At 37.9% G+C, this 60,948-nt stretch overlaps 2 protein-coding genes across 2 annotated transcripts; both read left to right on the forward strand.

Annotated features, from left to right (window-relative positions):
* Window positions 1-13,021: 13,021 nt before the first annotated feature.
* On the forward strand, window positions 13,022-20,376 carry SULT1C4 (sulfotransferase family 1C member 4). Its single transcript, XM_082043764.1, has 8 exons — window positions 13,022-13,148; window positions 14,147-14,324; window positions 16,008-16,145; window positions 17,364-17,461; window positions 17,776-17,902; window positions 19,154-19,248; window positions 19,463-19,643; window positions 19,803-20,376. Exons 2-8 carry the CDS (start codon window positions 14,153-14,155, stop codon window positions 19,913-19,915), a joined length of 924 nt encoding a protein of 307 aa, XP_081899890.1. The 5' UTR covers window positions 13,022-13,148; window positions 14,147-14,152; the 3' UTR covers window positions 19,916-20,376.
* A 6,700-nt stretch (window positions 20,377-27,076) lies between these two features.
* Window positions 27,077-56,741, forward strand: GCC2 (GRIP and coiled-coil domain containing 2). Its single transcript, XM_082050854.1, has 23 exons — window positions 27,077-27,212; window positions 30,085-30,147; window positions 30,795-30,879; window positions 31,884-31,951; window positions 32,772-32,876; window positions 33,680-36,169; window positions 36,845-36,914; window positions 37,569-37,669; window positions 37,749-37,847; window positions 38,872-38,991; window positions 40,382-40,546; window positions 40,912-41,016; window positions 41,482-41,644; window positions 42,193-42,293; window positions 42,422-42,499; window positions 43,200-43,337; window positions 44,658-44,779; window positions 46,591-46,767; window positions 48,244-48,461; window positions 49,808-50,002; window positions 50,822-50,961; window positions 51,728-51,929; window positions 53,079-56,741. Exons 1-23 carry the CDS (start codon window positions 27,108-27,110, stop codon window positions 53,147-53,149), a joined length of 5,181 nt encoding a protein of 1,726 aa, XP_081906980.1. The 5' UTR covers window positions 27,077-27,107; the 3' UTR covers window positions 53,150-56,741.
* The last annotated feature ends 4,207 nt before the right edge of the window (window positions 56,742-60,948 follow it).

Genomic DNA, 60,948 nt, shown 5'->3' on the forward strand with positions numbered 1-60,948 from the left:
TTTTATGGGACTCTCACACAAATGGGAATCAAATGTGTTATTATGTCTTTAAAGATGAGTGGGTCTGTCACTAGTGTCCTAAAGCTTTTTGCAGAACACACTGCCTGGTTTGCTCCCTACCAGCTCTCAGCCCCTCCACTCCTGAAGCAGAGGACTGTAATGCTCATGATAATTTTTAGACCCCTGAGCTCAAGAGAATACTGAACAATCTCCAGTCCGATGCTGCAGGACAGTCACGCTGCAGAGATCTTAGGGAGCCCATCCAAGGAGCAAGCAAAAGTTTGATGTACTCCCTGTTCCAGTCTTGCAGGTCCATGTCTGGCATGGAGGCAGGATGCAGGATGGTAACCAGGGCACGTGGGGGTTGCTGGGGTACTGCTGTCCCAGCTTTATCCACGGTACTCCTGAGTGTAACCCATGCTTTGAGTGCAGGCTTGTATTTGCTGGGCCAGGAATCACTCTCTGGTTCTCTGGGGCTCTAAGCAACCTGATCTAGTCGAAGATGTTCCTGCTTGTTGCAGGGGGATTGGACTACATGAACTTTAAAGGTCCCTTCCAACCCAAATGGTTCTATGATTCTGTGAATTCTATGATTCTCTTTTACTTATAACTATATAGCTTCTGTACTTCCTTTGCACTAGATTTTGAGTGGGCCTACAATCAAAACACAACACAAACACAGCAACAAAATCTACTTATGGATATAACATCCCGTATCCACTGTGATATCTTGCAGAATCCTGGTCCTTTCAACAGCCCACAGCTGGGTTTGCTTCTTGCAGACACCAGGAAGCTGGTGAGTGCCCAGGACCTTGAGGCAGTGTCAGGTGAGAGCTAGAGCCTTCTGATTTGATGTAGCTAGAATGCTTCCTCCTGGGACAGTCCTCCTAGGAGTGTTCCAACCCTCTGCTGCCTGCTTGCTGATGTGTGGTGGATGCTAGAGACACACTGGCAATCTCTGCAAGGCTGGATGCCTTCATGTACTGAAAAAGGAAATAAGTAGTATATAGTACACAACCCTGCTGTACATCAACTAATTCCAAGTATTCATCTCTATAAAAATACTACTGGAAGCCCTGCCAACACCAGTCATTTAAATAGAGGAGATACTTGCTTCAAATTTTGAGGGGGTGTTAACACACACACACAAAAAAATCTTCATTTCTTACCCATTTCTGCACTCATATCACAAAGTGCTCACACTTCTGTTAAGTGTGAGAAAGCTCCTCACATGAGTGTTTCCTGACCTTCCTTTCTAAATTAGATTTGCTAAGTGTTGGCTGCCAGCTAGTGAATGAAAAGGGAAACCAGTTATCAGTTCCTGCATACACTGTTCCGGGACAGCAACTTCGGGAGCTAAGTCTTGAAATCAGTTCCCTGCAGCTCTTGAAGATTATGAAGGGGGGTTAATACATTTTATATCTATAACTATCACACATAATTGCATTAAGTCATCAGGGCTATTGCTTGCATGCATTAGGATGTATCCACTGTCTTTGCACACTAAGGGATGGCTGAATTACATACACAGAGTCCTTCAAGTGAGTTGGATGCTGATTTATTATATTTCTAAGATGTTTGCCCATGGCTGACAAATATGACCCACAGGAGATTTCCACCCTTCTGGAGAAGCAGCTGGAGACCAGACTGGGGTGTCCAAGGTGATCAGACTCCCATGCTTAGGCAACTAAATCCACATAACATTTCTGCTATGACAGCCCTAGATAGCTGATCCCTACACACCAGGAATGTGGGATTGCTGCTAGGTGTTGTACTTAAGCTTCACCACGTACCACAAAGCTCCCTAGAACCAGCAGAAGCTGCTGCCTTCAAACAGCCATGCTAGCCTTAGCAAGTCACAGGAAATCTGTGTAAATTAGTCCCAGAAGTTGTTACAGTCCAGTCAGTTACAAGGTTTACAGGAAAGCCAGGACTAGGAGAGCACAACAAGCACAGCTAAGAAATCATTCATGTGATTATAGACAAGCTAAAGAAGTAGCTCTAGTTATGTAGAGATATGTCTTTGTGGTTTAGAAATATAGACAGTTTTTAATAGAAAGCTGTACTTGTTGGTCATGTTCAGCAGGCTACTTACAATGAAAGATTAATTAAAACTCACAGTTAGGATGCATATGAAAGGAAAAAAAAAAAAAAATGAATAGCTTCTTTAGATAAAAGAATGAGGTTTATGCTCAAACTTTTGGCCCCAAAACAACAAAGCCTACAGATAAATGCTTGACTTCAACCATGTGCTGAAGTTTCCTGAACCAGTTAAATAAAATATAATGGGGTTCCAGAGTATTTTGATTCAGACACATAGTTAACTTCCCTTCTGAATCTTATTTCCATTACATTTCATCATAACATATGAAGGTCATGGGGAGAGAGTTTTTAGCTGCTTTTGGTATTTCTGAACAAATTTCTGGAATCAGTCATCTTGTAAAATATGCATTTGCAGAATTTCCTAAACTGAGTGGTCAGTAAAAGTCACAGACCTTCTGATATGATAAAAACATAATTCAGCATGTTGGCAAACTCCAGATCCAGTTTTTTGGGGTAGAACAATATTCCCTGTATTGTTTAGGTTGGGGGTTTTAAATGGTTTATTTGAGCTAAGAGATTCTGTTTTCCTCCAATTAACTTAGAAAATCTGTGTAGCTACCCATGTAAAAGACATAGTCTTACGTTAAACGTGGAAATGAGCATAGGTACATGTAAATAGCAAGCAGGTTTTATCCCTATTTTAATTTGCCAAATTTTAAGTTTGGCATATATGCCAGTACTCACCTTGTAACTACGAGGTAGTGTTACAGCAGAAAGAAAAAATAATAATGTTGAGCCTGAAGAAAATCACCTTGAGAGGGTGGCCATTTAGCCACCAAACCCCAGGAATGGTCATGGCTCATTGGTCGAATGCCGTGTCATTAAAGTACAACTCAAAAACGTTTAAAGGCATTCTTACATGTGAAAACACCATGCCTGAAGAAACAGTGCCGTCAGGTAGGTCACCCAGCAGTTTAATGTTCAGAACGTGGAGATGTGGGCAGGAATTCCAATCTCAGAGCTCCGCTATCACATTATAAAATGATTGATATTCCAGAAGTTGCACCCTGAACATCGTGTGCAAAGATAGCCTCGAGAATTCAAAGCTTAGACAAGAGTCATCACATGTTGATTGATGGCCCTGTGTCACTCTGGTTTATGGGTTGTGACCACTGGAGACTTCAGAATGAACTAAGCCAAACATAACAGCATCCTTTGCTCAGTGAAGCAAGGATGCAAGACTCAGAAACCAAACTGTTCTGTCAAAAAATAAAATACTTAGCTCAAAAAATCTGTCAGACTTTCAACACTTTTGACAGCTTCCATATTCAATGCATGCAAAAGTGAGTCTGATGAATGCAGACAAAGCATTCAGAATGTTTCTTTGATATTAAAAATCCCTAATCTGATGTATTAAGCTTAAATAATTCACATATCTCATTTATGTAGGTCTTTCACTCTTTGATGTTCTATAGAATAAATATCTTCATTAAAGCAAACAAAAATAAACTACTCTTCTTGTTTTGGGTAGCATTAAAAGCTGTCCTTACATAGGGTACAAAACTATGCTAATACTTTAATGACACTGATTAACAGCATATATAAACTGAAAAATAGCTATCTTTTAAGCATACAAATATCAAGTGTATTCATCCTGTATTAGGACTGTCATTTATTTTTCTCAACATGTAAAATGAGAACATATTATATTAATGTTCATAATTACCCAATCCTTCAAAATCAGCCATAGTTGTTATAAGAACATCACTTTATAAGATATTTGGTTTTAATTTGCAATCTTCTGTTCTTTAATTTCATTAGGAATCCTTATGTCTCCCATCATTCTTGTTGAAAAAGAAAAAATCACATAAATTTGGATAATTAATATTTTGCTGAACTTTTCACCATTTGGAAAGCTGCAAAGAGCATAGAAGTTTTTTGCTCCAACCAAATTCAACAGAAGACTTTTAGATAAGGCATAAGCAATCTAAGGAAAGACACATATCCAAAATGATAAAAGAATAAGTGAGCATAATTTTCTTAATTTTCTGCTGAAGGCACACATAAAAGTTATTAACTGAGATTTAATAGCCAGTAGTGACTTTCCAAAAGATGTTTCAGGACAATTAGAAGAGCAAAGAATGCACATTGTTAAAAGGTTAGAAATTCCAATAACTCAGAAACCATGCTGTCACACTTTTGTCATTCATACAGTTTAGGTCAAAGCACAAAGACCTGACTGGTGACTTTTTATTCCTATAGCTTTCTCACTTCATATCTGTTTTGACTTTAAACTCTACTTCTCTTGTTGGGAAAAACTGACAGCAACATCCTTCCTTCTGTCTTGCAGGTGACATGTACAATCGTGTACCTCAGCACCCCAAGGAACAAGGCTGGAACTACAGCAACAGAAGGTGTGACACAAAGTACACAGAGAACCAGAACCTCATGTGCCTCATTTACAACCTCTGGACAAGAGGACTGCCCTCTATGAGATACACTGTTAAGTAGAAGAAAGTATATGCTTAGTGCAGAATTTTCAGATGCTTGTAAAATTTTTTAAAGCCTTACACATTACAATAGTTTTGAACACTCCACCATCACAACCTAGCTCTTCTCTCATAAATTATTAGATATATTACCTTACATTTTCATAGAAGCAGGATTAGCCACGTACTTCAGAAACAAGGCTATTTATGCAGGGTTTTTTTTCTACTCAACATGTGGTTGGACAACAAAGATTTAGACTAAATAATTTGCTTTGTTTCTACATATACAGACGTTTCTTTATATATAGGTCACTATTCTTCATATATGGACTTGTGGGTGAGATGACTTAAAATGTACAGTTCCAAAGCCATTTTATTGCTGTGCATGGTAGAGTCTGGATCCAAGTTGCCTAACTTCAGGAATTTGAATATCTGCCTACATTAGGATTCTAGTTGCTTTAGCTTCTCTAGTTGTCAACAAAGAAAGGTAGATGTCCACCAAGGCAATACAGCTGCATCTAAGGCTGCTGATACCACACATTTGCAGTTTTACGTATGCAAAGACCCGACATCTGGCAGAGCAACCAGTTGCTACTGAAATACCAAGGTCCTGCCCAGCATGCCTCGATCTTTTAACACAAACTTTAACTGTGTGATACTCAGTCACACCAGTCCCTGATAGGCGTCTCATATCTGTAGTACCCTGATGTGAGAAGACAGCTTGTCAGACTTGACCAATACAAGTTGGCTGTTCAGAAAAGGTTTTACTTATAATCTTCCCACTATACATATGTTACCCAAGAACAGGAGAAATGCACCCACAGGGTCGTGATATGCCCACTATGGAGGCCCTTCTGGCTGTCACCATATAAATACAGCCTTTGACACCCCTGGATTTGGCTTTGTTTCTGTTGTATCTTGAGGGACATTTTAAGTCCAAAAGTTATGTCTTAAAGCAAGAGAGCTTCTTCCCCTGTAAAGTTGCCACAAGGAACAGCATAGCCCCCAGTCTGCCATGTGACACTGAAACGCAGGTCATTCATTTCAAAACAGTGTTAATTCTTCAGAAAATATGAACATTGCTATTTGTTTTCATGCCAGTTCCTGAAATAAACAGGTTAACTGATTCATTGGCCTATGAGAAGAAAAATATATGACAACATCAACAGACTTTATAAATCCTAGATCAACTTCTCTCCTCCTCATTAAACACCCATGCAATTCTGTTTATGAGAATGGCATAGTCCCCAAAAGAATGCCCAAATGAAAGGAGAAACGCAGATATAAAACTCTGAGTAGATTTTTATCAATAAGATGAAAAAATCTAAAAGAATATTTAAAAAAGGAGAGGACAAATTTCCCACTTAAGTATTCCCACCTGCATCAGTTCCACAAATATCACAACAGGCAAGCTCAGCAGGACAGAAAGGTGCTTGGACACACCAACTGTTGCTAACAACAGGTAATGTCAGTATGATATTTGTCCAGCTGTTAAAGTGCTCCATTTGTTATAGGGCTGGGGAGGAGTGCAAATTTCAATCTGTTGCAACTGAAGGTACAGGGATTTTTAACCACTCAAAATGTCTTTGTCACTGAAAATGTGAACAGACTTTTCAAAGTAAATACAGAAGATCCCTTTAAAACTGTCTACCATTAAGGATCCACCACTGTAAATTAAAGCTGGCTTCCTGTATCAGAACACACAGGCAAGTGAAACACATAGACTTCTTTACTTCTGAAATGTATCAGATTTTATGCTGGTAATGAATGTTCCTGTTAAAATGTTGGTGGTAATAATATAATTTTTATACTCACAAGAAAATCTAGTAAAAAATTTATACCTTTGCTTTCCCTCACTGCACTGTGTTTAAATGAGCAATGTCTTTTCAGCACCATGCATAAAGACAGCCACTGCCAAGAGAGAAAGTTTCATAAGCTTTATTAATAGGAGTTTCGTATTGCTTAGGTATTTCACATATAATATTCTTTCTGCTACCTAATAAGAATTGTGACACCCAGACCTATTGTACTGAAAAAATGACAGCATAAATATTTTGTTTGTTTGAAGCATCTGGATTCCTTTCTTTAAGTTATGAAATAATCATATAAGGATTTCCCAGAACCAAGCAGCACTAGACTGAAAAAGTAATATTGTTGGGCTTGCAGAATTTCAGAGGGAAATCTGGCTAATGATCACAAGTTCAACACTGCATGAAAATTTCTGAAGCTGCTTTCTCATGCTTCACATCCAGAGAGATTTTCCTGTCTCCAAACAGATGCTTGTAAAAAGGAAAGTGGAGCTATAATTTGGTTGGATAAGCAAATGTCTTCTGAACTGGGAATGGCAGTCTTAATGCAACAAAGTCCCAGCTTGAACAGCAGATGTGCCACTTAAGCAAAACTCCATTTAATTGTTCCAGATGAAAGGTCAAGAGGTTTAAGTGCCTAAAGTAGTACAGGGTAGAACTTGAGCATCCTGCTATACCACCAGTAGAGCCAAGAATTAAATTTTCTATCTCTGGTCTTCAGCTGTAATGAAGAAGTGCACTTTTTTTCTCAATAAATAGTTGTAAAGAAAATTGTACAAGTCTGATTGTATTTTGTCTGACCTAGCTCCCTAGTTTCACATAGCCTTGGGAGGAGGCTGCGGTTGCCAGTAGCCCCAAGAGATCTGTATGACTGTAGTGAATCCAAAACAGTGAAGTTATTTTCTCTCAATCACAAGCTGTATAAAGAGGTATAGAAGATATAGGGGCTTAAGAGCAAATACATTTTCCCTGGCTGTTCCCAGGCTGTTTTGTTCTGCTGCTGCTGTGGTACGAACGCTCAATAAATGGTCAAATTGAGGCCTCAGAAAGAAATGCCAGTTGAAAGAGAACAGATATGAAATTATGTCAGTTCACAAAGTCCCCTTCAAAGAAGGTGTGCTTACATCCATAAAGAATGCTAAATAAAGTGATTACACAAACAGCCTGTTGAATAACTTCACTTAATGCAAGCAGAGGCTGTGCTACGAAGCAGATGTTTGGCTTGAATGGAAATATTTTCACAACAGTTCATCAAGACAGTTGATAAAAGAACTTTTTTATAAGCCTTGCTATGCCCCTGCTATTATGGTGGCATGAAGCTTGTATTTGTATCCATAAATTGTAGAATCATAGGATGTCCTGAGTTGGATGGGATCCACAAGGATCATGAAGTCCAGTTCCTGAACACAGTACATGGCACCTTATTCTGTTCAGGAAAACTGGAATCCTGGATTCAGCTTTAAGAAAGAGATTAATCTGTTGATACAAAGGAATCAACAGAGGGCAATGGACAGCTTACATTATTTTTTGGAGTGCACATTTTTAAAAGCATTTCTTTCCTGCTATGATTTGGTAGTTACAGGGAAGGTGACAGGAAAGGATGGAGAAAGTAAATTACTTTTCCACTTAGCACTGCTCTGAGGAAAAGGACTGTAAGTGTTCAGTTAGCACTTGCTCATCAGGCAATGCATGCCTGATGCCTGGAAGCTTGGACACATACCCTTCACCTGCCATCCATGGGCTCTTCAGTTACATCTGCTCTTGGGCTGCATCTGTCTTCACCTCTGGTTGCTCATCACAGCATGAACTGGGGTCTTGGTGCACCAGTCCCCCATAGCATCTGTCACAAATTCTGGGGCTTCATTTGGGAAGAAACAAGGACACAGCTGTGTCAGGCATGTAAAACTAAGCAGTGCTCCCAAGTTCTCTAACGTAGACTTTTGCTACTTCCATGTTTAAGCCTGAAAGACATGAACAGCTTCTATCCCTTCTATATCAAGCAATGCTGCCTGCATTAACATTTTCCACACTGAGCTTGCAATCTTGCTAGTGCAGTCTGTTGATAATTGGGAACTATGTATTATTATAACGTGATAAGTAATGTTAGCAAATAAATTCCATCATTTCATATATATAGGCCACCAAACTCTGCGACTGTTTATTACAAGTTTCCGTTTCCCCCCTGCAGCTGTAAACCAAATCTCATTTACAAGTGGGAACGTATTATTCTGTGTAGTGAATATCTGACCTTTTATTTTTACAAAGTAATTTCCAGAAACAATGCCAAAAGCATGTAGTACCACTGGCAGGGTGACACTGCAGCACTTCATATGCATATTTTCTTGAGAAAAGTATTTGGAAAAAGCTGTAGGAGTCCAATTAAACTTTATCACCTGACTATGCATGCTCACAATAACAAGATTGTATATTAATACAACTGTGACCCCAACACATGCAGAGCTGGTCAGAGTTATGCAAACTGTGGGCTCTAACAGGAGCCTGCTCTAGCAGGAAACTCTGCTGGAGAGAGGACACTTAAAGCAAAGAAGTTTCTGGTGTCTGATGCTAATGGAACATAAGTGCTTTACTGAGAGGGGCTGCACTTAGGTATTGTCCTTAAATGTGTTGCTGAATTAAAGCCTTAGGACTTTTCATTTCATGTTTTCACTTGACATTTCCCTTAGTATTAGTTTTGCTGTTACATAAATCTATCTGTGACGATTATCTCAACCATATCCGTCTGCAATCCCTGCATTCACTAAATAACCATCACAAGATCAGTAGCACCATTCTAGTTTTACAGTTACCAGCAAGAAGATTGCTCTTGACAACATATGGGCTGGACAGCCATGAGACTGTGACAGGACATGTTTGTGATTAACCCCAGATGTGTCCCACAATACCAAAAGTTTTCATTGCCTAAGGTTGCTTACCGACTGACAGGTAGGTCAGTTCAATTCAGTCACCACAATGTGAATGCAGACAACAAGCTGTAAGATTCAAGAAGCCTGAAAGGGAAACCTTGACCTGTCCAGAGTCTTCTTTTGTTTTTCCAGAATACATTATGTTTTTCTGAATGAGTAATACAGGTTAGTATCGGAGGATTTCAATAACTTTTAAATGTAAAGTTAAGTTTAAAGGATTTTAACATATTTTGGGATAAAATCTGTGTTTTGTCCAGCAGAGGGAGATGAGAATTTCATATAAATGTAATACAAACATTAAGCATAACAAGAAAAAAAATTCTTTAAGTAAAACGTATTAGCCATAGATTTTGATTTATAAGACATAGTACTCTAGATCATATAAACAGCTAAATATAGGCAAAATCTGATGAAAATCAGACTTGAAACCACATTATAGTGCTTGATATTGATGTAGGATTTGTAGCCTTCATCTCACTTCAAGTCTGATGCTGTACAAATGACAAAATAGAACAACTTTTTCTAACATGATTTGAAAGTCCTACTGTGAATCTTAATCAATTTTTAAATGTAAAAATATTCAAAACCAACATAAAAATTAGAACAAAAGCAGCTTTATCTGCCTTTAAATTCAGTATTATTCATGTCCACTAGCCTGAGACAGATTTCTTGTCCAAGACACAATTCTATCAGACATTTTTAAAATCCCACATAATACATTCTGTGAGTTTTTGAATTACCTGCATTCTTTCAAATGTTCTTTCTCTATATACAAATGATCCCTGAAATATCCATTGCAGGGAGAGTAAAAAGAGGTAATAAAGAAATGTAAAGCTTTCAATCAGTTAATAAACCAACACCTTTTGCCAGAGATCTCATCACAGAATTATCTTCAATAAGAAATGTTCTACAAATTATTTTTAAAAACGCAAAAGCTTCAGATGGTAACTGGAAATATATTTTATTGCTCAGATAATCCCTTTGCTTTTTTTTTTTTTTTTAAAGCTAGAAAATCTAAAACTGATATATTAATAGGAATGGAAAAAAGAGATTTCAAAGGAGATCTCATCTGAAGAACAGGAAAAAAAAACCACACAGACCCAACTCCAAGGTCTGGAGGATGAAAAAAAGAAAACCATGTCTTCATTCATTTGCTGTCTAGTTTTGACTCCACTGTAGTGCTGTTTATCTTTGCTTAACTCACTTCAGATGTTCTGGTCAGTAGCATTTGGATGTCTCTGCTCATATAAGCAGTCATATGAATGTCAAGAACAGCATGGATAGCCACGAAACATAGCAGCAGCATGTATTAATGGCGTCCTGAATCCACCAAATACCTGAGGCTCCGCAGGACATACACTTCTGTTTTTAGTTTCCACCCAGGAAATAGTAGAAGAAACAGTAATAAATCTATGCCACTGAATAAAAGCATGTAAGTAAACAGTGCAAATGTGTCATTATCTCCAAAATAACTCCAGTGACACCATGCCAAAGGGAAGCTCTATCCTGACACGGAGCAGAAGATGAGGCAGGCCAGGACAGGACAGGACAGCACTCTGAGCAGCCACCCCAGCAACCTGGTTACCTTGTGAAATAATAATCCCGGCCCTCTCTGCCACTGTTATAAACTGGTGTGTGCTGAAAAGAGAATTTTACCTGGAACTAAATGAGAAACTCATAGACAATTATCATATCGTGATAAAACTTATTGGCTTACCATGTGTACATTTAAGGACGTGAGATGAGAACAAAAGTAATATAAAGGTACCTCTACTCTCCCTTTGTACTTCTTTTGCTGATCAGATGCAGATTTCACGAAGCTCAGTGACTGTGAAACATAGCATTAACTATCCCAATTCATAATGCTATACAGCAAGGATACTTCCAAAGACAGGGAAACATATTCCTGATTTGTAGTCACTCATCTCCGTGCTGTGAGCACCCAACAGTCTCTATTTTTATTTTTGTTGAGTGGCCTGTGGCTTTCCATTGCAGGTAAAGATTTTAGTGTTTTCAGCAAAGCCAACACAAAATATAAAATAAAACAAAATGAGTGTGTTTTACATGAGGAAACATCTGCCAGCAGTTTGTGCTCAGGAAATGGGCAGTGGAAACCTGGAGGAAGCTCTTTGCAGACACTGCCTGGTCTTTTTATAGAGTGGCCCAATAAACAATTATTCCAGCTCAGAAACCCAGTCCCTGGGCTGACCAGTTGATCTCTCACCTCCCTGTTTTACAACAGGAGAAATCCATGACCCATTGCCTATTTCAAAAGCAGTTTTAAAGCTGCAGGCAATGGTTTTTGACCTCACTCCAGCTTATCTGGCAAAGTGCACTGTTCACAGGCTACTCAGATTAACAGCTGCAATGAAAGAGAGCCCCGCGATAAGCAGCTCTTGGGTTTTCTTTTGTTCGGACACGCCAACTGATGTGCTTTGGGGATTACTGCATTGTCATGGTGGTTTCATAACTGAAAGGGGAGTAGATATCTTTTCAATTCAGCAAATGAACTGCCAGGTGCAGGTGTGAGAAAGACAAACAGAAAGGACTGGCCTTAATGCAGAGAGGAAAACGGCAGGTCATTTCATGACAGAACTTGAAAGTAATGGTCACATTAAAAAACGGACAAATGGAAGAAGAAATATTATGCCTTAGCCATATATTCTCTGTTTGTTCTGTGTCACTGGTTCTGCCTCCAGGATAAAAACCTGGTGTCAGAGACAGAAGAAAGACCAAGTGGTCAGCTTAAACCTAACCAAGCAGTTCTCTTGGTTTGTTTCCTGATTCTTGGGAAACTTTTCATTAAGTCATACAGGGAACACTGAACCAATTCACTGACTCCCACAGCTCCTGAGTACTCACAGTGCTTGCATGCCTTCAGCAGAAGAGAGAAGCAATGCCTGATAGCAATACTTTTCAAAGTATTTTTCATTTATGAACACAATCCATTCAAACTTGCTTGAGATCAGCTGGAGTGACCTACCTTTTGCCCAATAAAAGTTTTTCCTGTTGAAACCAAACATTTTGGTGTGACTGCAACAGCTGGGAAACAGATTTAAAAGTGTCACTGGCATACTTTTAGCATCCCATGTTACTATGTTGTTCATGGCTAGTCTGGGGCATGTCATTATCTCTCCCAGTATCTCATATGAATATAGACAGGGACTTAAATCTTGTGAAGAAACCTTACCTCACACACTGTGATCCATAACCCTGTAATGTCAAGTTAGTTAAGAAGTGTACCTGTCTAGAAAGTGCTATAAAACATAAATGGTTGGCCACAGCAATGGGACAGACCCTCAGACATTTATTAAATGATTATGGTGCAGTACATGGTGAAAATGAAACCAAGTTACTTCTAATTCATTCAGTCCTATTTATCTTAGGCACCAACAAATAAGAAACTGTTTTGCAATTTAGATTAAATATTTGTAAGAAAATGAAATATTCCAAGATGGTTGACAATGACAGAGACAAGTTAAAATCATTTTGCTGGAGCCACTGACTGATATTTAATGTTGTTGGCAGTAAATTATCATACTTTAAATGATAGATCATAGAATAGATCATAGAACGGTTTGGGTTGGAAGGGACCTTAAAGATCATCTAGTTTTGACCCCACTACCATGGGCAGTGACACCTTCCACTAGATGAGGATTCAAAGTCTTTTTCCTTCATGAGATTAAACAGGAGCTCATAAACCAAGCCAGAAACACTGTTCAACTATTGGCTGCTGCTGCACCTCCTCCTTTGCTCTCCTCACGCTCAGGAGGAATAGAAACTCCACCCAAACTTTCATTCTGCTTCTGCCTGAAAATCTAAGTGGGTGCACAGTCATCAATACAGCCAAGGACTGAAGATATTCAATCGGGAAAAATTCTCTGGCAAGTTTCTTTTTCCTTCTTTTTTTTTTTTTTTTTTTTTATTTCTTGAATCACTTCCCAGCCACTAATCCAACCTCTTGCTATAATCAACTGTACCTCTGGGAAATTGTGTGTGAGTCAACAAGGAAATGAAAGGAAATATTTTGGTGATGTTTGCTGTTGGGATTGAAATGTCTTTTTATCTTTTCTGGATGGTATTTTTAATTGAGGCAATTTCCGTAGCCTCCTTTTAAGTGTAACTTTCCTCCGATCATATTCTGGAGCTCTGAAGGTTATGGCTAAGAGCAGTCCTCCTTGAAAGAAATCCAGAAATCAATAACTAGTTATCATAAAATGGGACAATCAGCAGTAGAATTAACTAGATTTATTTAAATAATTGAAGTCTAACAACCTTTAGTTAATGATTTATCTAGTTCACTTTATTTTTCTGCAAAAGAAATCATTATATAGCAGAGAGCTCTAAGACTGAAAAGCTCCAGGAACAAAACACAGAAAAGCTTTCAAATATTTTTGTGAGTATGAGGTCCAAAGGGTGTTAGAAGGTGTTTCTGTTTATTTTCCTTAAGAAGGTTTGGGTCCTGCTTGCTGAATTCAATGGGAGTTGTTATGCTCTGCCTTCTTTTGAATCATACCTCTAATCAATTACTTTTTCCTGCCTTTCAAAAGGCACATACTTACAATCAAAATTTTACATAAATATGTCTGGTAAAATGTTTAAAGATGGATTTTTATTTTTTTTTTCTCTTTCCATACCTGAGTAAATGGAGTGATTTTTAGAGATAGTGAGACCCACCAGCAGCAATATACCAAGTATTTCTGAAAATCAGATCCGACTTTAAGGATCCCATATGTGGATCCAGATAGGCCAAATCATAGCCAAAGAAACCAGAAGACAAGGAACTCAGTCTATAAAAGATATCTCAAGAACGGATCGGTAAATTTAGATATTTTTTTTCAGAGCAACCATGTTAATTCCAAGCCTTTCTTTCTTCATGCAGTGTTCAATGGTCCTGGATAAAATGGCAGATTTGAGTCTGGAACAGACAGTGGATCGAGCTGAGTTACGTGAAATGAAAGGTATTCCCTTGACAACAGCAATATACAGCATATGGGACCAAGTGTGGAAGTTCAAAGCCAGACCTGACGATCTGCTCATCTCAACCTATGCAAAAGCAGGTTGGTATGGGAAGGAAACAGAATAGAAAAGATTGTGATAGTGCTTATTATTGGAACTGAAAATTAAGTTTTTCTATTGTGGCTAATATTTGTTTGATCCCAAACCAGACATATTTTAAAGACATGAAGCTCTGTCAGCTGTCATGAGTGACTTTTGATTTCTTTGTCAGAAGTGACAACCATCTATTATTACTGAAGTTCAAATGGTCACAGTCCAATTACTTACACTTAAAGGTTCCCATTAATTTAGGTTATATACACATATATTAGTAGCAACAATAGTCTTCCACCAATAGATATTGATTTAGCAAAGCCATGTAAAAGTAATCATTACTAAGAAATAATAGAAACCAGTTGAACAACTATGGATTTTATTGTGTATTTAGGGAATGACTCGGTGTGTAAACCAGTACTGATTTCTGGAAACAGGTTAATTGTTTTAATGAAATAACCAAATTAACTTAATAATTTTAGCCAATAAAATAAAATACCCACCATTAATATTAGCTATCTGTTATTTTATCCACTGATTAGCCATTTAGCTCAGTACTATTGCTCCTCTTGATCACTTACTGCACAGGAAAACAATGAATAATAAGCATCAATATTAATCCTGGATGAATAAAACCATGTAAAGTCAAGGGGATTCAGGAACAGATTCATGAACATTTTATGAGTATTAAAAGAATAATTACTTGAATTAGAAAGAACTTTTAAGTTCGATTTGGTTTTTTGGTTGTGGGGTTTTTTTGTTGTTTTGGGTTTTTTTTTTCGGTAGGAAAAATCACATTACCAAACAAACAAAAAAAATCAAACCTGAAAACTTTTAATTTATTTCCTCTATACTGAAAGGAAAAACACATTATTTTATCCAACCTGGATTAAAGCCTCTCAGGCATTGAATTAAAAAGGACTATAGTTAGGAATCCATTCAACATTATGTTGTATCTGCCAGAGATGTACAATTCAAACATCTTAAGAGGGGCTGAGTTTCCTACCCACATTGCTTTCTGAGTTATCCCTTAGCCTGTTCTCCAGTTGACCTGCCACAGTACCTCAGAGGAGATGTGGTTAACCCAGTGACCATGGCTATTAAGGAAAAGATGTTCAGGAAAGACAGAATAACTCTCACAAGGTGTTGCAATACCTAAGGCAGATGAAAGGTTGTACTGACCTTCGTTGGAGCATTTCAAATGGAAATATTGAAAATACTGCAATTTTTTTACATTTTCAAACAGTATGAAATTTTTACTCACTCAAAGTTCAGGTATTGCATTTTTTCATTCAAATTCAGAATGAAAATAATGTTGAAATACCTGAGTTTTTATGAGGTATGAAAACTGGGAGGAGGGAATTTCATTCTTCTCTGCAAATAATACAATCTCTAAATAATAGTGAGTTTATCCCAGAGCATTTTTCATTACTGACATGAGGGTGGAGGCTTTCTGTTGGCAACAAGAAGCCTGTCTAAAATGGAATCCCTGAAACTGTGTTTTGGGAACTACCTTGGTATTCCTAATTATGCATTTTTCCTCCACTACCCTCTCTTTCCTCTTTGTTCATCATCTTCTGTGCTGCTCCTTTCTCCTTTAATAGGGTGTCTATCCTTCTGGCTTTCAGCTTCCTAGCAGAAAAGACTCTTGGCTGTCCCTGAAGGAAATGTCTAAACACTGGTATTTTCAGGTACCACATGGACACAGGAAATAGTGGATATGATTCAACAAAATGGAGATCTTGAGAAGTGTAGACGTGCCACTACTTACAGACGCCATCCTTTCCTCGAGTGGTACATCCCAGAGCCTTCATCTTTGCGTTACTCAGGTAAATATTAGACAAATAGGTTTATATTTCAGACAAAATGAAATAAAACAAGCACCCAGTGCTGCTGCCACAGGTTTCCTGGGAAAGGTCCCGCTTGCTTTGTCACTGAGCTGTGCACCATGCTGGGTATTAGGGATCAGTTCTATTGCTTTAATATAAACATCTAGTGCTACTCCAGCCAATGCAAGGCTGGCAGATGTGACACGGGCACTACTGAAGACCATGCTGTCCTGGGGTGGCATCTGAAATCTGTGTGTGATACTCCACAGTACCTAAACCAGCAGCAGATATGCATAAAATGGCAATATGTGGGCTGTATGGAAGAGAAACCTATGCCACGGATACATTCCCAAAAGGTGGATAACGTTTTTGGTGGCTTTGCTACTGAGTAACTGTTGTAAAATTCTAGGGTCTAGTCATCTAAACAAGCTGTGGAGCATTCAGACAACCAGCAGGCCTGGCTGTTTTGCAAAGACACTTTCCTACAAGAGTCTTCCCCCAGCAAGGGCTCCCATTCCACATACTTTTCTAAGCCAGACTCTCTTCACATTTGAAGCTAAAAAGCTTGACTAACAATGCAGCAAAGTGCTACTTTTTATCTTCTAAACTAGACTGTGTTGACACAGAGACAAAAAAGTGATAAAGGATAAGAATGATAAATGAAGACAGGAAAATAAATTATAGAGGTCATGATAGATGTTTAAACATCACATATCAGCAGGTATTCCCATTTATCCATAGCTACACCAAATCTATTGTCCATCATTCTCCCAGTCTCTCTTTGCATGCTATCCAGAAAGTCTAGTTAGCCAGTCTGTTCTAGTATCCTAGAAAGAAACATGCTTTTCTTACCTACAAAGTGAAAGGACATCACTAAATATTGTGAAAGAAAAACTTTGGTTGGGTAAATATAAATTAGTATTCATCATTACCCCTTGGAATGCAGGGGTTAGACAGGGAGCCAAGAAAGCAAGTAGGTATGAAACAGTGTTGCCCCTTTCCTGCTTGAATACATGGGTAAAAATTTTTCAATAAACCCCAAAGGAGCTTATGCAATGTTGTATATGTTACACTGCTACGTAATTGCTTTGGAGATGAATGATCATTGCAAGGTGAACTGCTGAAAAGTCACAGTCAAAATCATACATCTGAGAATAGCAAAGAAGTGCTAGTGCAATTCAGAGAACAAGTCACATCTCATAATGAAACATCCCACAGGCCTGGAGTTAGCTGAAGCTATGCCTTCTCCACGAACCATGAAAACTCACCTCCCTGTGCAGCTGGTGCCTCCCTCCTTCTGGGAACAAAACTGTAAGGTAAGGCTAAAGAGGTAGGACTCAATTCTACTTCACCTATAAGGAAAGTGATATGAACCAGGACTGAATGTGGTTTCCAGAATCTTTGTGAAACCTAAAGGTCTCCCCAGATATTTTCCCTTTAATGTGCCTGTGTGAAGCTAAAAGAGTCATGACTAAGTTACCTGTGTTGGATTTCAGAAAATGGCAGCTTCAAAGCAAATTCTCTTTAGCTTCTGTCAGGCTCCAAGTGAAAACTCCAGATGCTCAATATCAAGCATGTGTAAGTTAATTTCTCTCTCTCCCTCTCTCTCTCTTTTTTCACATAAATAAAGATAATCTATGTGGCGAGAAATCCGAAAGACAGCCTGGTGTCATACTACCATTTCCACAGAATGAATAAAGCAATGCCTGAGCCAGGAACCTGGGAGGAGTTCATGGAGAAATTCATGACAGGAAAAGGTGACGAACTGCAATCAGTTGTAAAAGAGATTTTGTTCTTTTAAGAAATGTGTGACTGATTTATTTATTTCAGCTGTGCTTTGAAATCCAGTGCTGACACTCTCTGGAAGGATATCTACTGAAGGTGTTCCAGTACTAATTTCTCTTCATTCATAGGTTTTTATTGGTACCTAAAGGATTAATTTTGTCTTTACATTTGCATTTTGAAAGGGGGAAAAAAAAAAAAAAAAAAGAGCTACTCTTTATGCTATTATCATTCAGTAACATATGTAACAATTTTCAGGCTTGATCTCTTCCGTCTGAGGTTAACAGAAACCTGCTTAGAAGCCAGCTGGGAAGGAACAGTGTTTTAATTGGGTTTACTCTAGCCTGTTATATAAGAAACCAAGGATTAATTTTGTGTAAAAACGTTTGGTGTGAATATGAGTTAAGGGAGTCTTTTTACCTAATTTAATATTTTTACCTAAATCAGGCATTTGAACAAAGCCAGTTTTCTAGCTAAAGGCAAGCAACCCCAGAAGCTGATTTTTCCCTTTCCAAAAAAAAGTGCCGATACACAAGAAAGAAAACCTGCTCAGGTGGATGGCACTCTGCAATTTTGGTCATTAAAGCTTCCACAGGTCCTTAGCATTTTGCCACCATGTAGGCCTAGAAACACCACTATCTGGACCAGTATGAGAGACCTTGTGTCTTGAGTTTGACTAGCTCAGCTTGGGAGCCATCTGTCACAGTACAGATGTCTAGAACATAGCTACATCCGTCCAAGCTGGTCATCTTGATACTTGCTGGAGAGAAATAGGCACTTCTGATAGTATATCAAATATTTAAACCAGTTAGAACCACAGAATAAAGCAAGCTGGAGGTGATATTTGGTGTCTATCTGGTCCAACCCCCTGTGCAAAGCAGCACAAATTAAGATCAGTCTTGTCCAGCTGATCAGATGAATCACTCTGGAAACATCTGTTTCTCTCCATTGACTGTAAAGACAGCCTGGATTTTTCATTCAGCAGTAAACATCTGCATTTGTTGCCCTCTAAAGTTACACATGAATCCTACTCTGAGCATCCATACATCTGAGGGATTAATAGCACAAATTCTGTGATGAGCACAGAGCACAGTAGTTGTGGTCACAGTGATTCAAAACCAGCTGGGAAATGCATAGACACTGGTTATGAGGAAAACATGAGTGCCACACATAACTAAAGACAGTTTGGGCATTTTTAGCTACTGACGATGTCACTCCTTTTTCAGTGCTCTTCGGTTCCTGGTATGACCATGTAAAGGGATGGTGGAAGGCAAAAGATAAGCACCGGATCCTCTACCTCTTCTATGAAGATATGAAGGAGGTAAAAGGCTGGATGTATGTTTATAGAGCTCAGAAATCTGGAGGTCTAGTAGATGTCACCTACAATCAACAGTTTTCTATTGTAATGTCAGCCATATCAGTAAATCTTCAGACAACTTGGTCGTCACCCTGACAACGATTGCAACTTTAACACCATGTTTGATTTCTTTGCTTTTCCTGGCTCTGTATCTTATCCCATGTTATTCTCTTTACAGAATCCAAAGCAAGAAATTCAGAAGATTCTGAAGTTCCTGGAGAAGGACTTGACTGAGGATGTTCTAAACAAGATACTCCATAATACCTCATTTGAGATAATGAAAGAAAATCCCATGGCAAACTACACTAAGGACTTTCCAGGAGTAATGGATCACTCTCTTTCCCCATTCATGAGAAAAGGTACTGAGGTTTGTTACAGACATCAACTCTGTGTTCCTGGTTATTAATGTTTTAAAGTGAGCCTTAAAGTACAAGCATCCGGTGAATCATGGCTAATGGGCTTCAGGAAATAGTAGTAAATTAATCTTTTTTTTCTTTTTTTGCTTTGCTGCTTCTTAGGGGTTGTCAGTGACTGGAAGAATTATTTCACTGTGGCACAAAATGAGAAATTTGATGAAGATTATAAGAAGAAAATGGCTGATACCTCTCTTGTTTTTCGCACAGAATTGTGATTAGCAATGGGAATTATTCTCTATGATCTTCAGCATTTTCCATTTTATATATTTTGCTTTTCCTTCACACAATGCCTGTGTTTCTAGGATTTCAATATCTCTCTTTCAAACACCACTGATTTTTTGTTACCATGAGACTACACAAATTATGCAGAAGTTTAGGTTGGTCTCCCTGAACTGGATACTTCTCGTTCATCCCTCCCACAGTAACTTTCAGCATTAACAGAAATATTTCAGACATGCTTTGGGTTTTTGTCTTTGTAAAAGTGCAGTTGATATTGCTGGTGTGTTCAAATAAACCTCTAACAGAAATTAGAAACCAACTGGAAAAAAGCTCTCAAGATAACGCAGCTGGTGTATACATAGTATGTTATTCATATGTTGCATATACATTAATCAATATATAACAACAAACAAATTTAAAAGTGATCAAGTATAAATAGAGCAACAAAAGAAGCACTTTATTTTTTCTCTTGTTTTAATCTGTACATCATAAATGCCATTGAAGTGAAAGCAAAAATACCAAACACCAATTACTTCCTTTGATAAAACTTGCCAAACGGCTACACATAAAGGCATTTATCTACAATCCAGCTGTGGAGGCAGTAGTCCCTACTGCATCAGGACAAGAAAGTTTTCTCACTGTTGCCTTTTGAAACAGATCACACGATCTTCTGTTAACCTCTGGAGAATTCTGAAAGCTGGTATGAACCAGGTCAAGAGTCAGTGCTGCGTATACCACCTCCCTCTTCTCCACCATTGTAAAAGTGTTCATCAGACACATCACGTTATTACCTCCTCCTTCTCTTCACTCTTCTCTTGTGTAGCCAAACAGACAAACATCCCATTGAGGGCTTTTAGTTGCAATAGGGCTTGGTCAATATTATCAAATAAAGACCAGTTCTTCTTTAGCATCAATACCAGCACTATAGCCATGCTTTGAGCTTGTGGGAAATTAACTAAAATGATTCATAAGCCATTTAATTACAGACAGCTGCTACCAATCCACTTTTGGATTTAATGTGCCACCACTGAGTTTGGCACACGAAAAAGGCCTCAAAGAGTTCCTGCTTAGCTGAGTTTGCACTCTGAATGTCAGGGGGAAAACAACACAGATGACAGCAGCTGGAGGAAAATACTTGCCTTAATCTCATTCAGTCTAGTTTAGTCTATTATAACAAAGAAAATGTTTGCTGAGGTTACTTCTCTTGGGCCTGTGGAGAGTTCCAAGGATTTAGTAATAAGAGCAGCTGTCAAGGTGCACAGTCCATTTCAGATTATCAATTTAATCCAAATATCTAAAATGAATGCAGTTCTCTAAAGGGTAGCAATATCTTGCATCAAGTTTGAAAACAAACAAAAAACTTCCTGCTAAATGTAGAAGTTACACTGTCAGTTCCTGGCACACTAAGTTTCCCCTGAAAATGCAGGAAACACTGAAACAAGATGCATTGATTTAAGTTAACAGAGATTCCTGCCCACAATAAAGGATGTATCAGTGAACTGACTACCTGAGAAAGAAAAAAAACATCCAGCAGAGATGCCAGCAAGGCTAAATATTAGCCCAAGGAGCTTTCTGGCACTTGTTCGGTTTTTTGTTTATGATTAACTTTATTTGCTATCTTACAATTGCCAATATGAGGAAAAGGCGTTGCCTGCTCTCTGGCATATTTCCATCCTCTTGGGTTGCTCCCTGAAATCACGAGTCAGCTTTGTTTGTCAATCTAATCCTCATTCAGTGTCATAAGACCAATCAGTAAATGAAAAACCTGCTTAAGGCAGTAGTTTGGTGACATTTTATCAGCAGTGCTGCACAAAAGGTTGCACAGATGACGTATTTGCTCCTCCTTTGAAATCTCTGAATCTATCAGAAGTGCAAAATGCTGATGGTAGCTGAAGCCTGGTCTGAAAGAGACCTTCACAGCCACTGCAAGGAGAGAGCCAGCATATCATAAGGGGCTCATGTCACGTTGGAAAAGTCACCTCTGCTCTTACTTCCTCAGGTAACTCTTCACCAAGCTGCAATGAAGCTGCTCTGGAAAACAGATAAAAAGTAACACAGGTCAGAGGGAAACAAACACTGCAGATATGGTTACATTAAAACTGGCTTTTCTTATCCTATTGATATTATCCTTGTATTTATTCAAAGACAGAAAAGTTAATCTTCATGACAAAATATAGCTGGCAGGGGATAGAAAAGTGGGATGTTTCTGCTTTTTAAGCCCTCTCAAGCCACCACAGTTGAGAAAGAACAGCCTGTGGATTCAATCATAATTTGCAAAATATTATTAATTATACCAGTGTAAAGCTACAGGGAACAGTGAATTGTTACCTGTGAAAATGATTGGATGTGTAGTTACCAGGAAAGTTTGGAAAAGGAGTTAATGGGCTGTATACGTCCCCTAGTGGGCCTGAAGACCACCGTGCTTTGGTGTCTATGACGGTATATCAGCATAGATATGCACATGCTTCTGGATAGATGACTGGAGGGTGCCTCCATCTAGAGCACCTTTAACTTACGTATCTTTAGGTTTGTTGGTTGTTATGTACAGAAGAACTGATGTGTTTGTATACAAAGATTGTTTCTTAATACCAACGCAAGTTGGTGAGAAGTTTAATTTATTTTTACACAAGATACTGTAAATCAATGAGCAACTGCAGAAGGAGACTGTACATGTTAAGCTAAATTATTTTGAATAAATTTAAACGACTGTCAATTTTCTGGTGCAAACAAGTGACTCTGTTTACTATGGTGATAGAGCCCTGTACAAAGCTCTATTGGACATATATCCTGAGTATAGACCTATGCTTTATTTTTCACACAGTTACCTAGATGCATGATTTTACTAACCTTCTTATACAGGTGCAACTTCTTCCATGTCAGTTTAAAAAGAACTTGTGTCAGTTCAGCTAATGCAATCTCACAGCAACTTCTTCAATGCCGCTCCTCTCTTCCCTTACAAGAGAGCACCTGCAGAGTTTTGATAGCTGGAAAACTTTGCTATTCATCTCTAATAAAGGTTTGAAAATCAGTGTTGACTAATACACATCAGTTGTTCACATGGTTTTGTTTTGGAGCTCTACCTAAACAAATCCTCCCACAGGAATGGCTGAAGATTCCTGCTTCGATATAGATCTTTTTACAGGAACTGCTGTATTAATTCTAGGGTAGTCACAATGGTCCTTTAGCTTGACTGCCATTAGCAATTAGGGGAGCCATTTTACTTTCACATGGAATGCAAACATCTATGAGACAGAATGGAAGAAGCACCAAGTTTCAAAAAAATAAACAAAGAGACAGAGAAGGGAGCTGTTCTATCTTCTTAGCTAGCACTCAAAGACAGAGGGACACTGCTTTCCTTTCCACTAATTTTACTGTAGATGATCTGCTTCATGCTTGGACTGAAAGTCACTGTTCCTCCAGTTAGGAAACAGACTGCAGACAGAAAGTAGTTTCTATGTAATTTGTCCTATCTATATAGGATATGGATACACTACCCTATAATATATGCCTTATATGTTTTTTATAATGATTTATGTCAACATGTTCATAAAGAGCCTTATCTTTACAACAAGGTTAATTATTAATTCTGGAATTTTCCAGAGGTACATTAACATTATATTTTAAGCCTGGATGGAAGCTTTCACTTCCTTCAGGTCCTCAAGGAGTGATGCAAGCCCTGTCTCTGTGTAGGCTGCAGGTGAGCCTAGAGGCACACTGTGAGAGAAAGTTAAGCCCTTCATACTCATAGTATGCAACCAAACTGTGCTGCCAGACCTAAAGCCACGGGCTTAGGCTGGATAACAAGGCTCTGCCCACCCTCCAGACTAAGCACAGACTTAGGCACTGTGTAGGTGGATCAGGAATGCTGTTATGCAGCAGTGTTCCATGGCTAATGTTGAAGAGACAAATTACTCATGGATTATTTTGCAAAAGGGCTTCGGCAAAGCCTGCTGCAAGGGTAGTTGGTATTTATCAGCAGTGTGAGCTCAGACTGCCTTTGGGACTGTGTGAAGGCTCACAGTTGAATTATGGTCATCTACCATGATCATAGAGACAGAGAGATTATGTCAAAAGCAAGCCACATTGCGTCCTGCTCTAGTACAGGCAGGCAATGTAGGTGTAAGTATAGTCTCAGGCTTGGGGGTTTTGCAGATGAGCTGTAGAACACCAAACCCCTTACTTTTCAGTTTCCTATTGCAATTTAAGACCAAAGTTAAGGACTACGTATCCAATTTTTTTTTAATGCCTAACCAAATCCTTCACACACAGAGTAGTATTGAGATAAATATAAAGGACAGCACTGCCCTTGCATCTTATTTATTCACGTAAACATTCAGATTAACCTCCCCTTTTACACTTTATTAGCCTTTTTCATTGTACCTGTAGCCTCTCCCATTCCACTCCAGTGGGAACCTGCTAAACCTTAAACCAACCCAACAAAATGGCCACAGTCAGCCAAAGGGTTTACAGTTCACTTGTACGTGGCAGGGAACATATACAAATTCATACCCTGCCTTCATTTATACTAATATGGCATGTAGAAAAGAAATAAAAGTAGCTCAAAGCAAGAATGCTGACTGGCCTGGCATAGTGCACAAGCAAAAGAGGTTGTCATCTTTAGAACCTGTTGGAAAGGCAGACTCTACAGTGGGAAGAATTTAAATCACCGGCTCTTGTATGCTGGAAACACATTCCTCAGTTGCACAATTACAGTAATTTTCTCATTCTGTGCTCTTTGGAAAATTCCTGCAGGTCTAATAATCTCCATGATAGTGCACAAGCATTTGTACGTTGCCTTTATGTGACAGCTAATCACAGCCCTGTGGGACTTGGCCTCTCAACAAAAGAGGAATTTATAGTTTGTTATGCTCTGTCCCAGCATATCTCATAAATGTCTTGACAATCTTGTTTTACATAAACAGTGTTATTTTAAAAGATGAACTAATTATCTTTTACATAGACAATAAAATTATAGAATATAGAAAGCATATATTCTTGTTTTTCTTACTTATCTTGTCCCAAATTAGCTGCATGCAATATGTATCACCTTACTGGCTCCTTCTAGATAGGCAAGATGTACTATTCATAAACTGTTAAAGAAAATTATGTAAGCCTATAGCACGTATGAATCAACATTTTTTCCCACAAAATACAGAGCAACTGGTACTTTACTGTAACACGTTGAAAAAAACAGCGCTCAAAATCCTCAATCTTTTTTATTCCAGTTATTCTAGAAACTATTCCTTAACCAGGATGCTTTGCAACTGCCATTGCAATTCAAGACCAGAATGAAAGACTGTCAAGACTGTCTCATTTGTAAAACATGTCTAAATTACATTGCACGAAATGGAGGGAGGTGGGAGGGGAGAATTGGCCTGTCTCTGTCAAATACCTGTCTCACAGGAGCAGGAAGCTACGTCAGGGGCTGAGTGCTCTCTAGCCAGAATCAGTTTCAGAAAGCCTACAATAAGTGAGCTAGTGGTTCATTGTTTACAGTACAAACACATCTGAAACCCCTTTGCGCGTCTGCCTTGGACCATCTCCAAAATCAGTTTCCTCATTGGCTAAGTCATGAAATGACCTAAGAGTTGGATCATAATACATATTTTATGAGGATAGACGAAACATTTTTTTCTCTGGGGTTTTCCAAAAGAGAAAGTAAGCTTTCCTCTAGCATTCTCCCCAAACATCCAACTTCAATCGCAGGCTGACCTGGAAGGAAAGAGCAGTGCAGTATGGCATAGGTAAGGGGTCAAAAGCATTTGCCACAGGACGGTTCTGCAAGGACTGTGTCTAGGAAGGCTCTTCTTGAAGTTGTATGAAACCCCCATATTTGACTACAGCAGCGCAGGCCTAGGTACCCAGTTCAGAGTCTCCCAAAGAGAACGGGAAGACTGCTTAGTGCCCTGTAGGGCTTCTAAAAAAGTATAATAGAAGTAAAGGAAAAACAGCTTCTTGCAGTTTGGTTAGGGAGATCTATTTCTTGCCAGCAACCTCTGTGAGAGCATGGAACCATATGGTCCTGCTGCAGTTGTGTACCTGCATAGTTTACAACAGACAATAAATATATATATTGTACAGTGAATGCATTGGAGGAAAAAAAGACAAGGAAATCATTTCTGAGGTGAAGAACCTTTCTGCCTTTTGTCACTGTCATTTGTATTTTAAAAGAAGAATGACAATAAGCAGACTTGGAAAATGCAGATTATTCTTCCAAAAGCAGCATTTTGACTCACATTACTCTTTTTTTTTTTTTAATTAAAATAATAGGCATTCTCTCATGACACCATAATTAATTTGGTGATATTCAATATTTATCCAGTGAAGTGTAAATAGAATCATATCCCTAAATTTTTTCTCCCAGGCAACTTCTCATTAAAAATCAATTACTTATCACAAAACGTCAAAAAGCATTCAGGCATTATGAAAGGGCATCCATGGTTACAATGAAAAATGTGTGCACTTAAAAGTAGGTATTTCTCCCCTCAAACACCTACCCAAATGGCCATAAAATGTCTTTTAATTAAAAACAAGCAAACAAACAGAAAGACACAACAGAACTACAAGCCCTAATACTTGGCTTCTGCTATTTGCTCTGGTACAGTCCTTCGTATCTGATGTTTGATAAACAACTTAATCACTTTGTGTTTCCATCAAGATATTAAAAACAGGATCCTAAATCCTTAAGTACCTGTCGGAGCACATAGCTGTTCATCTCACACTCTCCTTATGGCGACAGTGACAGACACTTGCCTAACACCAGGCTCCCCATAAGGTGCCCTTACAGCAGTGCGTACCCCTCAGGAGCCCTTCAGGAATAGGAAGTGGAGGGGTGCAGGCGTGTTGTAGCCTCTTCCCCTGTGCCATTTTCATTAGACAGAGAGCGTGCGGCGGGCAGCATTACCCGCACCACTTGCCTTAAGCCACCTTTCAGGTGGGTTTTGCCGCCGAAGCAGCGTGAACAGAGTACAATCCCTGTCAGGCGACAGCAGCTGGGCAGGGCTGTACCACATCCCGCCCTTTCCGCACGCCCCCCCCCCCCGCTCCCCGACAGTGAGCCGTTAAACGCCGGCGTCACCCGCCGGGGGGCGGGGCTGGGCGCTGAGGAGGCGGGGCTCAGGTGATGGACGTTCTCTGACCCTCTGCCGGCACCGGAGCGGGGAGTTGCTGCGTTACCGGCGTACGTGGATGACGAAGGCGGAAGTGGGTCGGGGAGGATGTAGCGGCGCTGACAGCGGCTACGGCGCCGCCGCGATTTCCCTACCTCTGCAGCCAGCCGGCTCCACCATGGAGGTAACGGGGCGAGCGGAGGAAGAGGGGACGCGGACCCGTTCAGTGGGGGGAGGGGTGTCCGCTGCTGGGAGGGGGGCTCGCGACCTTGGGCTGCGGGGCGGGGGCGGAGCGAGGTGCGCGCGCCACCCCAACCCCCTTCCCTCAAAGCGGGTGGTGCAACCCGCTCCCCGCTCGCGCACAGGCCCCTCCGCGCGCCGCCAGCGGCCGTTGGCAGGCGGTTTGTCAGCGCCCGGGGCAGTCGCGCCGGTCGGGTGGCGCCGCTCGCCTCAGGGCCCGCCGGCGGCTGCTGCGCGGCTGCCAGCGTGGCGGGCAGGGTAACCCGCGGGCCGCGGCGCGACCCTTCGCCTCCTCACCGGAATGGTGCGGCCCCGCTGGGCGGGAACTGTGATGGGGTGCGATGCTCGGCCCGCCGCGCTCCCGGCTGCGCTGGACAGGGGTGGGCGCTTCGACTGTGCACTGTGGCGGTGTGAGCGCCGGTGCGGGCTTCAGGGGTTGCTGAAGTGCCTCCTGCTGGAAGGTGGGGATGTCACCGTGTTTGTATGGGATGGGGGAGATCAGCCAGTGCTGACTCAAGGGCAGAAACATTCAGGTGACACACGGTGGATGTGTGGAGTGGTTACTCTTTCAAAGTACCCACGGGTGAACAAGCATTCCTTCCCTATTGAAATGACCTGATGCGTTAACAGTATGCCAACTATGAAATGCTTACCAAACACGCGCATAGGATCACTGAAGTGTATATACATCTAGTGTAGCTTTCATAACCACCAAGGCAAACCCGAAGGCAAGGCTGTAGAGGTTAAAATTCATACATTACATTTAACTCTCCTTGTAGTTTCTGAGCTGCACACCTTGTAACTATGGCTCTGCTTTCTGAAATGATCACAACTCAGAATAAGTTTTGATGTCACTTGGTACGATTAGAATTAGTGGTGTCTAAAAGTCACATGCTGCTCAGGAGGTCGCTGTTTGTAATGGTCATTACTGCCACAGTTCTCATCAAAGGCTGATATATTGTGTTCATACATTGGTTAGGCTTCCTAAAAGTATCTTTAGCTGTTGCAAAAGTAAGGGGTAGACAGCAATTAAAATACACAGAACATGCTGAACTGTGGCTTTGAAACACCTTAGTGTAGGTAAAGAGGGCTTTAATTAAAAAGAAAAAATTGTCTCTGCATCTGTCAGTAAAGTATGAAAGCATACCCAGTTTTCAGAATGGTGGGATAGAAACTTGAGAATATTTGCAGGATTCATTTTTGTGCTTAGAAGTGTACTTACAATCTGCTGTCTCACAGTTTGGATGCAACTAATCAATGAAAAGTTCAGAGGTTTTTTAGTAACCATCTTCCTTGTTGTTCTTTTAACTGAGATGGGTGAAACCCTTTGCACCAGCTGCTTCTGGTTTCTATTACCAGAACAACAAAACTGGATGCATTCTCTTACATGATACATGGTTCTACTTCTCTGCATATTAGCTTAAAGGAGAGTGAAAGTAATGTGTAGATTCATCAGACCTTGCTGTAGTATGAGGAGACATGTGCTGTCATTTTCTAAGTAGTACATTAAATTTGTTGTACTTAATTATATTGTGTAAGCCTACTGCTTGTAGTGACAGTGTTTTGTTAAATGCAGTGATGAAATATTAAGAATGTAAATGTTGACAAAGTTTTGCCTACCAAGAAAATATGAAACTTAAAAACACCTCTAGCCCATGTGATACAGAGAGCAATAACTGTAACTGCCTTTGTCCTTGGTTGGTACTTGAACTCATATTTCTAATTATGACCTTTCTTCTTATCTGTGTCAGCTGTTCTTTCCATTAGTCAGCGATTCTTCATTCTAGTAGTGCTTACATCCAGTTTGTTTTTTCCTTAGTTTCTACTGTAAGGGTTTTTTTTTTTTGTCAGAATAAAGAGAGTAGCAAAATAAAAGTCAAAGTAAGTGGATATACATATTCACACACACACATATGTAGATTTTTAAAAATACAGCTACCTATATATACACCCCTTCACTTTTATACACACATATCTTATAGTATAAAGGAAAAAGAAGGGTAAGCGTCAAAGCTTGGAAATGCTACCCTTAGTATATTGGAAGTGTTTGTTCCATTTTTCTTTGCCTCATCTTATTTATGTGTGTTTCTTCTTGTCCACTATAAATTAATATATAGTCTCCCAGTTTAGTTCTGTGGAAGTTTACAGCAGCAGGCATTATGTATGCATGTTAGGAATAGAGAACCCAGAGTTTGTGGAGCCTTTTCAAATATGTTTGCCAGGCCAGCACTTTTAGTGCTAACCAGTGTGTTTAAAAAAAATATAAAGGGGAGGGATATATTTTTTTCAAAAGAACATGGGCTTTGCAGAGTCTTTTCAAATATATTTGTTAGGCCAAAAATTTTAGTGATAACGAGTGTGTTTAAGAAAGAAAGAAAAGAAATGGAGGGGTATATGTGGTTCAAAAGTTCCCAAAGTTTGATTTAACTGCTATTCCTCTTTGTTTGTTTGTTTGTTTATGCCTTTTTTAAGAACAAGGTAGTGAGTCACCCATGTAACCTCTTGGATATAAAATCATTTTTCAGCAGTGTATCAACTCTAGTTGTCACTTCGGTAATGGAATCCTAAGATCATACTGGTTTGGAAACCAGGAGTTTTCTATTCTCCTGCTGTATTGTACTGATCACAATAGACCTCTATCAATTTTTTTTCCTCATTATTCTTCTGAATAGTCCTACAATGTATTTTTAACTTTATTTTCTTGAGCTTTCACTATATTCAGTTATTCTCAGTGTTTGCAGACTTTCATTTATTTCCTTTGGTTGTCTTTCATTAAAAAGTTCAGTTACCACAGATGGTGCTTTATTTTGTTGTAGGTCCAAGATGCTGGGCAAGAGGTGGTGGCATCTTCCGTCACACCAGGATCGGGCAAATCAAAGGTAATCAGTTCTCACAAGTGTAATTTATTTGGATAGCAGTAGTTGAAAGGGTTACTGCTTAGCATGCAAGCTGTGAGTAACCGGAAGACAAAAAGGTATTTTTAAACAGTTTCCTGTCTTCTAGACTTCTTGAAAAATTGGTTTATAAACACTGGGCTGAAGTGTTTTGGAAAACATGAGGAAAAAATATCTTACTTTTCACTTCTTGTTATAATATTTGATAGTACATTATTAGCCTCCAGTTTTGGCAGTTGTCTGTTTCATAATGCACACAGACCTCTTTGCATATGTTGGAAGTAAATTTAAACAATGCCAATGTTAGGTCAACATGCTATTTTCAGAACATTGTTCGAATTATCTTATGGAATTGTAATCCTTCCCAACCAAGTTTTCCTGTCTAACTGATGCTGCTGGTTTTGTGCTCTAGAACTATTTGGAAAAGTACAGAACTAGGAGTAGTTTCTATTATTGCCCTTGAAATAACAGAACAGTAGTAACTTGGACTGTTACTGTTCTTGCAAGTGTGTGGTAAGACCATTTCTTGCCCAAAAATTTAATTTCTTAGGTGTGAGATGCTAAAATGCCCTGTTTTCTGCTTACCACTGGGTTGGAGAGCACTGACTTCTCTAACATGTACCTTGTTACAGCTGGACACATTGCCCAAAGAAGAGCTCATCAAGTTTGCAAAAAAGCAAGTGATGCTTATACAGAAAGTGAAGTCAAGATGTACAGGTACGTTACTGGAAAGAGAAAAATTTTTGCCTTAATGCTTAGTGCTATCTGACCTTACCTAATATCAGTGCATATTTTGCTGGGTAGATTTGAATTCTAGGCAAAAATCAAAAATGCTTTTCTGCAGTTTCACTGTTTGTTTTTTTTTTTTTTTTTTGTGGGAGGATAAGGACTGACATCCTTGGAGCAAGAGAGGGAAGAAAAAGACGCATTGCTTTTCTTGGGCATTAAATTAATTTAAATCCAGCAGTATGGCATGGTGGAACAATGCAGCTTGTACAAGGGTTGAAGTGGGACTTGTCATTGTCTGTTCCCCATATTGATTGCAGAGAGATCTGTTGCTTTTCAGGAAGCAGATGGGAGCTGGTATGCCTCTGATAGATTTTGCATAATTAGTACTGTTGTAGAGTACAATGGCTTCTTTAAAATACTTAACTACTTAATATTTGATCATTTGCTTCTTTAACAAAATCATAAAATATACCAACCAAATTTTTGTGTGAACCACCTAAAAGTAGCCTGTGTAAATCTATGCTCTCATGTGCTGTCCCTTCAGTGGCCCACTACTTGGACTAGTGTCACTTCCCCTTGTTTGGAGCTACAGTGATGCTGACTGCTGGTAGCTGTCTAGTGAAAAAAATAAGGGTAGAGATGGGCTATATTAGGCTTTTCCTCAGTGAGGTTATTAATAAGATCTTTTTCTTCTACCTGCTGCCTATTTTTAGAGAACCAGTAGGAAATTAATATATTTTCTCTGGCTTAAATTGATCATGAAATAGAAAGTAAGACAATAGTAAAAAAATTTGCATCTGTCTGTTGTCTCTCCACCCAAACACGGAGGCTTTGCTTCCTCAGGAAACCATGCTAAATATCAGGACTGGAGAAGTAGTGCTGAATGTTTGTTCTTGAATAGGAGTATTGTTAGGCACTGGATTTACTAGTAATTTGCTACTGTGAAGGAGTATAAATTAATGCCGTGAAATTTCTATACTTCTTTTTTTAAGAACTAGAGAAAGAGATTGAAGAACTCAGATCTAAAGCAGCTGCTGGAGGAGCTGATGATATTATTCAGGTAGGAACATGTAATGGGTTTCTAATGTATTATGTAAGTTTAGCTGAAATACATCTACAGAAATAATTAGTGATAAATAGTAAATAACTTCAAAACTGTTATTCAAATTTAATGTAATCAATTTCCAGGAATTCAGGACACTTCCTAAAACGTTTTCTTTTCCTCCTCCTGCAAAATTCTTACTCAAAACCACTATCAGTTCTGTGAAGAGTAGTACAGTATGTTACCATTTCCTCAGCAAGACTATTTCCTTGTGTAGCTGGTTAGACAGGCTTTTGTTTATTTTAGAATGACCACTGCAGGAAGACTTTCAGCCATTTAGAAAGCTTCAGAGACAGTAATTTGATGAGATCAGAAACAAATAATTAAAGTTGCATGTCACAAGCAATACTTTTAAGAAAGTAACTGGATTTTTTTTAAGTGACAAGAACATCTGTCTTTCTCAAAGTAAGGGTCATAAGCAGCATATGAAAGTGAAAGCTGGCAATGAGGAGGAATTTATCAACTGGAAAATTGTTTTTAATAATTTGTATGGAGATTACTTTTCTACAGAAGGAAAGCTCCCCACACACATGGTGATAAAAAGTTAGCTGATTAGAAATACGATTTTGAACAGAATCTATTACTCAACGTTGTTTTTTAGTCTGCCTGTTCCATATCTGTCATATCTAACTTGAAAGTAACTTTTAAAATCAGTTCGATCTGTTTAATTGATAAAGAGAGTCATGACCGATACGTGATGTTCTATGGTTTGCAAAATCATTCAGGCTTCCATTGTTAAGAAACCCTTCTTTCAGTGATCTTTTTCCCTTAAAATTAGGCTCTCACAGAAAGACTGGATGTTGTACTTCTGGAAAAAGCTGAAAGTCAGCAGCAGTGCGTAACTCTGAAAAAAGAAAATATTCAAAGAAAGCAAGAAGCAGAGGTACTGAAATGAGCAATAGAGCATTAAAAATAATTCAGAATTATGTTTATTTTCTAGTTTTGCTTGTTGAGTATTTCACTTTCATTTTAATATTTTTTTTCACTTAACTGTGTTCTGTTTTACCTTAAAAAAATCTAAAGGATTCATATATTAAAGCATTTTCTCTGTATCCTCTAATTAATAGTTTTTTGTAGGACTGACAATAAAATTCTTATGTCCACTGGCTAGTTGCACAACCGTTCAAAAATAATTCAGTCAGTGCATTAGTAGCCTATATATGTGATAGCTTCAATTAGTTGGCTCTGTCTTTCCATGGGAAATATGAGGTTGATATTCAGATATTCATAGAAAGGAGCCTAGCAGCCAAGGTATCTAAATTATGTCAGTAATCTTGATTAATAATAAAATGAGTAATCTTAATAATAAAGTGAAGAGTGAATTGCTTGCAATTGATGAACATCATTATATTCCAGATACTTGAATTTGATGAGCTAAAATTAATTTGGTCTTTAATATATTATTGGAATAGTTGCTAAAGCTGAAGTCTATTATGACAATTTTATGAAAATATGCTGGTCAACATGATTTAAGACTTAGTTTTCCTTTCCCATTCTGAAAATGTTTTTGTACCCTCTTAAGTGTCTTCTAAATTGAGTTGTCCTAACATAGAATTAGATATTTTAAAACCATGGCAATTTTTAAAACTAAAAGGCTCCTAAATCTTCTAATTCATTATTGTAATCAGTTTACTTGGATTCTGTGTACTAAATTACCAGTATTTAATAACTTGCATGTTTGTTTAGGCTGCAGTGGCTAAGACAGAAGAATTGCAGCAGCAACTGGAACAATCAAGTATTGACTCTCTGAAAGAAATAACAGCTCTGAAGAATGAATTAGCTAATGCACAATGCAAATACAACGAGGACTTAACAAAGCTGAAGACAGAATTAGAGGAACAAGTGAAGAAACAAATGGGACTGGTGGAACAGATTGAATGTCATAGTGATAGTCAAAAAGAAGTTAAAAGATTACAAGATGATGTCCAAAGAATTAAATCTACCTATGAGGAGCAAATTTTGTGTCTGAGCAAGCAGTTGGAAACTGTGAATGAAGACAAAAACAAAGAAGTGACAAATCTGCAAGAAACTATTAAAAGCAACTCTCAGTGTTACCATAATGAAATCAATAACCTGAATGAAGAGCTTAAAAAATTAAAAATTGCCCATCAGGAAGAGGTGTCAGAGTTGATGCATCAGATTGAAATATCGTCTAAAGAAAATGAAGAAAAGCAAAATCAGATAAATCAGTTACAGCACAATTTGGCAGAGGAGAGCTTAATAAAAGAGAAAAATGTGAAGGATGAAATGTGTGCTTGTACTGACCAGTGTAAACATGACTTGGAGCAGCTGAGAGAAGTCTTAAATAAAAATATAGGAAACAAGATAGATGTTGTGGATACACAGGAAGAACCTCATGTAGACGTGACAATGGAAGAAAAGGTTAGGCACCTGGAGCGTAGCTTAGAAGAGCTCCAGTCCCAACATAGTATATTAAAAGATGAGTTAACTTACATGAGTAATGTTAAACTAAAACTGGAAGAGGAAATCCGTCGCATAAAGGATGAGTACTTTCATGAGCGGGAAGATTTGGACTTTAAGATAAATGAATTGCAGCTTACTAAAGAAGATTACTGTTGTGTAATTGAAAAACTGAAATTGGAGCTTCAAGCAGCAAGGGAGCACTGTGAAGCCACTGTAAAAGAACATAAGTTAGAGACTCAAACTCTGAAAGAGCAACATAAGAGAGAAATTTCTGAACTAAATGAAACTTTATTATCAGATTCTGAAAAAGAAAAGATGGCATTAGTTTTTGAAGTGCAGGAACTTAGAGAACAACTTGAAAAGCTAACTCAGGAGAAAGAAGAAGCAGTGTCCAGTTACAACAGCCTGAGAGAAACAATGGAAACTCTACAGACTGAGCTGGGGGAATCTGCTGGAAAGATCAGCCAGGAGTTTGAATCAATGAAACAACAGCAAGCTTCTGATGTCAATGAACTGCAGCAGAAACTCCGGGCTGCTTTTAAAGAAAAGGATGTTCTTCTTGAAACTGTGAATCGCCTCCAGGAAGAGACAGAAAAATTGTCATCTAGTCAGCTAGAGATCGAAGAACTTAAATGTAAAATTGTTAATCTTCAGGAGGAGAATAACACAATAACACAGTCCATCGACCAAAAAGAGACTGCTATAAAAGAACTGGAAGAGAAAATAATTGCTCTTACTGACCAAAACAAGGATATTTTAAATGAAGTAAAATTCTTGGGTGAAGAGAGAGAAACCCTTCAGGAAAGATGCAAGCAAGAACAAGGAAAAATTCAGGAACTTCAGGAAGAAGTAGATGTTGCTAATCAGTACAATAACAACCTGAAGAAAAAAGTGGAGGAATTAACAAAGGGACTGAACGAAGCTTTAACTGGGAACAGTGAAAATGCTCAAACGCTAGAGCAACTGGAAAACCAGATTGAGTCTCTGTTGCGTGAAAGAGAGAACCTTTCATCTGAAGCGTATAGTCTTCATGAGGAAAATAAGAAAATCCTTCAGGAAAAAGGCAAATTAAGTGAAGAGCTGGAAAAGATTAAATCTGAAAAAGATGGTTGGTTAGTGTTGAAGGAGCAGTATGAAAACTTAGAAAAGCAACTACAAAAGATGACTGCAGAAAAAGACCAGATATCAACAGTACTTGAAAGTGAAAAAGTGCACAGATCTCTTGTAAGAACTCAGCTGTGCCACTTAATTGAGCAAGTGGCATCCAATGTTTCAGCTGCTGATGAAGAATATGATTCTCTTAGCCTGTTAGAAATTGCAAATGAATGCTTGGCAAAAATGAAAGAAGAGCAGTGCCTTGCTCTACAGAATGAGGAGAAAATTCTTCGTTTGCAACGGGAAGTTGAGAGACTAGAGGAAGAAAATGCAGCTCAATATACAGAACATAGATCCCTGATTCAGGATTTTGAAAAAGAAAAGGATCTCTTGAAAGAAGAATTGGAAGGAGCGTTGTCTGAAAAGGAAGCACTTCAACATGATATCCAGGAGCTGGAGAGTGCCAGTGAAAAAACAAGGACCGAAAATCAAGATCTTCTGGCTAATATTGAAGAGATCACTCAAAAACTTGCTTTTTATGAAAGTCAAATACAAGAACAGCACGAAGGATCAGAAAAACAAGATGACTTAAATTTCATTCTGGCGCAAAAGGAAACTGAACTTAGAACTGTGAAAGACGAACTGAGTTCTCTAAAGGTTATATTTTGTTATTGAAGTATACAGACTAAACCTCTAAAGTCTTCAGAATTAAGGTTCAAAAAATACTTTCAATTCTGTCTTTTTTTTTTTTTTTCCTTGGCCTCAAAGTGAGTTTCCCTTCTAGAAAGCATATGTTTCAGAGTTACCTAACACCTCAGAATTCCATCCCCCCAGGAAAAAATAACCAAAACCGATCATAATGTTTTTTTGACAGAAGTTGCTTGTACTTGAATCTCTCTTCCTATCTATACACCTCAAAGTGATTATTTAACTAGATGGACTAACTAACCAACCTCATAATCTTTCACCTCTAACTTACTATGGCTCCATCTCAAACAAAACTCCTGCTTGATATGCCTTAGCTACTCCTAACTTCAGGTCCTGGGAATTGATGGTTATGTAAAACTGACAGCTGCAGAATTAATGGTCTCCCATTTTTTGTCCTCGGAGAGGATGGAAAGCAGCTGTTAAAGGGTTGGAATGTTTTCCTTTCAACATAAGTATGCTTTTCAGTTACCGAGCTGATATGAAATTGCACATAAGGACTTTCTTGGTAGTAGGAATGTAGACACAGTCCAGCTGTAGATGAAACTTCTGGTGGCTTGTTAGGGGAAAAACAGATATTGCAAAGAAATTTTTGTAATACTTCTTATATCTTTGTTTATAATACAGAATGTAATGGAGACATTGACTGCGAAAACTGATGAGCAGTCTTCAGTAGCAGAGCTTCAAGAAAAAATTGGTATCTTTCTCACTCTTCTCTCTTATGTAAATAGTTTGGGGGTTTTGGCTTTTTAGTTTTCTTTCTCTGCATAATCGTCCTGTATTTTCTACAAGCCAAGGAAGGTGGGGAAGCAGATATCAAGGCAATTTCCTGCAGTATTTCTTCCGTTAAGGACTTAAAATATTGTTAGCAATTTCAAGTCTATTATCATTTGATACTTTTTAAGATTTTTATTCCTGTGTACATTTGGCTATAAACAGTGTAGTGGATTTAATCTTTATTTCTTAAATACTGGAAATAATTGTCTCAATAAGAATCCCTGAAGCTGCTGAGAGGAAAGCAACACTTTGCCAAAGCTATTGTTGCCTCATTGCAGTTATCCCAACACATTAGAAAGAAGAAGGTTCTGAGTTGTTACAACTCTATGTAGAAGTAGACAAGAAGCCTCTGAAACGGGGAAAGATTGTTCCTAAACCATCTGTGCGGCTGGATGTCTTAGCTTTAAATTAAATTCAAATGCATAACTGAACAAAATATTTGAACATCTCCCCCAGATTTATATTTTGTTTTGTTTTAAAGTCATGCTGGTATTTGTGTTCTAATTGAATTTAATTTCATTTCTTGGGGGAAAGAAGAGGCATATTTTTTCACTTTCTTATTTATTTATTTTAGGAAGACTGGAAAAAGAATCTGCAGAAAAAGGAGAGAAGCTAAATAAAATTAAGGTTGTTGCTGTGAAAGCGAAGAAAGAATTAGATGCCAGCCGAAAAGAGGTATCCTGATTACTTCTTCATATGAAGAACATTCTGCATGTGGGGTTCTGTTTTAATGACACACTTCTTTTTTAATAAGGTACAGACTCTGAGGGAAGAATTGGAATTGGTTCAATCAGAAAAAGATCAGCTGTCTGCTTCAATGAAAGATGTCATTCAAGGAGCTGAAAGCTATAAGGTAAGAATAGTACTGTATTTACAAAAGACAGGTAGATGTCAGAAAATACTTCGCTATTGAAGCCCAGCCTGGATGTATATTGCTATCTACTTGCACAATTATGTTTGGCAAAAAAGACTGCATCAGTGCAGTTGAGTAGCCAAATCAAGAAATGTAATGTTCTAGTAACTGTGCGGCTGCTGCCAGGTGAAAATGAGGCACTTCGTTTCTACTGGATGGTATTTTTAAACCTTTCAGATCTAGCATCATACATATTAAACAATGTGTTGCTGAGACAAAGCATAAATCCTTATGGATTCCACAAAGCGCATTAATTTAGAGATTAGTTAGGAAGTCTTTAAGCAATAAAGACATAAACTAACGATTACCTGGGAGCATGTCCTCTTGGAGCCTGTCTTTGGGCACATGAAGCAGAAGCAGGTGACTGGGGACAGTCAGCATCACTTCACCACAAGTGAATTGTGTCTGATTATTCTGATTGCCTGCCATGATAAAACAGTTGCTGTTGTGGATTGGAGGAGAACAGTGGATGTCACTTTACTTTAGGAAGGCTTTTGATGCTGTCTCGCAGTGCTCTTGTATCCATGGTAGGACATTGTGGTCCAAATGGGTAAATAACCAAATGAGTGCTTAAAATATTAAAAAAAAAAAAAAAAAAAAAAAAAAAAAAAAAAAAAAAAGTTGCATGGTTTGACTCAGAGAGTAGCAATTAATGGCTTATACTAAATGGCAAAATGACAAAACTCTGAGCAACCTGGTCTGATTTCACTGTTGACCCTGCTTTAAGCAGGAGCCTGAATGGAGACCTCCTGATATCTCTTCCAACCTAAATTATTCAAGAATTTCCTGAACTGAAAAGGGTTTCTCGCAGAGCCTATAATGGAATTATGACTCTAAATTCATTCTGATATTTCTGATGTTGCAGTGAAACAACTTATATGCTGAAGTATTAGGAAGATAAGTGTCTGAAGCTTGAGCAATGTATAGTATAAAGAATGATGGGTTTGTGTTTGTATGTGTTAAGAATCTTCTGATGGAATATGATAAGCAAGGAGAACAGCTGGATTCTGAAAAAGACAGAGCAAATAATCTTGAACATCAGATAGATGACCTCACAAGACAGCTACAGGTGTCATCTCAGCAGGTCAGTTCTGTATGTGTGTCTGATCTATTGATAATTGCAGTAAAAATTAATTTACCTATTGAGCTTAGGTTTTATTAATCTGATTGTTACTATATATAGTTTCGTAACTTAAGTTCATTTTGTATAGTGACTTGCAATTCAGGGTTGTTTTTCAACATCTGATATCTTCTCTGGGCTGTGACAAAAATAAATATATCTAGAATGTCTGGCCTTTTCATTAGAAGGGGGTTTGTTTACCTCAGGTTAATGTATATAAAAGAGCAGGTGATCAGCTGTGATATGGGTTGGACATACAACTCTGCTGCACCTACCAGATAGTGGAAGTTTGATACTTTGGTTTTGTATTTCTCTAATTTCACACCTACACTTTTCTTGAAGTGCAGTAACCTTTAAGTGTTACTTTTTTTTTTTTTTTTTTTTTTTTTCTATTTCTTAGAGAAAATGTGGTGGTGTTATTTAATCACGAGAGTGTTTAAACATATTAAATTAATTATGGGTTTTCTTTGCATCTTTCACAAGTCTGCGACTTTAGGATGTATTGCGGAATACTACAGTGGCATTCAGAAGAGTCTAAGATGGTAATTAAGCAGCTATGAGGCACATTTTTGCAAAGCTAACTGAAATGAGTTTAGAATTTAGGATTTAAACTCACAGGTCCCATACATAATTATGCTGAAGATCCACCTAGGCCACTGTTGCCTTATAAATGGAAGCTAGTAGTGAATAGCATAAGAAGAAATGACAAGTAGTAGCATATATTCTACTGATTATGCAGGTGTTGATTTATTCAAGTTTGTTGCGAGGTATTTTGTAAATAAAAGCACTGTTTAGGTAATTAGCAGCTTCTTTAGCTTGTACTTCCTTCTTGATCTGCATAATAGAGACTGAGATAAAACATTGAAGGTTTCAAAATTAAATCTGTTAAAAGCGTTGCAAAAATAGCACAGATATAGGAGGAGTTTTTACTATGTACTGACGTGATCCCATTGAAAGCCTGGTGGTGCTGCAGTTAAATCTTTTTTAAGAATTGATAGTATGATTATTTATTTATAAATACAGCAGCTATATCTGAAGTGGGGCATTAAGTACTCGAACCTTGCATATTAGTGTAGAAGGAAGGTGATTCTTGCAGAAATCATAAATGTTTGGTTACTTTTTTCAGATTTCTTGTAACTAGCCATCTTACAGAAAGTTGGGCAAATGAACTCTGAACAAAATAATCAAATTTTTATTGTTTAAAACAAGATGGATAAAACTGATTGGTAGGAGTGCTGTTTATAGGGGCACTGGATAGAAATTGGTGGTATTTTTTAAATATAGACAATATCTTATTTGTCAGTCACATGCAGATTCAGCTTATGTTTTTATCTTTCCATTATAATCCTTTCAGCATGATCAGTTGCACTCTGCTAATGAAGACCTCCTGGCTCGTGTTGAAACACTGCAACATAATGCTAAGCTGCTGGAAGCTCAGATACTGGAGATACAAAGAGCCAAGGCAAAGGCTGACAAAGAACTAGAAGCTGAAAAGCTTCTGAAAGAACAGAAAATAAAGGTAGTACACTGTAGATGTGGTGAATGGGCTGAAACATTCATTTCACTGGATGAGACTTCTGTTAGACCCTTGTAAACTGTGTTTTTATAGAACAAGTTCCATACTTTCTTTTCTTGTTGCTTGACTCCGTCTTATTTGAAGGACTAGTCTATTCATTGAAAGAACTTCATGAGACTGTCACTTAAAGTAGATAGGTGATTGTTGCAGAATGTGAAAAATACTTCTTCATCTGAGTTTTTCTTTGGTTCACAGTGATTTTCCTAAAAAAAAAAGTATTTGTACAACCTATGTGTGTGTAATTGTAAATAGATACTGACATCTATTTTGAAATTGGACTGCATAATTGAGAAGTATTTAAATTTCAGGAACATAGTGGTGCTCTCCGAGAAATAGAGGAGCTTCAGATGCAACTTCAGAAGGAAAAGAAACATCTGCAGAAAATTATGCAAGAACTAGAGCTGGCCAGAAAGGTAGAGTTGCTGTTCATGTTAGTGCTTAACGGACTAAAGATTTCAGCCAGTCTTGCTGTTTTGGATGCCTCTGAGGTATTTTGATGTTCTGAGGATTTTAAAGCCCAAAGTTTGCAAAAGGGAAAACATGAGGGTTTTTACCCCTGGTTTTGTGTTTGGAGAGCTGATGTGTACTTTGGGGTTTGTTTGGGTTTTTTTAATTATTTTTTGTTTGGTTGGTTTAGTTTGCGTTATGTGGCCTGTGCTAAGCAGAAATAGGAATAGAGTTCAAATGTCTGGACTACTTATATGGTGTGCTATTCAGAAGCTGCCCTTCTTGCAAGGTCTGAAGATGACAGAAACTAATATCTGTTTTCAAACAAGAAGCAGAAGTTTTGAAAAACCTGTTGCTACTTTTAACACTTACTAGTAGGTATTTTGTAGACATTAGTTACAAGCTGTAACTTCATTGTGTGTAACTTGCAGGATGCTCAAAAGAGTACGCTGATGGATATGGAAATAGCTGATTATGAAAGGCTAGTAAAAGAACTTAATCAGAAGATTACTGATAAAGACAGCAGAATAGAAGATCTTGAGCAAGAGACAGGGATTCAGAAACAGAAGCAAGAGACCCTACAGGAAGAAATAAGTGAGTAAACTATAAACAGCAAGAATCTCTATGGTATAGTTAGTAATAGTAAAAGATACAATTCACAAACAACTCAAGTTAATGAGTGAGAGTAAAGTTTTCAGGGAATACTGAACAGTTACATAGTCAAAATTACTCTTCCATAAAGAAAACTTTACTATGTTATTAGTCGCTCGATCTTGTGTTCAGCAAATAAAAGCCAAATTGCCTGCCTGATAAACTGTGTTTCTTACCTAATTTCTTACCTAATTAAGTTACTCATAAGTTCTGAAAGTTGGTGACTGACGGGTTTTCATTATGACATATCACACTCATAAAACTTTACTAGTTAGCATGTGGTTAAAAACTGTCCTTACATATAATTTATTTGAAGAGACATATCATTTATTTGAAGATCTTGTGTGCTTGAAAATAGGATGCTAAACTTACTGTAAGCTACTTGTTTGCAGCTCTTAAGAAATCTGTCAGGATTTGCTTAAATATTTTCCAATATTTTTAGGGAAATAGGGGAATTTTCCTTTGTGTATAACTGCTGTTTTCTGCATTAGAGTCGCTTCAGTCAACTATGCAACAGGATGAGGAAAGAAATGCCAAGATAAAACAACTCCTGGTGAAAACCAAAAAAGAACTGGCCGATTCAAAACAAGCTGTAAGTCCAGATGTTAATGACTGTGTATTCCATTTTTGAACTAGCTTTTAAAAAATGGGCTGGTAGCTGAATTGTTAAGTTGCTGAGGTTTGTTTTTTTTTTAATAACCAGATAATTTTGTCATGCAGGAAAATGACCTTCTGATGTTGCAGGCATCATTAAAAGGGGAACTGGAAGCCAGTCAACAGCAAGTGGAAGCCTATAAGGCAAGAAAATTCACTTCTTTGTTAGTTTAAGGTTTCTTATCTAAGTAATACGGATGTGGTTCATACTGGGCAGATGGAATATAGGCTGAAGAATGAAAAGGTATTATTTCTATTGTTAGGTTACTGGTTCTTTTTCTTAAATGAATTTTGTCTATTTTCTGCTTTCCCCAAATATTTCTGCTGTGATGTTCTTTAAACAGGCTTACCCTGTCTCATTCCTTTTTCTTTTCTCTTTACACCAGAAGAGAAGACTGCATAATTTGAAGCTTGTAGCTGGGATAGAGTTGTCAAATAATTTCTTTTAAAATGGAAGTTTCTCAATTTAAAAACAAAATAATGCAACATTATCAGCAAAAATCCAAAGTGTTGTCCATCTGTGTAATTTTTCTTGGTTGGGCAGAATAGGAATTGAATGTAATGAAAGGTAGCAGGGAAGGAAAGGGAGAGGGGTTGGCTTCTTAAATATTGCCACCCTGGCACTGTAATTTTTATCTTCTATTCTCACTTTAGATGACATAATATATTTTTTTAAAATTATGCACACAGTAACGCATGTCTATTTTTATTGGATTTTAATTTTATATTCACCAGTTCTGTGCAGGAATTACTATATTAGAATACTATGTGTTCTGTGGCATCTACCTTTGAAGAGGGAAGAAAAAAAAAATGTCATAGTGAAGTTTTCAACTGAATTTTTCAGATTCAAGTGTCTGTGCTAACATCAGAAAAGCATAAAGTTCAGGAACACCTGCGAACTTCTTCAGAGCAACATCAGCGTACGTTGAGTGCTTACCAGCAAAAAATTGCAACATTGCAAGAAGAGTGCAGAGCAGCCCAGGTACTCTAGTGGAAGAAGTACTGTCAAAGACTTTAGAAGGGAGATTTACAGCACTCTCTGCCTGCTTCTCTAAAAATATTTTGCAGATCTTTCACTCTTGTCTTTTTATCTGCCAAGAACTGAGAATTATCCCAGTGTTTAATGTAGTTGAGTGGTGGTATAGAGGACAAATCAGACTTTGTCCTGGTTGTTGTCTATCACTTGTGGTGGAAGATTTGGACTGCACTCTTATATTTCCAGTAGGGGAAACCTGTGATGGTAGTGGGAAGTCAGAATTCATTTAAGATGATCAGCAAGTGTAGACTGAGGAGGGTGGAAGGAGAAGCCTTTAAACAAAAGGTGGGAAGAACAAACAGAATAGTATAATTTGCTCCATAGAAAAACCATTAACACAGATACCACTTAAAAAACTGGGGAAAAAATATTTGCAAGCACCTTTTAATTTGCTGCTATATGAGCAGCTTCTTAATTGGCAGCTGAGCTACATGTGACTGAGCTGAATCTGGAGTAGTGGCTAGTTGGGGTCAGCACTGTGGAATTTGTCACCAGTTCAGCTGAAGAGAAGTTTTCCAAAATCCATCTCTTGGAGATGGGAGCATCTTAGTCATCTCCAGGATGACTAATGAATCCGTGAGCTTCTCCTAAGATCCAAGAATGAAAATCCGCATCTTTGTTTTCTTAGAAAAATATACAACATGAGTACTTGGATCATGGGAATAATTCTTGCTGTATAGTGTACAGTCAAGGGTGAAACTATGTTACGAGGTGATTTTCTGTATGTTCACAGAAACTCATGTGTCGGCTGAATTTAGAAGATAAAATAGACCAAGCGCCCTTACAATCAGCTAGAATATTTTATCTTGTGCTCTGTAATACCATTACAAGACCGATTTAAGTCCTCAAAATTATGCATAACTTTCAGGCATATTCGACTTTTCACACCTGGGTGGTATAAATGAAAAAACAATTACCCTTTATTTTTTTCCCTTCACTTTTGTCTTCATTTAAAGCTGTTTGAGAGAACCCCTTGCTTGTGAATCTGTCGAATGCAATTTTTGAATTTGCAAGTATTTGTTCGGTTCTTTAGTAGGGGTATGTTGAAAATCAATGTCTCTTTTTAAAGTTTCACATTTTATGATATTCAGTTAAAGTCTAGAGAAACATGATCTGTTACGATTGTCATAATTTTAATTATCCACTTAAAAGAAGAAAATACAACAAGTGGTTCTTAATTTTTTTAATGTAAGATGTATTTCATTTTAAATAAATGAGTAATAGTCAATAGCATAACTTATTAAGGCTTTGTTTTCTGTGTGATAGGCTGAACAAGCCTCTGTTACATCTGAATTCGAGAGCTACAAAGTTCGTGTTCATAACGTTCTGAAACAGCAAAAGAATAAATCTGCTTCTCAGACAGAATCTGAGGGAGCCAAACAAGAAAGGTAAAACTAAAATCTTTATATGCATACAGAAAAATACTGATACTTGAGTTGTTGTGCTTGCCTTCGCTAGTTTCTGACCAAAAAGTGAGTTCCACTATTTAACTATTTGCTTGAACAAGAAAAATATCAGAAGGGATACAGTTTGCTTCCCCAGTCACTTTAGGTTAAAAAAGCCCCCAAACCAACAAAAAACCCCCTTCTTCATTTCTATAAACTTTATCTGATCTGTAATCTAACTGTGGTAATGCAAATGTGAACAGAAGAAAGATCAGAAGTTTTTACTGGTACTGCATTCCTTTCTGGTTCCTTGATTTGTCTTTTTTAACATTTATGTTTGTGTAGATTACCTGTTGTTACGGTCAGAGGGAGAAGTAAGGTGTTAGAAAGATTTTCATGAGCAAAAATTAGCCAGCATCCTCTGTGTGGACCTGACACATGATTTTTTTCTGCCAAAAAGTATTGCATCAACATGCCATTTCCAGCTAAGAAGAGAAGACCAGATTGGTACTGTTCAGCTGAGCTCACTTTGAACTTTTCAAGAAGGAATGGTTTAGTGTAGTTAAAGCTCTGTCTGCCACTTCAGGCATCAGTTCCAGCAGATTTAGGAAATACTTACCAGCTTTTATGTGAGGAAAGACTAGGGGAAAAAAAGGCTGCACTGCCAAATGTTCCCTGAAAATCATTTAAGTATAGTCATAAGCTAGGTAAATTCAGATTCACTTCAGGAAATGTCTGAACCCACTGCGAAAGTAGATAATTTTTTCTAAGTTATTTTTATAAGTTATTGATAGCTGTCCTTAGTGACAGACTGGGTGTTTATGTCAAAAGTAATTTCTGACACAGGTCATAAAACAGTACATGCAATTGCTGCTGAAAATCCACCAGAGGGAGATCTGTGCTTTTTGTTAGAGGACTTAGATTTTTATGGTCGGTTTGGTGGGGGGGGGGGGGGGGGGGTTGGTGGGGTTTTTTTGTGTGTGTTTTTAGTTTGTTTGTTTTGGTTTGGTTTTGTTTTGTTTTTAAACACATCTACTTCTTCTTTTCTTTGAAGCAAGCAAACTTCAAGAGTTGCCTCTCTTTGTCTCTCTTTTTTGCAGATTTAAGAAGTTCTGGTATTGTTAGGTTTTTGTGAGGGTCAGCTTGGAAACAAAATGGAGAAGCAATAAAGCAATGAACAGATGACAAATACTTTTCAAATGAATGATAAGGGTTAATGAGCTACACAGTTCATGAGATAATGGAGATGTCTGCATATATAAATACAGAAAACAGAAAAATGCGTCTGACTTAAGAATTTTTCCTTGTGGTGTATATGATTTTGATTTATTTCTGTCCAACAGTTTATCTGTTTTTATGGATTTTGATGTTGATTTCTAGTCCTTTGCTGTACTCAGTCTCATTGAACTGAAGTGCATTTCCTAAACAAATAAAAAAAGTCCACCACTTTTAAGAAAATTTTTTTTCTCCCATCTGCATCCCACATATTATTGTCCCTCTGCCTTGTTCCTCCAAACCAGCTTGAAGTAGAAGGCAGTAGCAATCACACTACCCATCCCAATAGTTATGTTCCCAGCAGTTCAGTTGGGATATGCTAAACCTTTTTGTGCATATATTGAAACACAGTCAGAACTTTCCTAACTGTTTCTGCTGCAGTCACATTCTAAGATTATTTTGATCCTGGTGCTATATTGATTTTAATTAATAAATAAGAAATGTGGATCAGCTATTCAAAATGTGGATATAATATAGGCTCTGAAATAATATAATTATTTTTAAATGTATCTTCTTTATTTATTCTTGTCCTCTTGCAGAGAACAGTTGGAAATGGTAATAGATCAACTGAAAGTTAAGCTGCAAGATGCTCAGCATAATTCACAGATGAATGCATCTGAACTCCAGGCGTTGCAGTCTGAACACGACACCCTGCTGGAAAGACACAATAAGATGCTGCAAGAGACTGTTGCAAAAGAGGCAGAACTCCGTGAAAAGTATGGTTTGCTGATGAACAGACACAGATATTTTTATTCTGTGTGAACTTCAAGGGCTGCGCATATAGTGGCCTCTAACTGTACTTCCCAAAGAAAGTGCATAACAGTTAAGAAAGTTTTCGAAGGGAATTTTCAAAATAATTGTTTGCTGTTTTTCATCAGCCTTCAGAAGTTTCAGCGATGAAAATGAAGTGATAGCTGATAAGGGAATTTGAGATTTCTGCAAGCTTTCTACCTGTTAATTATCAGACATAAAAATTAACATGGTTTAAGCACATTGACTGTTTTTCAGTCCAATACTGAGCATTACATTTGTGTTGGACTGCTCAGCTAAATTTTACAGATGTTTCCTATTAAAAAAATAAGGTAGTTAAATGCAGAGCACACAATTTCACTGAAAAAATGTCCAGTCCTGCTTCGACTAAATGCCTTTCTTACCAAAAGTACTGTTTTTTTAAGTCTGTTCCTCTCACAGTCCTAATCTGCTGTTTCTTTTGCAGTAAAAGGAATTTGCTTAGCCTGTATCACTTCTTGAAAAATCACGCATGTCCCTAATACTTGAGCTCTTCAAAAAGGGTCTTTCATTGTCTTTTTTTATTTAGAGTACAAGGAAGTTCACGTGAGATATTCATGAGAAATTACAGCTTAGTATTAGGAACTGTTGACTTCTTGTTTCCATCTTTGTACTGTTTTGTCTGTTCCTGATAGACACATGATGATTCATTGTAATTAACTAAATTATGTCCTTCTGCGTTTTTCTGGGAACAACCCATATCACAGTAGGTTCCCTTTGTACCCAGAGAGACAAGCTCTTTGCTACTCTGGCTATATTTAAATTTGTACGCTTATAAGGGCAAGTCCTATGCTTAGTCTTTCCATACATGCTCTTGTTTAATTGCTTGTGACAATTTTATCTTGCTTCTGGAGTACCTCCAAACCAAGTACAATTGATGTGTTACTGGCACTTTTCTTGCTAACAACTATATTCTTCTACACTCTATTGTACTGAAAGTTGAAGCTTAAAAAAATTAAACTTACCTTATACTCCACTTCCTTTAACATTTATTTACCAAACACTTATGCAGGACTTCTGAAAACATTAGTTTCTAAGAAGGTAAGTGACATGCACTGTATGACACTGTAAACAATCATGTTGTGAGTTTAGAATTTAGGAATGTTTAGACCACAGTGTCTCTAATACTTCCCTTTTTTTCCCAAAGATATCTGAATTTTGTGTTCTGAAAAAGAAAATAGTAGTGCAGTGCATTCATATGATAGATAATAAGTGTAACTTTCTCAGTCTTAGATTTTCTCTGTGAAAAGAGGAATTTAAATGGGGAAAAAGTTGTACAGTCTTTCTCAGATAATCCCACTCATGAAAACTGAAAACTACTGTAAACTATAAAAATTTTGAAATGTAAAAATGTCAGTGTTTTGCTGTTCATTTCTTATGTTTTGTGTGTACACTGTTTTCAGGCTCTGCACAATACAATCTGAGAACATGGTCATGAAAACGGAGCATGCCCAGTCTTTGAGTCAGCTGACAGCCCAGAACGAAGCTCTCCGGAACAATTTCAGAGATCAAGTCAGGAACCTGCAGGAAGAGCACAGGAAGACAGTAGAGACGCTTCAGCAGCAACTGTCCAGAGTAGAGGCTCAGCTCTTCCAACTCAAGAGTGAACCAAGCACTAGAGGTAATTTTCAGTCATCACACCAGGTTTTCTTGGGTTTAGATACAAATTCGTGTACCTGAGTCTGAATCTAAAATGTGTTTATTGTGTGTGGTTCTGTAATACATCAGAAACCTTTTCTGGAGAACCTGCAGCATGCCATATCATTCCACTGATACAAAGTAGGGAATGTGTCTTTGTTATTACTGTCACTTCAGAATCTTAAGGTCCTTGAACGTGTCCAGAGGAGAGCAACAAAGCTGGTGAAAGGGCTGGAAGGCCTGTCCTGGAGAGGGAGGTGCTGAGCTCTTCTCCCTTGTATCCAGTAACAGAACATGTCAGAATGGTTCAAAGCTGTATCAGGGGAGGTATAGGAAGCATTTCTTTACCGAGAGTGTGGTCAAACACTGGAACAGGCTACCTAGAGAGGTGGTTGATGCCCCAAGCCTGTCAGTGTTTAAGAGGCACTTGGACAGTGCCCTTAATAATATGCTTTAACTTTTTGGTCAGTCCTGAAGTGGTCAGGCAGTTGGACTAAGTGATTGTTCAAGGTCAAGTTCAACTGGAACTATTCTGTTCTGTTCTAGAATCTGCATCAGTGTTATTTCTTCAGCAGTACCTGCATTGTCAGACAGGTGAAGGGAGATTACTTTGTAAATATTGGGTGCTCTTCCTATCAGTTTGTCTCAGATTTTGGATCATACTGGACCTCTGCCTCCAGTATGAGTGGTAAAGCTAAAGAAAAGTGCATTGAAAGCTGTTTTAACAATGTTTGTTATTGATATACTTACTATTTGACTCCTAATTTAGGATTTTACTGTGTTCAAGCTCGAGTGCTGTTTTTGTATCTGTAAAGTTAGTAATTAGGATGTGGTTGGACATTTGCTGAGTAGCAGTAACAGTTTAAGAAGTTACTCTTTCCGTATGTTACTGAAGCAACAGGATAGTACACACAGTATTAAAACAGAATAATTTACACCTCCCACAGGACTGGTTGAAAGAAAAACTAATTCTGTTTTGCATTAAAAACATTTGACACTCTTGTCATAGTTTGTCGTACAACATAGATGTGTTGTAACACATCTTCAGGGAGGGTTGCGTGAAGATTTCATAGTCACTGAAATAGAAATTGCCAATAAAGTTTGGATTTAGAAGCAGGCTTTGATTGGAATGGTGTTTTAGCAGTGAAAGGCCATATTTTCTATTATAAATGTTATGTGTGTATCTGACTTTCTCTCTTTTCTTCACCTTTCTTCCCCTTGCTTTTTGAAGACTATTTTATTTACTGCTCTCCAATTTGAGACTGTCACACCTGTTAAATAGCCCCACCAGTTGCATTCTGATGACAAACATGAGCAAGTATTTTTCAGGTCCAGCTGTTTCAAATCCAGCAATGAAGAACTTGAGAGAACGGCGAAACACTGACCTTCCTGTTCTCGATGTGCACACTGTAGCTAGGGAAGAGGGAGAAGGTATGGAAACAACAGACACAGACTCTGTCTCTTCATCCAGCACCTACATACCATCCTTGGAACAACTTCTGAACTCCCCGGAAGCAAAACTTGGTAGGTAGAACATGTGGCTTTTTGGAGCACTTGCATATGTAAGTTGCAGAAGTTTCTGCCCTCAAAATACCTCAGAGTGTTGTATTTTCATGCTTTCAGGTGCAAGACACAGGTCCACTTAAGTGCCACTGAGCATGTACTCTCCTGAATTTCTGTAGGAGTCCTTGAGTAAGGACTAACAGTAAAACTTTGCTACAGGTTTTTGTGATTTAAATATTTCATATTTGTGACTTTCCAAAGGGAAAAGACTGGATGAGCAAGTCAGTGAATAGTTACAGAGCTTTTTGCATTCGGGCCTAGTCTCTACTAGAGACAATTAAGTGTTGGTTTAACTCTCATTAATGAAAGGATAAAATGTCCATCTTAATGTAACTTATTAGAACAGACATTTATTCATAGGTATTTTTCCCAGGAAAATGAAAGCCCGTATGAAGAACAGTGTTTTAAGGTTCCCCCCATGAAAAAAAAAACAGAAAAACATATGGTAGCATCTGATCATGTTTTAAAAGTCTACTGAGCACTTTGTGGAGAGCTGTTGAAAAATCTCCCTCTATGGGAAGGAAACAAGGGGTAAATTAAACCCATGTATCTTGATGTACTTAGAACTGATTTGCCAAACCCCTTCTAATATATATAAAAAAATTCTTCACAAAAAAAAAATCATGCAGCAGCAGCAATGATGCCCACTCATTTTGCAGTCTGACTTTGTGTGGAACTTGTTTCTGAGATGCTACGTTAATCAAGTCCTAATGTTAAGTTAGTATAAAGTAGATGCAACTGCTTTTTCTTTCTCTCAGTTTTCTTTCCAATTAATTGCAGAACCAACTCAGTGGCAAACAGAACTCACCAAGGATGAACTGATTCAGAAACTAAACACAACAGCAAAGAGCACTGATCACTTGAATGAATTACTTCGTGAATCAGAAGCAACCAATGCAATCCTAATGGAACAAATTAAGGTTAGTAGACATGTAGGAAATGCGGGGACGGCTCTAATTTCTGTGGTGTGTTTCCTAGGCCAAATGTTTAACATCAAATAAGTTTCAGAAAATCGTAGTATATAAAAATTTGGTAATGCAAAACTTAATTTCAGAAGGGCTTTTATACCACAGGACTAATTAGCACTTCCAGAGTTGACTTCAGGTTTTTAGTTTGGAAGTTTAATGTGCCTTTACTGTTTTCATTTGGATAAAGGCAGTAAATCCTGAGGGAAGCATTGTGTGGTTTATCTTCCTGTAACCTATTTAACTGTCTTAAATTAAAAGAAGATATATGTTTAGAGGTACACATGCTAGTAGAGTTTGGTGTGATTTGATTATACCTTCCTGAGTTTTCTGAAAACACTTTGGAAGTTAACATATTCTCTAAATATGCTAAGCTTTCCTTTATAAAATGTTTCTTAATGAAATGATAATATTGTTGAATCTTTGATCCACGTTGCTTATTTAACTGTTCAACTCCTGAAAAGTTGGCACTGTATGTCACGGTAAGTACTCCACAGATTTTTATCAAAAAAATATATTTTTGATCAATTAAAAGTTATTTCTGGACTATATTATTGTGTGTTCAAGTATCACAGGATTTTTGTCCAGAATATGTTGCTGTGCACACATTATTCCTTTTGAAGCAAGCTGCATAATTAGCTTTTTAGCTTTTCAAAAGACCTTTGTTCAATTTCTCATTATATGAAGCAAACAGTATTTCATAATTTTCCCTCATCTGCAGCTTCTTAAGAATGAAATAAGAAGATTGGAAAGAAATCAAGAGAGAGAAAAGTCTGTGGCTAACCTAGAATACTTGAAGAATGTTCTGTTGCAGTTCATATTTCTAAAATCAGGAAGTGAGAAAGAAAGGCTGCTCCCAGTAATAGACACCATGTTGCAGCTCAGCCCTGAAGAGAAGGGGAAGCTGGTTGCAATTGCCCAAGGTAGGTGGTAGTCGAAACATTGTTGCAAAAAAAGGAAAAGTGGAAGTACAGGCAACTGAAGTTCTGTTCCTTCTTTTTAGACCTTTGAGGGAAAACAAAGCTTAGCAGAGTAATGCCAGTGAGCTAGCAATAAAAACGTTTGACTCTGTTGGGAAGTTACTATTCAGTTTTCAGAAACCAGAACAAATACCTAAACATATAAATAAAATCAAGGTAAAATATAATTTCTTCTGAAACTTACATGTCTTAGGAAGAGGATAGTATGTTGTAAAAATGTAATGTGCCCACATTTTGAGTAGAATTAAAGATTTCTGTCAAAGTGACCTTAAAATAGAAGTTAAAATAAATTAATTACTTTTTTGGCAGATGTTCTAAAAACATAATTAAAGTGGTCCTTTCCAGGCAGTACTGCAGATCTAATATTAGTTTCAATATATTAACTTCAAAAATCTCTTCAACAAAATATGTTTTTCATTTAATAAATAAAGGGACTAGGGAAGGAAAGAAAGAGTTAAGCCTTTGCAAGAAACTAACCCAAGAGCTGACAGTACAATAATGTTCTGGCTCTGCTTCAAATATCCTGAGCATTTGTCCCCTTAAAAACACTTTTTAAGGTATTGTTTGTCACTCCTCAATAACAACGTGTAGCTTTTTGTACTTCATTAGCAACTGACCTATTCTTTATTTTAAGATTAATATAAAGAGTAAGTACCATGTGTATATATGAAGTACTTAAAACTTGTGAACAAAATCATGTGAATAAGGTGAGTGGCAAAGTACTACATTCCATGGTAGGGTTTGCATTCAGAAAGATGAGAAGTAAATTAAGTCCACAGTATTTTGATGTTCTTCTGACACTGTAATGAACACTGACTGTTGTTTTGTTTTTTGTTTTTTTCTGGAGAAAGGTGATTAATGGCTTCTTTAACACATCCTTAAGTACCCAAAGTAAAGTAGACTTGGTGATAAAATCCATGAACACATCTATGCCAGACTGAGAGCATGTCTTGAATATTATCTTTTCAACAAGTTTGAGTATTTGAAAAAAGAACAGAAGTGGCAGCGGGGAGAAACAAGGTCATTTAACCAAATGATGCAATGTCTAATATAATAAAGTTAGTTTACAGTATGTCTTTCTTCCTCCTTCAGGTGAGGAAGAGAGTATCTCACGGCCCTCCGGGTGGGCTTCATACCTCCACAGCTGGTCAGGACTTCGATGAGACAGTGGAAACACTGAATCTTTAAACACATTCCACAGTTGCAAAAAGATAAATCTCAGTGTAGAAGAACAAGCTTTTGGTGTTGTGGCATTGAACTACACATTTTTATCCATGTGTTATTTTCAGCTTTTTAGATTCTTCTAAGATAGGTCTGAAAAATTGTCTGATATGATGCTGACAGCAGTGAACTATTCCTCTTGTAAATGAGAAAGCTGATAATCAGAAGTATAATGAGAAGTGACAAATTAATTGCAAATTGCTTGGAAACAGAATTTGACAAACCTGTGACAAATCTTTTGATATTGATTTAGAAACTTGGTCTAACATAATAACTGGAATAACTAGACTTAAGGCATTATGAAATGTTTACAGTTTCTTTCACATATTTTTGTCAGCTCACCAATATGGTTAGTGTTGTTCTCTGCACACTGAAGAAATCAAAATTGAGTTATTTCCTCTCTGGTGATGCTTACAAAATGTAAGATCATTAAGAAACAGAAATGGCATTTTCTGCTTTGAATTGACTATAACTTTTGTCTTGGTTGTTTTGTTTTCTTCAAAAGCTGGATTGAAAATATGAAGGTAACGGTCCAAAAAAATGTAGAGGGTACCTAAAACTATATGAAATATAATGGTAAACACATCTGAAGCATGGTACTGTAGGAGAGATTAATGGCATCTATTGAAGTCTTGGTATAGTACTCCAAGAATCAGAGGTTGTGACCTGAAGACTGGGGAGAAAGCGCTTAAGCTGTGGTTTCTTAACCTGAGGTTGGAAGTTTGTGTTCAAGACCAGGAAGAAATGTTTCATTACTGTAGTGATGCCTGTACTGAGGTGAAAAGACTACTTGTACTGATTTAGTCATATTGTAGACACTAAATCTGAGTCTGTAGGTCAGACTCCTAACAATAACTTGTGAGAAAAAGGGACAGAATTTTATCAGTAGATGCATCTTTTAAATGTTCTAATGATTGAAGAAGTTACATACTTCTCTCACTTCTGTGTTCCCATGTGTCATTTACACAAATGTTATGCATAGATGAGATAATCTCTGCTCCAGGTTATTCAACAGAATGCTTGGGGTTTTTCCAAGAAAAATACATCTCTGACATAGAATTACTTTTTCTATTATCAACACACCTCTTTTAGCTTCAGTGTTCTTTTTCCCCATTCTAGTCCATGTTGTCTTTCACCATCTTAATTTATTTATAAGTTATTAAAATGCATATATATGTTTTCAAACCCTGCTTACCTTCCAAAGAGTCTTTCCATCTTTTACACTCATGTTTTCATGCTTTCTGTGCTGTTTCACACTGAATTGTTCCCTGGTATACATACCAATGTGAAATAGTATTTCCTATCTATCTTAGTTGAGGCCCTGAGGACATTATGCTAATTTCTTTAATATTACCTTACTTAAGACTGAGATTAATCTGGACATAAGAACAGCAGAAAGGCAGCACAGATTGAGAATAAACTATGCGGTAACTGTGCTTTTTGGTTTAAATTTTTGCTGCTTGTATATGTTTCAGTACACAATCAGCAAAGTCAACAGGCTTTATTTAGATATTTTAATTCCTTTCCATGGTCTTCAGCACCTATTTTTTTTTCCCCCTCCAATATGTGTTCTAACTGGAATCTTTATGGTTTGTGCTACCAATGAAAACATTCTCTGTGGACTTTTAGATCACAGAACTGACAAATGGTAGAATGGTGATGAGTCTTTTAGGCATCTGTAGTTTGGAAATGTGGATAGCAAACATGAGGCTATGTTTAGGCTTTCTAGCATTTGAGTTTGAAATTATTACCATATCTTCAACACTTATAATTTGCACCTGATCTCAGATGTTGAATTTTAACTCCTTATTCACAGCTGGATTTGGTTAATGTCACTCAAAAGAGCACCAAAACAGAATGATAGGAGAGATTTCAAATATGCATAAAAATAGTGCAAGTCATTCTCCTGCAGTTGTAACAATGGAAGCACATGAGTGGCAGGTTACGACTTTGTCTTCATTCAAACTCAGTTTGCAGCTGACCTGATTTAGTTTCTTCTGCACAATGTCTGCTCTGCTTTCTCTAAAGAGCTGTTACAAGTTCCTTTTAAAATGCACATATTTCAGAACTATAGATTATTTAACATTGTAAACTGTGAATAAATGTATGCAAGTAACATGTATCACTGGCTGTATTAAATAACAGTTGCTTATTGACTTATTTCAAGTCTGAGTTGCGTGCTCACTGTAGTAAGACTCAAGCATTGTACCTATGAATGTAGTGGACACCTCTTGCATTACTCTATGTATATTTTTTTTACAATGGAAGGTTAAGATCTTAATGTAAGGGTATTTTAATAACTGCTACTAAGCTGTATTCTGTTGCTTAGATTGCCAGAAGTTACCTTTGTGGCAATAAACTGTATGTAAACAAATATATCAAAGTTTAATATGCACTTGCAGTAAATGTCTTATAAGGATGTGGACTGGAAGCAGGATTATTTTGCAGAGAGAACTTTTTACATGTCATATATTTGCATTTGTAATGTACAGCATTGTAGCTGTGATTTGCTTTCAAAAAGCAATTTAAAACTGTAACTAGTACTGCTGCTTCTTTATATACTGTGGTACTCTTTTTGGAAGAGCACTGTTCTGACTTTGCTTTCTGGTTCATTCATTTGTCTTTTTTCTTTACAGTGCCATATTTTGTTAGGATGTTTCCCAGAAAATGTAACCCCAGCCCAGGGAGTTTACAAGCTTAGGCCCAAATTTTACTCTTCTGTCAGCTTGCTGTCAGGGTAAGCCTAAGGAGGGCATAAAAACAAAACAAAACAACAGAGTATCTATTAATTAAAAACCAAACAAGGGAGTGGTTTGGAGTTCAAAGGCCTGTGTGTGCACTGTAGCTGCATTTTTAACTACCTGTGCTGGCTTAGAAATGGGTTATGTGCCATCCATCTGCCATTTACCCAGAAAGGAGACCCACCTGTGAAAGCAAAATGTGCTCCAGTTGAAACATGGGAAGACCAGAGCTTGTCAGGCTGTAGTGCAGATGTGGCCAGTAGGATTTGTGGTTCAGGATGGCCAAAGGGAACCCATGTTAGAAGTGATAACATGGGAAGGTAGAGTTGCTTTTATCTTTTCATTTCCCCAAAGCATAATTGAGAGAATACATGCTTAAATTATTTTCCAAATTTAAATCTTTCCTTGGCTATTGCCCTCCATCCTTTTGCTTTGATAACAGCCAATATACCCTGAAATGGTGGAGGAATGCTTAAAAACTCTCCTGAGTTTGTACTAAGTGGCTTTGAAGGCAGCTTACCCACCTAGGTTTCCTTTGACTTATGCCTCGGCTTCACCCAGTGCACCAATACTTCCTCAGCTACCTGATAGTTCCATTGGTACTGTGAAAATATCTCCCTTAAATAGCAGTAACCACCCACAAGCTGAGAAGCCAAATGTATGGAGAAGTAAAAGTCTATTTGTTGTAGTAATTTCAGAATTGCTAGTCTGAATAGATAAGTGTTTTGGTTGGAAATATGTCTTTGGCCTTTTTGAATGGCCGTCACTTCAATAAAGGTCACCTTTACCCAACGGAGTGCCTTTCTTTTTCCCTGAATGCTTATTCTTACCTGAGAAAATGCTACTCAGGTGCAAGATAAAAAACAAGGGGGTGTTTACTGTGGTACTGAAGAGAAGATTCTATGGATCTGGTATAGTAGCTGCAGTCTTTGCTTTGGAACACAATAACAGTGGTGGATACTTCTGGATGAATGAAAGAGGAAAAGAAGTGGGTTGCTTATGCTTGTTTGGGGGGAAAAAATGAAGCTTTCAAAAAAAAAGGCTAATTTAAATTACTTCAAATGTGTTATTGGATTGTCACCAACAATCTGACAATATCTGACATGAAGGAGAGGAGGGATGCAGAAGGTATTAACGTGCTGATTGGAAGGATTGCACTTGGTACTTTTAAGTACTAGCCACCTTATAAATCAGCACTCAGCTTTGAAGTGGATGTAACTACCTCTCCCCTAATTCCCTCTGATAATTTTTCTGTATCCACACAGTTGTTGTAGTGCAAAAACTTAGATGTTCTGTGGATGAAGAGGGGGTTGGTTGCTTTGTTTAAGTGAGAGCTTGGTGTGTTTCTCTTCTTGCCATCCGTTTTTTGTTAGGCTATATATATTATACAAGTATGTGGTCAGAGGGGACATCAAAATAGGTTGACATAAAACAGTCAAAAAAGAAAGCCTGATATTTAAAGTCAACTTCTAACAGATGTATATATGCTTAGGGGAATAATCTGACTACTTTCAAACTGAATTTGATCTGAAATTTATCATATAGTCCTGTAAGGATGAAAAGGTGTATCTTAGGTTCAAAGGCTTCCTTCCTGTCCTGTGTTCCTCAGGCTCATCCTGAGGATCAAGGCTGGACTGCAATAATGAAGACCAAGAATATAGTAAAATAAAGTAGAAAAATGCACATCAGCTACTGCTCCAACGAGTAAATCCACTTCAGTATTAGCAAATCATTTATTCTCTTTGTGGTCAGTTGAACGCCTGCAGGCTTCTTAAGAATCCAAGGTAAAGGTAATTGGTGTGAAAACCAACGTGCTGTTTTGGGCAAAGGCACAATCCCAGTCATCTTATAATGGCCTTTGAAAGTGTTTTAAGTTGACAGGCATTGGACAGAAGCTGTATATGAGCATAAGATTTAAGGTGTTGTTTGTTTTTTTTATTGTTCCATCTGGAAGTTTAATTGCTTGAAAAATCGAAGCTTGTTCCAAAAACACTCAGACCATTTCTGGAGTGGAAGTATATAGTGGTTCTTGGATCTCTTGCCCTTTGCAGCATGCCGAACTTCTCAAAAATAAAAACCATGGAAACCATTGCAGAACCCCAGAAAAATGTTTTTACCTAAGTGCTGTTTTCCTGTCATTATTCCCCTTTGCAGAGTTAAGTTGCTGATGCTCAGCATTACTTTTGCCAAGGGAGAAGACCAATTGTATCATTTTGGCTTTTTAGCATCCAAATATTTATACAGACAAGTTAATGTTCCTTTCACAAGCAGTCGCAGCATTTGCTTCAAGCTGCAGCAATCTAGATGCAGCTGCCACCCTTGCAGGGGGATAGAGTGGGTGGTCACAGTGCTCCACGGGCAGAGGGCCACAGCCTCTGGAAGACAGAGAAGCTGCTGGAAGCAATAAAAACTTAAACCAGCTCCTGTTTTTAGTATGGTGGCTCTCTGTCCCTGCTCCAACTGGCCTTTCTCTTGGAAACTGGTTAAACCAGTAGTCTGCAGAGTGGTGGTGGGTAGTGGAGGAGGAGGAGGATTTTTTTGCAGGAGGAGGATTTTCAAAAAATGCAGAAAAGCTGCCGATAAGTTTTGCAACATTCTGTGGAGGGTGGAAATTGCAGTGACAAAAAGCTTAAAACAAAAAAATGACAGACTTGAATTACTTCGAGTTGGAACTTGTCTGTTTGCACTCTGATCTCTCTGGTGATCGATGACAAGACCAGAGGCAATGTCAGGAAGATGTGCCAGGGGAGGTTCAGGTTGGACATTAGGAAAAGGTTCTTCCCCCAGAGGGTGGTGGAGCACTGGAACAGGCTCCCCAGGGAGGTCTCACGGCCCCAAGCCTGACAGTGTTCAAGAAGAGACTGGACAGCACCCTCAGACACATGGTGTGAACTGTGGGGTTGTCCTGTGCAGAGACAGGAGTTGGACTCGATGATCATTGTGGGTCCCTTCAGACTCAGGAACTTGACTGACTTTGTTGCTGTCTGATTCCTGAGCTACATTTCCTCTTCTCAGAGGACCTCTGATTACTGGCATTAGCAAAAACATCCAAATAACCACACAAAATAAACAGGTAATTCTAACTGGTTGTATGAAGTTGTTGTCATCGCACAATGACTTTTTTTTTTTTTAATAAGCAATAGTGATACCGCTGATCTTGCAACAGCTAGAGGTGCTCGTGCTAAAATATGGTCCACATGTGGTAGAGAAGAATGGGTTTGTCAGCAGGATTTGCCATCAGATTTGTTCCCTACCTTCTCCAGTTGAACAGTGACTTTGAAAAAATATTTCTGATGGGTGGGTTAGGAATTTGGGGCGGCTCAGGGAGTGGTTTATTTTTTATGATAGGTGGAGCATAATGAGAATAGTCTGTTAAACAGCAAGGATGACTGTGTATTAAATTAACCCTTTTATAGCTTTATCTAGTTACCCAGACTAAGCTTTTAGTTTTGAACTTCTTTTAAAGCATCGCAACAATTAACATTGTGGTGGACAAATTTCCCTATCCTGTTAAATGCAAGTGGCGTACAATCTTAAATAAAAATGTGAGAATAATACCATGATTGCCAATAGTCATTAAGTTACTTTCTTAAGTACCTGTTTTGTGGTGCTGCCATAAGCTTTTTCTTTAGCTGTTACTGTGTTCATCCAATTACTGACCTTATCATGAAGCAGAAATTTATGCTGCTAAATATGGAATTTTAATGATCAGTTTTGCAGGGTTTTGACATCAGTCTATAAAAGTGATGCCCGTTCTCACATAATCTTCTTCCATCTTCCAAGAAAAGGTGAAGCCAAATTACTAGGTATGTCTACAATGCATGAAGCAGAAATTTAATTTTGCTTTTATAAGGATGTCAGAATGATCACTAAAATAAGCCTATTAGTATTCTGAGTAAAATATATACTGTTTTTAAAAATAGCAAAGTTTTTTATGAAGATAAAATAGTGGTCAAAACTTATTTCTACAACTAAGTCGTGAAGTTATTAATGCTGAACAAGAATATGAAACCTAAATAATTCCTTATTTGTGGATCCATTAACAGCTTTTCTAGGAATATTTAGCTGGACACCATGTGTTCAAAAATTATTCATACTTCAATGGTCAAAGTTTGCTGTTGCTTTAACTTCATAGCTTTCAAGGTATGACATGAAGAACACTGACACAGTTTACAGTTGAAATCCTTTGGTTATATTGAGGTAAACAACCACAGGGCTGCTGTGTTACCAGGCACTTGTAATCAATAACAACACAAGGAAGAATGCAGCGTCTGCAGTTGCACGAAGTTCTGAGAGACTGCAAAAGCTAGAACAAATACTACTGGTGGAAATTACATATTCAAGTCTCTTCACATCACTGTGGCAAAATTGTAACACACTTTGTGGCAAAGAAAGAAGAACTTGTTGTGAAGATGCTGACATTTGTGATCACAGAGACACACAGTCAAATTCTTTCACCAATCAGCCTTTTTCTTGTCCGTCCCCCCAATAACCATTCCTTCCTCTCTTCTTCCACAGGCCTATAACCATGGTCTTCTTTTGTGTCAACAAAGCTGATAATGTGTGTGGCTCTGAGTAGGTAAAGGTTCTTTGCTGTCACATCTGCCACTGCCAGCTGCAGTCCTATATGTTGGCATTTCAGTAGTTTCGGAAGACTTCAGATGCTCTGGAAACAGAACATAAAAACCGTATGTCTACTTAAAACTGCTTTTTATTCTAGTCTAGCACAGAGAGATAGGATGGGGAAAAAAAAATACATTAATTTTGTGATTAATATGCTGGTCTGGAGACACGGAGTCCAAAGTCCTTGCTTTGCCACAAGCTTCCTTTGTGAATTTAATTTCCATTTCTCTGTCTCTGTTTCCTCACTCGTCTGCTGGGGATAATGGCACTTCTCCTCCTGATGCCAAGTACATTAGCAGTAGAATGTTTAACTCCGCGATGGGTTTGTAAACAGAAATAAGTAGGCAGATTACCACATCTTTTAAAAACTGCATAGG

This window comes from Streptopelia decaocto (assembly GCF_964273445.1).
Source record: "Streptopelia decaocto genome assembly, chromosome: 1".
Lineage (NCBI taxonomy): Eukaryota > Metazoa > Chordata > Aves > Columbiformes > Columbidae > Streptopelia > Streptopelia decaocto.

What these genes read in the sequence shown, in the direction of transcription:
- SULT1C4 (XM_082043764.1), top strand. Translation starts at nt 14,153, where the DNA reads ATGGTCCTGGATAAAATGGCAGATTTGAGTCTGGAACAGACAGTGGAT. An exon ending in GAAATTCATGACAGGAAAAG is followed by an intron (nt 17,903 to 19,153) that starts GTGACGAACTGC and finishes CTCCTTTTTCAG; the next exon opens with TGCTCTTCGGTTCCTGGTAT. An exon ending in TTCCCCATTCATGAGAAAAG is followed by an intron (nt 19,644 to 19,802) that starts GTACTGAGGTTT and finishes GCTGCTTCTTAG; the next exon opens with GGGTTGTCAGTGACTGGAAG.
- GCC2 (XM_082050854.1), top strand. Translation starts at nt 27,108, where the DNA reads ATGACGAAGGCGGAAGTGGGTCGGGGAGGATGTAGCGGCGCTGACAGC. An exon ending in AAAGAAAGCAAGAAGCAGAG is followed by an intron (nt 32,877 to 33,679) that starts GTACTGAAATGA and finishes ATGTTTGTTTAG; the next exon opens with GCTGCAGTGGCTAAGACAGA. An exon ending in TAGATGCCAGCCGAAAAGAG is followed by an intron (nt 37,670 to 37,748) that starts GTATCCTGATTA and finishes TTTTTTAATAAG; the next exon opens with GTACAGACTCTGAGGGAAGA.